The sequence below is a fragment of the Lithobates pipiens genome, unplaced genomic scaffold (assembly GCF_037356315.1).
Source record: "Lithobates pipiens isolate NorthernLeopardFrog02 unplaced genomic scaffold, aLitPip1_a1.2 Scaffold_8, whole genome shotgun sequence".
Lineage (NCBI taxonomy): Eukaryota > Metazoa > Chordata > Amphibia > Anura > Ranidae > Lithobates > Lithobates pipiens.
In genome coordinates, this window is record NW_027507903.1 from 518,721,523 (window position 1) to 518,779,398 (window position 57,876).

Here is a 57,876-nt window from a genome sequence, read left to right on the forward strand (position 1 = left end):
GTAGCAGCACTTCACACTGAGATATTGGGACACAGCACAGGACTAAAACCTTGAGGAACAAGGGAATTTAAACCAGGATAGTTGGCAAGTATGAGACATCTGCTTTGCTCCCCACAACAATGACAGGGCCCAGGGCAGCTGCCCCTTTTGCCCTGCCTTTAAAACGGCCCTGAATGAAACCCCCACCTGGCAGTCATTCTGCTATAGGCCGGGTGGGAAGTGGTTAAACCTAAAAGTGCTTTTTTATTTTTATTCCTTTATATTGGCTTTTGAAATTTACAAATGCAGCAATTTAGAAATTGGATGAAAGGTTTAGCATTAGGAAAGACTTTTTGAAAGATAAAAAGTTTATTTTATATACAACTATATGGATCAGACCAAAATGAGGACAGAGGGACTTTGCTCCAAATCAGGGACAGTGCCTTGAAATGAGGGACAGTTGGGAGCTATGCTCAATCTGTACACAGTTCTAGTTTTTGGAGTATCCCAGCCAACTCCCACGATCCTATCCAAGTTCTCCAAAAATAAAACCACCCCCTAGCTTGGTTATTGAGGAGGGGAGTGCCAGGCTGTTCAAAGGTCTCCTCTATGACCCCGCCCCCCACAGACCTCATCTCCTGTATATAGCTCTCTCCTCTCAGCTCTTGCAGACAATAGCACAGCGTCTGAATACTGTATGTGATCAGCAGATGAAGTCGGCGCATGCGCAGAGGCAGTAACCCGTGTGGCGGCATGTATCTCTCCGTTGTCTTCTGCTCTTTGCTGAGCGGGCTCATACTGTGCAGCCTGAGGGTTACAGCGACTCAGCAGCCCCGACACCCTCCGAACAGGATAGGTGAGAGCGGGCCGGGGCTGTTCTGTTATCTTGGGCGGGGGACGGCGGACTCTCCCGGAGTTGTAATCTGAAGCCGTGTGTGGAGGAGGGGGTAGAGGGATATGATAGGGCGAGAGGGGGGCGTGGTGGGTACAATGGAAACAATGATACCTACCTCAGATATGGGGGAGGGCTTTCTTGTGAGGTGGTGGCCATGGAGCAGTACTTCCAATACTGGGATGGAGGTGGGCACTAGAGCTGCACCTGGGGTGGGGGTGGGCACTAGAGCTGCACCTTGGGTGGGGGTGGGCACTAGAGCTGCACCCGGGGTGGAGGTGGGCACTAGAGCTGCACCTGAGGTGGAGGTGGGCACTAGAGCTGCACCTGGGGTGGAGGTGGGCACTAGAGCTGCACCTGGGGTGGAGGTGGGCACTAGAGCTGCACCCGGGGTGGAGGTGGGCACTAGAGCTGCACCTGAGGTGGAGGTGGGCACTAGAGCTGCACCTGGGGTGGAGGTGGGCACTAGAGCTGCACCTGGGGTAGAGGTGGGCACTAGAGCTGCACCTGGGGTGGGGGTGGGCACTAGAGCTGCACCTGGGGTGGAGGTGGGCACTAGAGCTGCACCTGGGGTGGGGGTGGGCACTAGAGCTGCACCTGGGGTGGAGGTGGGCACTAGAGCTGCACCTGGGGTGGAGGTGGGCACTAGAGCTGCACCTGGGGTGGAGGTGGGCACTAGAGTTGCACCTGGGGTGGAAGTGGGAACTAGAATTGCACCTGGGGTACAGATGGGCTCTAAAACTGCACCTGGGGTGGAGGTGGGCACTAGAGCTGCACCTGGGGTAGAGGTGGGCACTAGAGCTGCACCTGGGGTGGGGGTGGGCGCTAGAGCTGCACCTGGGGTGGAGGTGGGCGCTAGAGTTGCACCTGGGGTGGAGGTGGGCACTAGAGTTGCACCTGGGGTGGAAGTGGGAACTAGAACTGCACCTTGGGTACAGATGGGCTCTAGAACTGCACCTGGGGTGGAGGTGGGCACTAGAGCTGCACCTGGGGTAGAGGTGGGCACTAGAGCTGCACCTGGGGTGGGGGTGGGCGCTAGAGCTGCACCTGGGGTGGGGGTGGGCGCTAGAGCTGCACCTGGGGTGGGGGTGGGCACTAGAGCTGCACCTGGGGTACGGGTGGGCACTAGAGCTGCACCTGGGGTACGGGTGGGTACTAGAGCTGCACCAGGGGTGGAGGTGGGCACTAAAGCTGCTCCTGGGGTGGAAGTGGGCACTAGAGCTGCATCTGGGGAGAAGATGGGCACTAGAACTGCACTTGGAGTGGAGGTGGACACTAGAACTGCACCTGGGGTGGAGGTGGGCACTAGAGCTGCACCTGGGGTGGAGGTGGGCACTAGAGCTGCACCTGGGGTGGAGGTGGGCACTAGAGCTGCACCTGGGGTGGAGGTGGGCACTAGAGCTGCACCTGGGGCGGGCACTAGAGCTGCACCTGGGGTGGAGGTGGGCACTAGAGCTGCACCTGGGGTGGAGGTGGGCACTAGAGCTGCACCTGGGGCGGGCACTAGAGCTGCACCTGGGGTGAAGGTCTGCACTTGGGATGGGCACTAGAACTGCACCTGGGGTGGAGGTGGGCACTAGAACTGCACTTGGGGTGGGCACTAGAACTGCACCGGAGTTGAGGTGGAGGAGGGCACTAGAATTGCACTTGGGGTGGAGGTGGGCACCAGGACAGCATCGGTGTAGGAAGGCACTGGGACAGAATAATGGCAGAAAAGGTCAATGATGTACATTGGGGAATAATGTATAAAGTGGCACTAAGGTGACCTGTGTTTTTCTGCACTAAATAAATGCAGGTCACCAATGGGGCACACAGAAAACAATTGTTTTCTTTGTGTGGTGAGCTGCAGAACAGTGCAGAATATCTGCATCTTTCCACATCACACTGGATGGTAGCGGGAGGTCTCAGAGGTGCTGGGCAGTGACATGAATGAACTGTCACTACATGATACTGTCTGCATTCAGGGCCATGGACCTGCACCTACATGAATGTTAATGTGGTTCTAAAGGCAGAAGGCTTTTTACCTTGTGTATTAAGGTAAAAAAAAAAATCTTCTGGGTGCAACTCCCTCCAGTCCCCCTTATACTTACCTGAGCCCCATCTCGATCCAGCGATGTGCATGAGAGCCACGGATTTCTCTCTCCTCATTGGCTCACACAGCAGCGGAAGCCATTGGCAGGGGGCAGGGCCAAGCCATGCTCTGTGTGTGAATGGACAATATCTATTCACAGGAGCTTGGCTCAGGAGCCCCCATAGCAGGAAGGCTGCTATTAGGGGCACTCAGCAGTGGGGAGGAGTCAGGATCACCTGCAGGGGACCCAAAAAGAAGAGGATTGGGGCTGCTCTGTGCTTAGGGGTATAATGACCAGTCCCTGTCCTCAGAGCAGTGTGGAGTGTCCACACGCCTACAGTGTTTTCCCAATTCAGCCTTAAAGCGCACCAGTCATAAAGAAACTATGTAGGCTGCTATTGCGGGCCTCCTTCATAAAATGCTAGTTTTCTGGCTGCACCTAAGGTCAGTAGTTCTGAAGCAGGGATGAGATCCTAGTCTGCACTGGGCCAATCCTGGGGGATGCCCCAGCCGCAGATGATTGGCCCAGTACAGGTGATGGCTTTCTGGTGGGGTTGCTCAGGTGGGTTCGGACTCGGATCTCAACACTCCTTGGCTTGTCCCTATTCTAAAGCAATGAGCTTCAAAAGAACAAGAATGTAGCAGATGAAAGGAAACAGAAGGCCTCATCTGTATTCTTGTATTGGCTACTGTATCCTCAGGCAGCTTGTGTGGACGAGCTACATAGTATATTTCTTTCATCACAGGTTTCCTTGAATTCAAACACAAGTCAAACATCTAAATACACCGTTGAAATGCAGATGTTTATCAATATATAACATTCAGCCTACCCCAGATTTGCATGCATTGAGGTGCACCTGAGCCTGTACAGAATGGGCTGTTTAAAGCGCTTAGTGTTCTGGCATGAAAGGGGTTAAACGGAAGTCATTAATAAAAAAACGCTGTGCAAGGGTTTCTTTTGCACAACTGTTGTGAATGATCCCGTAATGTGTCATATGTGTGAAATGTAATTTTCTATTTATAATCCTATGTTTGTCAGTGCCATCTAGTGGCCATAATGCAGCATTTTCCTGATTGCAATATTTAAAGCGGAGGTTCACACAAAAATTGAACCGCTTTTCTGAACCCTCCCCTCCTCCAGTGTCACATTTGCCACCTTTCAGGGGTGAGGGGGGTGCAGATACCCATCTAAGACAGGTATTTGCACTCACTTCTGTGCATAGAGTCCCATGGGAGTCTACACCTCTTCTTGTCCCGCCGCACTGTCTGCTGGGACACACATCGGTCCCAGAGACAGCACAGACCATTTAGATTGCGCTTTGTGACTCGCGCATGTGCAGTAGGGAACCGGGAAGTGAAGCCACAAGGCTTAATATCTTGATTCCCATACCGAGGATGGCGGCAGCAGCATCCGAGGACCGAGGAGCGGTTCTGTCTCAGGTGTCCACATCGCTGGACCCTATGACAGGTGAATGTCCTTATTTTAAAAGTCAGCAGCTGTAGTATTTGTAGCTGCTGCTGACTTGGAAAAAAAATTGCGGGTCTCCCGCTTTAACCACTTCGGTATTGGGCACTTTCACCCCCTTCTTGCCATGCTAATTTTCAGCTTTTCACTAACACTTTCAATGTCATTTGTTTAGTCATACAACGCTGTGCCCAATTTAGAATTGTATAATTTTGTTCACACAAATAGAGCTTTCTTTTGGTGTTTTTTTTTCTTTGTTTCTGTTACATAGTTACATAGTAGGCGGGGGTTGAAAAAAGACACGAGTCCAACCTATGTGTGTGATTATATGTCAGTATTACATTGTATATCCCTGTATGTTGTGGTCATTCAGGTGCTCATCTAATAGTTTTTTGAAACCATCAATGCTCTCTGCTGAAAACACCGCCTGTGGAAGGGAATTCCACATCCTTGCCACTCTTGCAGTAAAGAACCCTCTACGGCTACACAGTTTAAGGTTAAACTTCTATTCTTCTCATTTTAATGAGCGGCCACGTGTCTTGTTAACTACTTCAGCCCCGGAAGATTTGGCTACTCAATCGATCGGAGCATTTTTTGCGATACGGCACTGCGCTGTTTTAACTGACAATTGCGCAGTCGTGCGACGTGGATCTTTTGATGGTATTTGATCATCTCTGCGATTTTTATTTTTTGCGCTATAAACAAGAAAAGCAACAATTTTGAAAAAGAAAAAAAAAACAATATTTTGTACTTTTTGCTATAATAAATATATATATATATATATATAATATATCCCCAATTTAAAAAAAAAAAGGCATTTTTTTTCTCAGTTTAGGCCGATATGTATTCTTCTACATATTTTTGGTAATAAAAATCACAATAAGCGTATATTGATTGGTTTGCACAAAAGATAAAGCGTCTACAAAATAGGGCATAGATTTATGGCATTTTTATTATTATTTTTTTCTTTACTAGTAATGGCGGCGATCTGCAATTTTTATTGTGACTGCGACATTGTGGCGGACACATCGGACACTTTTGACACATTTTTGGGATGATTGACAATTATACAGCGATCAGTGCTATAAAAATTACTAGTAATGGCGGCGATCAGTGATTACTGATCCCCCTTTTAAAATCCGTTTGGCATAACTACATAAGTATCACCAGCAAAGCAGCTTCATTTTTATCCCATTAAAGAAGATGAGAATGTGCGCTGCACTTCGACATTTCAGGTCATTAATGTTAATTTTAGATTACGAACAATAGTTTACAAGACCAAACATTTCTGGCTTGTTCCTTGACTCCGAGCATGCGTGTTTGTACTTTTTGACTTCTGTGTGATGGTTTCTGTACTGACCATCTGAAAATCAGATGTTGAGTTCACATCCAACAAACATTTTATAGCCTGCACATCCAGCTTTTGTCTGATGCAAAAGTCAAATCATCTGTCGAATGCACCGTACTAACGGTCCGAAAATCCGCAGACAGCTCGTCTTAAGACTTTTCCCTTCTGATTTTCATATCGTGCGTACCAGGCTTTAGTATAGTGTTTGCATTTGGAATCTATTGCTGTGAACCTACATCATGCGTTTAAAGGAGCTGTGCATGCAAGTGAAACAGGCCTGAAAGTCTAATTTTTCAAGCCTAAAGCCCCATACACACTATCAGTTTTTCTGCTGAGTTTTTCCTTCAGATTTACCAAAACCATGTAGTACAAGGGCCTGCCTGATTGCATACAAATTGAAACTCCTAAAGTTTGCCCTCATATTATATGGTTTTGGTAAATCTGAAGGAAAAACTCAGCAGAAAAACTGATAGTGTGTATGGGGCTTAAGGCTTGAAAAATGAAAGAAATTCATCAGAAACATAGCAGCAACATTAGGAGTGGCCAAATCAATAGTTTGGTACATTCTCGAGGAAAGAAGAACGTGCTGGTGAGCTCAGCAACATAAAAAGGCCTGGACGTCCACAGAAGACAACAGTTGTGGATGATCACAGGATCCTCTCTATGGTATAGAAAAACTCATTCACAACATCCATACAAGTGAAGGACACTCTCTAGGTCTAGGAGATGGGTATATAATTTTCAAAGTCTACAATTAATAGAAGACATCACAAGAGCAAATACAGAGGGTTCACCACAAGGTGCAAACCATTCATAAGCCTAAAGAATAGAAAAGCCAGTTTAAACTTTGCCAAAAAACATCTAAAAAAGCCAGACCAGTTCTGGAAAAGCATTCTTTGGACTGATTAAACTAAGATTAATCTGTACCAGAATGACCGAAGAAAAAAGTGAACAGAAGGCTTAGAACCGCTCATGATCCGAAGCACACAATGCCATCTGTAAAACATGGTGGAGGTAGTGGGCATGCATGGCTTCCAGTGGCATTGGGTCATTGCTGTTTTTTGATGATGTGGCAGAAGACAGAAGCAGCTGGATGAATTCTGCAGTGTTTAGAGATATACCGTCAGCCCAGATTCAGCCAAATGCAGCAATGTTGATTGGACGGCGCTTCACAGTACAGATGGATAATGCTCCAAAACACAATGCAAAAGCAACCCAGGAGCTTTTAAAGGAAAAGTGGAATATTCTGCAATCGCTGAGTCAATCACCTCATCTCAACCCAATTGAGCATTCATTTCATTTGCTGAAGGCAAAGCTAAAGGCAGAAAGACCCACAAAGAACTGAAGACAGCTGCAGTTAGAGCCTGGCAAAGCTGTAGAAAGGAGGAAACCCAGTCTTTGGTAATGTCCATGGGTTCCAGACTTTAGGCAGTCATTGCCAGTAAAGGATTCTCAGCAGAATATTAAAAATTAACATGCTATATATGATTATATTAATTTGTCCAATTACATTTAAGCCCATGAAAATGAGGGGACTGTGTATAAAAATGGTTGCAGTTCCTAAAATTTGTACTTGATATTAATGTTCAACCCCTTGAATTAAAGCTGAAAGTCTGCACTTCAAATTCATTTGGATTGTTTCATTTTAATTTTGTTCTGGTGGCATACAGAGCCAAAAGTAAGAAAACTGTGCCTGTGTCCAAATATATATATGGACCTAACTGTATATTTTAAAACGAACCAATCCACCTATCGCATTTCTTGAGGCCCTGAAATGCCAGAATAGTTCAAATCCCCCACCCAAAACGACCCATTTTTTTCACATTTTTTGTAAAATGAAAACATTAACCACTTCCCGACCAGCGCACGACGATGTACGTCGACAGCATGGCACGGGCAGGCATATTGGCGTACATGTACGTCCAATATTCGTTGCCGCCGTGCCATCGGGAGCGCGCCGCCGGCGGCGCGCTCCCGTGCTGGTCGGGACCCCCGTGAGTCCGGTCGCGGGACCCGCGGACTCGATCGCCGCGGGCATCCCCGCGATCGTCTCACGGAGCGGCCGAATGGAGGAAATGCTGTATAAACAACATTTTCCCATTCTGCCTAGCAACTAGTGACGCTGATCTCTGCTCCATGTGATTGGAGCAGAGATCAGTGTACACTAAATGAAAGCCCAACCCCCCACAGTTAGTAACACACCCCTAGGAACACTTAACCCCTACACTGCCACCCACTGGTTAACCCTTTCACTGCCAGTGTCATTTACACAGGAATCACTGCATTTATATAGCAGTGATTACTGTATAAATGACAATGGTCCCAAAAATGTGTCAAAAATGTCCGATGGGTCCCCGACAATGTCGCAGTCACAATAAAAATCGCAGATCGCCGCCATTACTAGTAAAAAAAAAAATAATAAAAAATTATTAATAAAAATGCTATAAAACTATCCCTATTTTGTAAACGCTATAACTTTTGCGCAAACCAATCAATAATCGCTTATTGCGATTTTTTTTTTTTTTTTTTTTTTTACCAAAAATATGTAGAAGAATACGTATCGGCCTAAATTGAGGGAAAAAAATGTTTTTTTATATATTTTTGGGGGATATTTATTATAACAAAAAGTAAAAAATAATGCGTTTTTTTCAAAATTGTCGCTCTATTTTTGTTTATAGCGCAAAAAATAAAAACCGCAGGGGTGATCAAATACCACCAAAAGAAAGCTCTATTTGTGGGAAAAAAAGGACGTCAATTTTGTTTGGGAGCCACGTCGCACGACCGCGCAATTGTCAGTTAAAGCGACGCAGTGCCGAATCGCAAAAAGTGGTCTGGTCTTTGACCAGCAAATTGGTCCGGTCTGAAAGTGGTTAAAAACATTATTATTTTTTCCACAATTAATTTTTTTTACATGCTGTCACCAGTGCAGTACAGCATAACCGTATGACTGGTATGGGGGTGATTAGGCACATTGACTGGTGACAGTATGTAAAAAAAAGATATATTTACAGTATATAATTCAAATATACCAGAGCAGTACAGTGTGTACATAGTGACCAAATCCTGGGAGGACATAATATGATATCCACGCAAGATTGCAGCGATCCCTCCTAGCTGTCATTTTACTTTAGGCCGGGCGGGAAGCAGTTAAAGTGGTTCTAAAGTCAAATTTTTTTTTTTTTATCATAATGCATTTTACTAAAGATAAGCTGTCTGCGTATAACACGCACCTGCGATTTTTTTTTGATTTTTTTTTTTAGTTCCCCTCCCCCCCTATTTTCAGGTAAAAAAAAGTGTGTGGTATACGCCGATAAATATGGCGCGCGTGTGTGTGTGTATATGTGTGTATATATATATATAATTAGACCCCCTAGTTGAATGTATGTGTGAAATTATCTTTTTTGAAGCAAAATAATTATTTTCGTATGTTCCTTAGCGGTTGTTGGAGCCGGAATTGGAGGAACATCAGCAGCCTATTTCTTACGTCAGAAGTTTGGAAAAGATGTCCAGATTGATATATTTGAGAAGGGTGATGTGGGTGGCCGACTGGCTACGATCGAGATAGAAGAGAACCAGTATGAAGTTGGGGGGTCCGTGATACACCCCTTGCATCTCCATATGAAAAGTTTTGTTAAAGATCTGGGTAAGTCCAGTGTGCAGCAATCTAATTACTGTATGTTATCCAGATTATTTTACATTCAAAAATTGTTATTCATTATATAAGTAAGAAAGGTGTACATCCAAAAAGCCAATATCCATGTCAACAAAGTTGCTCAGAGTTTAACAGGATATGAAGGGGGTACATGATAATGAGGGCACCATTTAGTAAATGTGAAATACATCATTAACCAATAAACCGTACAATCCAAGTAAGTTATGGTTGCTATGCACACAGCCAATAGCACTATCCAAAGGGTCCTATTGCAGACTAAAAAATATTCAGTATGGATTCAGCCCTCAAGAATTCAGAAGAGCCCCAAATTATAGTCATATAGCCATAGTAAAGAAGCAAAGATGGAGAGAAAAGTTCTGAAAGAAGAGGTAAGCAGAGACCTACAACTCACAGAAAACACAAGTTTCAGAAGTTACCCCAGTGTGAAGGAGAGGGGTATCTGTACATGGTTTGCCCAAGGTTCCCAAGTTTGTTAGAAGAGCATCTGTTTGTCATTTATTATACTACTCAATTTCTCATGTAGCATGATCCAAGATATTATATGCTTCATGCGGCGAATGGAGACTAATGCCACGTACACACGACCGGACTTTTCGACGGACTAGGTCCGACGGTCTTTCGATGAAGTTCTGATGGACTTTCCGAATGAACGGACTTGGCCACACACAATCACACCAAAGTCCGACGGATTCGAACGTGATGACGTATGATCGGACTAGAATAAGGAAGTTCATAGCCAATAGCTGACCTAGCGTCGGTTTTTGTCCGTCGCACTAGCATACACACAAACGGATTTCTCGGTCCGGCGGAGTTCCGGTGGAAAAATTTAAAACCTGTTCTATTTCTAAAGTCCGCCGGATTTTTGCCAAGCAAAGGTCCGATGGAGCCCACACACGATTGAATTGTCCGACGGACTCGTTCCGTCAGACCTTTACTGTCAAAAAGTCTGGTCGTGGCATAAGGGTGATTTCCATTCTCCTGCTAAGGTAGATTTAGGCGCCCGCAGCATAAAATAAATCAGCTTTTTCATAGGACGAGGTCATTCAACAAATTTATTGAAGGACATTTATCTATTGCTATCCCTGCGATTTTACAAATGAATGATCCAGATTACTTTAATCTTAATTGCACATACTGATCGAATGCTGGTTTTCCAGCAGGACTGTTCAGCAGAAGCCAATCTGCTCTGGTGAACAGTCTTTTCTTTCTTCCTTCCTTCCTTCCTTATGTACTTTTTACCTGGGAACCAAGAAATCATGATCTGCAATTTGTCCTATTTGGAGAGCTTCTTGATTTAGGATAGGTTTTTTAGTGCTGCAGGTGTGGCACAGCGTGTAAATCACACGTGTTAATATACCCGCAGTGAGAACGTGCTGCCCTTTTGCACATGTGCAAGGGTGCCGTTAATTTTTAGTGGCACCCCACGCATCGGAAAACGCAGCGCATTTTCAGATGCATGAAACTGCAGGGTACAAAAGCTCCATGTGGTTTGCTTGCGGATGCATTTTAGAAAAGGTGCAAAGACCTTTTTCCGCAGGCACAGCAGCCTAATAAAATGAATGGGCTGCTGTGCCCATGCATGTGCCCACGCAAAAGTAGCACAAATGCAATAGAGTGAACCTAGCCTTAGGGAGTGAGACTTGGCTTCAAGTGGATAGTTTTCCAAGGACAAAGCCAGCAGAATAAATGTGTTGCAGGGATTTTTGCTACTCATACACTGATCAAAATTCGTCTGGTTCAGCCAAGGCTGATCGAATTTTGAGGCGTGTGGGCTCCCCCATTCAACAGAAGATGATTGTTGAATTGGCTTCTGCTGAAGAGATATGTTGGAAATTTTGCATCAGCTGCTGCACCTGTTCAGTATATTTTGACAGATGTGGGTACCACTGTCAGAATACAATGTCCCGGGGGGAGAATTCTCCCATCTCTTCATTTGTGTGGATGGAGGGGGTCTGTTCATTTTTCTTTTCCTTCAGCCTTGTGGCTAAAAGAATAAAAATAACATTCTATAGCCAGCTTTACACAGTGTTCAGGGGTTGTTTAGCATAACAACAATCACAAACAGATTTCAGACTCTTGGCCATTTTGCTGCACAGCCTTGCCTATGGCCTCGTTCACACAGGTGCTGAGGCCCATCTATTGTGAGCAGCCGTATTTTTTCCAGTCTTAGATTCCAGGTGCTGCGTGCAGGCAGTAATTAAAAGTCTGTTAGGATGCAGCAGCTGCACAGGCACTGCCACTTGTCCTAACGTGACAGATGTGCGGATGACTGCAAGCTGGTCAGATTAGGATGATCGACTGTGTCCATGTGGATGTTGTGTACTTGACTTGAATGGGCTGCCTGCATACAGCACCTGGCGTGTAGAGATACTCGATAAAATGGTATACAGGTCTCAGCGCCCTAATGAAAGAGGCCTATTCCTCTATAGACCAGCATTATCCAGGTCTCAGCATTATCCAGCACTCAACCAGGGTGGATTTGATTTAAATCACTAGTAAAAAGGCTTGATTTAAATCATAGTTTTTAAAGCGCAACTGTCATCTCTGTCCCTCACCGGCTCCTCCTCTGACCTGCTGTTGACTCACCGACGTCCCATTTACTTTAATGGGACAGCTGGTGATGTGGCAGTGACACAACAAGGTGAGGGGATGTTGCAGCAACAGGTGAGTGGATGCCCACTAACAAGATTAGTTTTTTTTTTTTTTTTTTTTAAATCAAAAAAAAAAAAAACAATTTTTATCCAACCTGGTCTGAGTACTGTCCAGGTCTCAGCCTTTCGGCGCGGGAGCTGGGGGCTGGAGCCCCGAGTGGGCCTTGGGCATTCACAATTATATTATTAGCCCCGAGCCTGAGCGGGGACCAATCTGACTCTGAGCGTGGCTGAGTGACATAGCAGGTCCCAGCTTCTGGAGCCTGCAGTGCCTATGATGGACATCCCGCTGGTCCAATGGCGGGACCGCGAGATGTGTGATATCCATCATAGGCGCTGTGGGCTCCAGAAGGTGGGAATTAAAGTGTGGCCGCGTCGAGCACCATGAGATTCCCACTGTCTCTGTCTGCCTGCTGTCTACTGGGATGGGCGAGCTGCAGGAGGAGGTCACAGTCACCTGAAGTCTGACATCTAAGGGTCATGTGGGTCAGTGTAATGATCAGTGTGTGTCAGGTAGGTCAGTGTAATGGTCAGTGTGTGTCAGGTAGGTCAGTGTAATGGTCAGTGTGTGTCAGGTAGGTCAGTGTAATGGTCAGTGTGTGTCAGGTAGGTCAGTGTAATGGTCAGTGTAATGGTCAGTGTGTGTCAGGTAGGTCTGTTTAATGGTCAGTGTGGGTCAGGTAGGACAGTGTAATGGTCAGTGTGTGTGTGAGGTAGGTCAGTGTGTGTCAGGTAGGTCAGTATGGTTTAGTGTAATGATCAATGTGTGTCAGGTAGGTCAGTGTAATGGTCAGTGTGGGTCAGGTAGGTCAGTTTAATGATCAGTGTGTGTCAGGTAAGTCAGTGTAATGGTCAGCGTGTGTCAGTTTTTAGTGGTCAGCATTGATGGGTACTGGTAAGTCAGGAAAGCAGAAGTGAGCTTACCGCCCCCAACCGGCCACACAACACCCCTCCCCGTCCCCCAGGTGTCAGGCTCGGACTTCAGACTGAAGCCCCTGGTCTTTTTCCCACCTAGCAATGCCCCTGGTCACCAGACTGTATGAGTTTTCTGCTCACATACAGACCCGTACTTTCTTAGCTCTGACACTCTGTATTTGTTACAGGTCTGAGTACATGCACGTTATCTGCAAATCTGCTGAAAATTTACAATGGGGATGAGTTTATTTTTCAAGAGAGTGAATGGTTCCTTATAAATTTTATTAAAAACCTGTGGAATTATGGATTGAATTTCCTACGAAGGTACATGTGGGTGGAAGATCTTTTGGATAAGTTCATGAGGTACGTGGTAATAATTACGCGTTGCCAAGTTCATTATCTGCATACAGATTTATTATTATTTTGTAAAGTGCTACACAAACTGTTGGCACTATATAAATCTTGTATAATAATAATAATGTTATATTCTGGTGTCAGGAGTCAGTAAGAATTTTGAATATTCTTGCTCTACTCTTCCATATAGACTTTGGTAGGCTTACCTATACACCTGCTTAGATCCTGTAACTGCATTGCACCTCATCATATTAATGAGTTTAATTGTACATTAAATACTTTAGACCTTTGATAAATCATGGCAGTGAAAGCAGGATTTTCTGGTGTTGAAGATTTGTCCCATCTGTGGGGTAGCAGTTGAGGCAAGAATTTGGTGGAACATGCCGCTTAAAACTTGTGTAAAACAAGCTTCATTTGTAAGGCCTCATTGTCACAGCCAATTACTTCCATGCCCTGTGCAGGCTCATGTTTTATCTGCATGGAGATGCACAGGTGTTGTGTGCATGTCCGTATCAGTAGTCCCATAGATGTCTATTGGGGCACACAGCTGCACAGACAGCCACTGCTCCCAATATAACATTGGTGGGGGTGAATGGTCCCGAACACACACAAGGGGAGTTTGGGGACATGCACCCACCCCTGCACGGCTGTCTGTGCAGCTCTGTGTCCCAATAGACATGGGACTGCTGACACGGGGCTTGGAATTAATCGGCTATTGAACAAGGCCTAAGTTATCCCTGGCCTAAATATTAACCCTTAGCAATCTATATGGAGAATGCAGTATCAATTGAATAGTTTATACTGCTTATAAGTGTAAAATGCCATAGAAATACATGTGAACTGTCACAAAATGTGTAATTCTGTTCAGGCAAATTTCAGGCACACGTGCCAGACACCGTAAATTGTTATGATCATTTATTTTTGTGAACTGCAGCCAAAATAGTAGAGTTTGATTACAGAATATGTGAACCTTAACAATGAACATATGTGCTCCCTTTCGTTCTGTTTAAAATACAAGTAAATGCATTTTGTTTTAACTGCTTTAAAAGTTCAAAAATATCTGTTGATCCTTCCAGACATCCAGTGAAATACCGCCCTGTGCTCTCTGTTTCAGCTGTATCATTAATGGTTATCATTGGTCTGAGTTCTCTCTGAACTACAAAGCACTTTTCCATATACTGTGGAGATTGGAGAGGAGGTAATGCTCTGTAGTCCTAACATACTTTCTGTCCTGGAGACCATACCTCTTCATAGATACAGAGCCATGAAGAGAGCGTTATCACCCTAGGACAGGAAATATGTTACTGGCAGAATCACCAGGGGAAAATAAAGGGAGAAAAAGACTGAAAAGAGGAAACTAATGCAGACACATACACAACACTGTTTTGTTTGTTTTGTTATGTTTTTGTTTGTGTATTTTTTTTTTTTTCGGCTTTAGTATACTAAAAGACTGTGACTGGATAATAAAGGCACAGAAGCTTATTAGTAGGGATGCAATGAAATTACTTCGGCCAAAAAAAATAAATGGTATTTTCAGCATATTGCTGAAAGAAAAAGGTGCCAATAATGGCGCATTTGAAGTAGCGGTGGCCGCGCCCACCGGTGAGGCCCATTATAGGGTGTCATCCTGGCGGCTCAAGGTCCTGTCCTCCCCTCACTCCTCCTCTCCTTTCAGAAGGCGATCTGAATTGTAGTAACATTTTCCCACCTCCTGTGATAGCCGGCACACTTATTCAATGCTAGGACACTGAATTAGTGTCACGTGATCACAGGAGGCGGGACATTGTTTCCGCGGCCCAGGCAATTCAAATCCAGCTCTGTGACACAGCGGGAGATCACCGCTCTGATCCGGGCACAAGCAGGCTGCATCCACAGGCACTGGTGAGGCTGCATCTGACAGGCACAGGCAGGCTGCATCCCACAGGTACTGGTGAGGATGCATCATAAGGGCACAGGCAGGCTGCATCCACAGGCACCGGTGAGGCTGCATCTGCCGGGCACAGGAAGGTTGCATCCCATAGGCACTGGGGAGACTGCATCTGCCGGGCACAGGAAGGTTGCATCCCATAGGCACTGGGGAGACTGCATCTTATGGGCACAGGCAGGCTGCATCCACATGCACTGGCGAGGCTGCATCTGATGGGCACTGGCGAGGTTGCATCTGACGGGCACTGACAAGGCTGCATCCCACAGGCACAGGTAGGCTGCATTGATCTCTTGTATCATGTTTGCTAGAGGTACGCCAAATAGAAATGTTGCTAAACAGCAATGTGCTTAATTTTCAGTTAGAGACTGAGGACATGATAGAAGAGATGGCTAGAGACTGTGGAAATGATACAAGAGATGGTTAGAGACTGCAGACTGCATATTTCTTGAGCTTTCCTTGCACTTAAAGTGGAAAAAATGACCAGCAATAAATTCAAATTAATTTAAATTGATATTAACCACTTCATGCAAAACAACTAGCTGCCATAACTCTGGAACGCCGTACATTTCTCTTTAGGATAAAAGTGGTCTCTGCGGCATATTACCCGCGAGATCACTTTTATCGGTGGCGGGAGAGGTGCCCACCTCCGCCACGCTTCGGTTGTCTCTGGACCCACGGATAGCGTCCTTTCCCGTGGATGCCTGGCTGCTGAGTGAGGGGAAGATGCCCCCTGCTTGGCTCCATAGCATGGGAGGGCTATTTTTCAAGTGATTTTTTTTTTTGTTTTTTTTTTTCTTTTATTGTATTTTAGTGTAAATATGAGATCTAAGGTCTTTTTGACCACTCATCTCATATTTAAGAGGTCCTGTCATGCTTTTCTTTTATTACAAGGGATGTTTACATTTCTTGTAATAGGAATAAAAGTGACCCAAAATGTATTTTTTTTTTAAAAGACAGTGTCAAAATAAAAAGTAAAAAAATTATTTTGTTTTTAAAGCTTGCCTACAGAACGTATACGTGAGTAGTGCCTGCATATGAAACCAGTGTTCAAACATGTGAGGTATCACTGTGATTGTTAGAGCGAGAGCAATAATTCTAGCCCTAGAACTCCTCTGTAACTCAAAACTGGTAACCTGTAGACATTTTTAAACATCACCTTTGGAGACTTTTAATGGTAAAAGTTTGTCACCATTCCACTAGTGCCGCAATTTTGAAGCATGATACGTTGGGTATCAATTTACTCGGCGTAACATTGTTTCACAATATAAAAAAAAAAATGGGCTAACTTTTCTGTTGTCTTATTTTTTAATTAAAAAAAGTGTATTTTTTCCCAAAAAAAGTGCGCTTATAAGACCACTGTGCAAATACGGTGTGACAGAAAGTATTGCAACGACCACCATTTTATTCTTTAGGGTGTTAGAAAAACAAATATATAATGTTTGGGGGTTCTAAGTTATTTTCTAGAAAAAAAAAAATTTAATTTTAACTTTTAAACAAGTGTCAAAAAAAGGCTCGGTCCTTAAAGAGGAAGTAAACCCTGATGAGTTTACTTCCTCTTTCATTCCCTGCAAAGGTAAAGCATAATGGACTACTATGCATCGCATAGTAGCCCATTATGTGTCACTTACCTGACACAGGAGCCAGCGAAGTCACCGCTGTCCCCTGTAGTCCGGCGCATCCATCTTCTCGGGGGGGGGGGGGGGGGGGTCTCGCTGCTCTGCCGCTGTCATTCGGCGAAGCCACGATGACGTCACTCCCGCGCATGCGCATGGGAGCCGCCACTCGCGGCATATCGCCGTTGACTGCGGCGCGCTCAGTGCGCCTGCGCGCCGCTGTCTACGGCTCATGCGCCGTAGACATCGGTGCCTGTCTTTCGGCAAATATCTCCTAAACCGTGTAGGATTAGGAGATATTTCTTGGACCTACAGGTAAGCCTTAATCTAGGCTTACCTGTAGGTCAAAGTTGGTTGTAAGGGTTTACAACCACTTTAAGTGGTTAATTAAAAAGTCAAATATAATACAATTATATATAAAAATATAAATATTTTTTAAAAACTGTAATTTTCGGTTTCAGTTTTTGGCAAAGTGAATTCTACATTTTCGGTTTCGGTACCAATTTTTCCATTCCGTGCACCCCTACTGTCATTAGAAACAGATAGAAGGCTCATCTCACAATACGTAATAGTAGGGGGTTTTATTAAAGAGGAGTTTCCATTTGAAAAAAAAAACACAAATACTGCAGCTGCTGACTTTTAATAATCAGACACTTACCTGTTCCAGGGTCCAGCGATGTGAGGGGGTCGAAGCTCCACTTGTCCCCCCCCCCCTCCGCTCGGCGGCACCGGCATTGCAACTGTGGGCACCCGGCTGTGGCTTCACAGCCAGGCACCCACTGCGCTTGCGTGAGCAGCGCCACGTGCCCTGATTGGCCGTGCAATCATCTGGGACCTGTCAGGTGTCCCAGATGACTGACAGGAGGGAGGGGGCAGAGCTGAGCCCTTTGCCGAGGGGAAGTGATGTCACCAGCCCAGGCACTGAAGGAGGCAGACTACGAGGGACCCCCTAGCAACAGGCATTTAGAGGAAAGTTAAAAAAAAAATTCCAAATGTTTTATTTTTTGGGGAATTTTAATCTTTTTTTTTTTTTTTTTTTGTGTACAACACCACTTTAAGGCTAAAATATGCGCTTACAACAAAGATGAAAGTATTGAGCAGTAGAGAGAAGATGATCCAGCATGGAGATCACCAACAAATAGGGATGCTGATCCCGTGTCCTTCCAATGCGTTTCCCCTTAACAGGCTACATCTGGGAATGGAGGATCCTCCCCCCTGCTTTTACTTATTATGCGATGAGCCTCCTTTCTGTATTCCCTTATCCTGTACACACACCCGAGTGAAGCGCAGTGATCAGCCTGAGCGAGGCAATCTATGCTGGGACATTGTGGAGTTTACTTTTAGTGTGGAGTTCAGAGAGTGCTGTGTGGGGACGCTGAGCCAGGGGCTGTTGGATTCCTTCATCTTGGAGGTTGGGAGACACACAGAGGATGTGGCCAGGCATCGGGCATTTTCTTACCTCATGCACTAGATGATCTTTTGTAATCTAGAAATCATTGGGATCTGGTAAGAGGCCAATTTTATTTTCAATTGGATTGATATACTTTATTATCACTGGGAACGGTGCATAGCACATTCAGTTGGTGGAATACCAATGGAATCATTTCTGATACACATGGTGGGCATTTGTTTATAGAACTATTCATTAATCACTAGTTGTTACATTGTGTTTGCTATAACTTTACTATGTTAAATATCTTTAAGGTGGAGGGCCACCCTAAAAAAAAAAAAGATGATTAATATTCTCAAAAAAAAAACATTTGAAAAAAAATGTTTTTTACCTTGTCAGAAATCCCTGTTAGGCAGTCTTCCTAATCTGCCTTCTTCCTGCTCCTCTGTGATCTTCGTCTTCTCTCCTTGTCGCGTTGTCTTCTGGGTAATGGGGCTCGCTGTGTTTCTGGGAGCTGTGTGTTCCCTAAGGCCGCGTACACACGCGCGGACTGTTCGCCCAACTTTGTCCGTCCAACAGTTTCGGCAAACAGTCCGCTCAAACTTAGCATGGACGGACATGGCCACACACGACGGACGAACAGTTTGCTGAAACCGTGCGCGATGACGTGAACGGCACGTACGACGGGACGAAAAATACGACGTCCTATACACTGCATTATAGCTTTCGGCGTGAAAATCCTTTCTGAGCATGCGCGCAACTTTGTTTGACGAACAAGCCTACACACGAGCGGACTGTTCGCTGAAACAAGGTTTCAGCGGACAGTTTTACGGAATTTCCGAAAAACCTTGTCCGTCCAACTGTCCGCTGAAACTGTCCGCTGAAAGCCCACACACGAGCGGACTGTCCGCCCAAACACTGTTCAGCGGACAAAGTTGGGCGAACAGTCCGCGCGTGTGTACGCGGCCTAACACAACACGTCCCATTCACAAAGTGCCGCACGAGTAGGAAACGGGCAGTGAAGCCGCAAGGCTCCACTGCCTGTTTCCCTTAGTGAGGATGGTGGCGCTGGGACCCGAGAGCCGAGGGACATGTCAGCCTCGGCGGCCGACATCACAGGTGCCCTGGAAAGGTAAGTCTGCTTATTTAAAAGTCAGCAGCTACTTTTTTTTAGCTGCTGACTTTTAAAAAAACATTTCGGCTGAAACACCGCTTTAACTTTGATATTATGCATTTTCAGACTCCCAGATTTGTCTTTCTGAGCTAGACAATCAGCTGTCTTCTGTAACTTGGCTTACATGAATGATTGCAGGGGAGAATTTAAGTATTTAAACGCTGGAGAGAGAGGAAAAAAAATCTATTATCCTCTATGGAGATGGTTCACATCTTCACTCCAAAACGCTTGAATCCAGAAGCTCCAAGACACCTGTAGCTTAAACAAGTTCTGGAACTTTATTTTAGGCAGATTACAGGCGTTTTTCTGCTTTTTACAGTGTGACCTTTTGACCTGTACAAAATTGCGGCAAAGGCCTCAAATCATGGCAAAAACGCGGGAAAATCACGTGACTTTCTGCCTAAAAACACTACGCTCAGGTATGAATAGGCCTTAGGCTTTCTATCGACTTTCATTTAGTTTTAGTTTAGTACATATATCTGTAGTTTAATGTTTGTATGATATTATATGTATTAGTATTAGCCACTTGTCCCTCTACCAAATTGAAAACCCAGTTAAAACTTGTTATAAGGATAGAATCAATGTCATAAACACTTGCTACATGTCCAAGTGCCCCCAAAATCAATGTACCTGTTTGTTCTACTTATTTGTTCTGCTTGATTAAATAAATAACTGCTTAGGAAAGCACCTAATCATGCTGATACGAATATGTACTTTAAAATCTCATGTAATAAAATAATATACTTTGCTGAACTTTGAAATGGCGCTTTGCAAAGAATAGTCCTGCTGAGTGATGGAAAATACCATTATTAAATACCATTATTAAATAATTAGTGTCACTAAACCCTTATCGTAAAAAAAAAAAAAAATTCAATAAAAAATATGATCAAATGCAGTATTGCATGCCTTGCATACTCGCTCAGTCGCTATGAAATTTGTTTTCTGTATACTACAAAAAAACCTGGTTGATCCTGCTACTCTCTATGTCCCCATTCTGTCCAGGTCCCCAATTCAACTAGGGATTTTGCAGTGCAGTGTTGGCAGCTCTGCACATGCTCAGTTTTCAGGGAGTTTCTATGCTGAGCAATTCCTTCCTATCACATCCGAGCAGTCCATGTGATTATAGAGTCACACATGTGGGTGTATACACAGTGGTAAATGACATCCCAATTCCTCCCTCCTCCTCAATGCCCACTAACAAGCCAAACACATGGGTGCAGGATATTACATCTTGATTGATGGTGGCTTCACCTCCCTGTTATTCTAAGAGACAGGCTAGAAGGATGTGACACAGCCTGTGACTGACAAAAAACCACCCACACCATGTTATTTCCACAAAATAATAAAGATTTGATATCTAATACATATTTGTATGACAATTTAACCACTTAAAGACCAAGTCTCTTTCTGAGGTTTGTTGTTTACAAGTTAAAAACTTTTTTTTTTTTTGCTAGAAAATGACTTATAACCTCCAAACATTATATATATTTTTTCTAACACCCTAGAGAATAAAATGGCGGTTGTTGCAATACTTTCTTCCACACAGTATTTGCGCAGCGGTCTTACAAGCGGGGGGGGGATACACTTTTTTGAATTAAAAAATAACACAACAGTAATGTTAGCCCAATTTTTTTATATCGTGAAAGATAATGTTACACCGAATAAATTGATACCCAACATGTCGCACTTCAAAATTTCACCTTGGTGATAAACTTTTACCCTTAAAAATTTCCATAGACAACGTTTAAAAAATTCTACAGGTTGTATGTTTTGAGTTAAAGAGGAGGGCTAGGATTATTTCTCTCACTCTACCGATCGCAGCAATACCTCACATGTGTGGTTTGAACACTGTTTTCATATGCAGGCGCTACTTACGTATATGTTCGCTTCTGCATCTTCCCCTCACTCATCTCCATACCAAGCAGGAGAGTGGACCCGATCGCCTCCACTGCTACCGGCGGATCCGTCGTGTGGCGGGAGGGCCCGATCACTCCTCTCCCCCCAAAGCTGGCCGCTGGGGGGGGTCACGTGACTGGAATGCAGCCCCCAGGGTATAGGTAAGTATAGTACAGTGCTGCCCACTCCCGACATCACCGCTGAGTTGTGACTGCTGATCTCTCTCCCTGTATACAATTACATTAGCTGACAGTGTCACAGACTCAGTGGCTCTCACAAACCTCAGGATTTGCTCAATGTGAAACTGATTCACAGGCAGTGTGGGCTACACATTCCTTGGATGCTGAATTTCATGGCATCCCAGCAGGCGGATATCGGAAGAGAGCACGCCGATTAGGATGTGTGGCGGCCAACGGGTACTCCTGACAACTTTTCAGTGCACGCCGCCGCCCCTCTTCAAGTGCCGTCTGGGACAATGGTCCCACTGGGTCACTTGGTTGGGCCAGCCCTGGATGGGTGGATGGTTGTGCCATTGCTCTTGACAGAAAAAGACAGAGAAGCTATGTACTGATACTGCAATCATAGTAAATGCTGCTTTAAAATCAACGTTAACCATCTAAGTGCTATGTACTAACTCTTCAGTCATTATGGTAAATACTCGAAGATCCTTTTAAATTTGTCTATTTGTGGTAATTGATTCTCACCTCCTTTAGGCCTCTTTCACACGGCCAATCCGTTCAGGTCCGTCTGTCAGTTTTTCAGGCAGACCTGAACGGACGCTCCATAGAGGTCTATGGAGCGTTGGATGTCAGCGTGACATGTCTGCTGACATCTGACCGGCTCTGATCTGAAAAAGTGTGTGGATCGGATCGGGTGATAACGGACTGTGCGGTCCGTCATCACCTGATCTTCCATAGGGGAGAGTGGCAATTGCTCCGGCGATCCCCGCTGAGCAAGCGGATATCCATGGGACAGATCAGCACTGATCCGCCCTGTGTGAAAGAGGCCTTTTTGTGATCAAACAATCAATTATTTTTTATGACTATGACCTGTGTCAGTGGCTAGTCTGTTTTTTTTTTTTTTTTTTTGTCAATTTCTCCTTCAATTCATGTGTCCCTTATCAGTTCCCTATAAATTTATATGCGCTTATTGGGTAAGTCACTGACAAGACATTTTTTTTCTGCAGGAGTGTTCAGCAGTTGAACACATCTTCTGTCTCTCACAATGTCTTCTCTGCTCTTTCACAGGAAAATGCTGCAGCTTTAAAATCCATGTTAGCCCTTGCAATGCTATGTAATGACGCTGCAATCATTACGGTAAATGCTGCTGCTTTAAACACTTGCCTACAGGGCACTCCTACACCCTTCCTGCCCTGGCCAATTTTCAGCTTTCAGAGCTATCGTACTTTGAATGACAATTGTACAGTCATGCAACACTGTACCCAAAAAAAAGTTATCACTTTTTTGAGACAGATAGAGCTTTCTTTTGGTGGTATTTAATCACCACTAGATTTATTTTTATTTTTTGCTAAACAAACGAAGAGCGAACATTTTGAAAAACAAAAGTTTTTCTTAATTTCTGTCTTGTAATTTTTCACCTTCACTGATGTAGGCTGCACTGATGAGGTGGCACTAATGGACACTGATTGGCAGCACTCGCAGGCATTTTTGAGGCGGCACTGATAATCTGGACACTAATGATCAGTGCCCTGATTGCCAGTGTAGATGTCCCCGTTGAGGAATGCCACTTATCGGCTCTCCTCTCCTCTCCTCACGTGCTGTCACCGTGAGGAGAGGAATGCTGATAACCGGCATCTCCTGTTTACACTGTGATCAGCTGTGATTGGACACAACTGATCACATGGTAAAGAGCCTACATCATAGGCTTTTTTGTTATCATGATCGGTGATTGACACAGCTGATCACATGGTAAAGAGCCTACTTTGTAGGCTCTTTACCACAAGGTCACAGCCCACCACCGATCGCTGCACTGTGTGCCAAGAATGGGAGGACGTCGGGTGGGAAGCAGTTAAAGGATCACCCCCTTTGTCAGGGTGTAACATGTTACAGTTGCACTCCCCCCCCTCCCACAGTCCCTGTTTTGAAAGTGAGCGAGGAATCTTCTCACCCTGCTTGCTGCCACTATCTGAAGAAAACGAAGTTGTGCGGCGCCTAGTCACCTCATCCATTCACGGCCTTCTCTGTCCCATCTCCTTAGAAAAGTCACAGTCAGGACATTTTCTTCTGTGTTTCTTCTTCAGGAGTGTTCAGCAGTTGAACACATCTTCTGTCATTCTCTCATAATGTCTTCTCTGCTCTTTCACAGTAAAAGTGCCTTGAAAAAGTATTCATACCCCTTGAAATTTTCCACATTTTGTCATGTTACAACCAAAAACGTAAATGTGTTTTATTGGGATTTTATGTGATAGACCAACACAAAGTGGCACATAATTGTTAAGTGGAAGGAAAATGATAAATGGTTTTCAACATTTTTTTACAAATAAATATGTGAAAAGTGTGGCGTGCATTTGTATTTAGCTCCCCTGAGTCAATACTTTGTAGAACCACCTTTCACTGCAGTTACAGCTGCAAGTCTTTTTGGTTATGTCTCTACCAGCTTTGCACATCTAAAGAGCGACATTTTTGCCCATTCTTCTTTGCAAAATAGTTCTGCTAGATTTAATGGAGAGCGTCTGTAAACAGCAATTTTCAAGTCTTGCCACAGATTCTCAATTGGATTTAGGTCTGGAGTTTGACTGGGCCATTCGAACACATGAATATGTTTTGATCTAAATCATTCCATTGTAGCTCTGGCTGTATGTTTAGGGTCATTCTGGTGGAAGATGCACCTCCGTCCCAGTTTCAAGTCACATGACAAAATGTGGTAAAATGTAAAGGGGTATGAATTCTTTTTCAAGGCACTGTATATAAATACATTTTAATAAATAAATACCACCAATATGGGGGGGGGGTGGTGGTGTTAATTTAACTGCCACTGACCATCACCATGGGCAGATAATAGTACTGGCACTTGTGCTCGGGACTATTGTATCCACTGATGCCAATTTTGAGAGTTACGACTAGGTCTACTATTGCCAATCATGGGGCGTTATTATTGCGTCCACTGATGCCATTGTTGGGATTGTTTGTACACTCAGTAACACCAATGCTAGGGGTTACTGTACTCCAACTGCTTCAGTGTACATTGCAGTAGGATGCTAAAAATGCAGCAGGATCACCATTTTTTTGGGGGTACCAAAATGCCTTGCTATTGTGGAGCCCACTGGAGGCCTTATAATTTAAATCTGACCACCACTGCACTAGATAATTTAGATTGGGTAGTAACCCTCCCTCCCATGCTTCCCAGGACATGATCTTTCCTTTGTAGCAGGGGGTTGCTCCTCTGATTGAAGCTTATGCAGTGTTTGGACAAGGGGGAGAAAGAGGGGAAGCTGCCTAGTGTGCAGTGTTTTTATGTGCCCTTCTCCAACTTTACCTCTTTGGATCTGCCCCAGGTGACTTGCACTGTGCTATCCATAGCCATTCAGTCCCCACTAGAAGGGAACAAGACCCCTTCCCAAGGGCACTGCCTGTTCCTGCACGACCCATTGCCAGATTGCTCCATGGCTGCTGGCATTGGGTGTATTTTAACGTGGTTTAGGGTTTAGTTTTTCATTTACTGTTCTTTGTGTTTTTCTTTTCTTATTTGTGTACTGTCATTTTAAAGTTTTTATTTGTGTTTTTCTCATTGTCTGGGAAAACACCCTAGAGAATAAAATAGTGGTAGTTCCAATTTCTGATGTCACACCATATTACTGCAAAGGTCTAGGAAATGCAAAATTTCAGTAAAAAAAATCCATTAAAGTTAATTTTAGGGCACACAAACACAATAAATTACCACATTTTTTAGTAAAATCCAAAACGTGAGGTTGCACTTACCGTAGTACATATAGTGGCTATTAAAAGCCTACACCCCTGCTAAAATGTCAAGCTTCTGTGATAAATCATTTCAGAACGTTTTCCCACTTTTAATGTGACCTATTAACTGTACAACTCAATGGAAACACAAACTGAAAACTTTTAAGGGAGGGAAGTAAAAATAAAATAATGTGGTTGCATAAGTGTGCACACCCTCTTATAACTGAGGATGTAGCTGTGATTTAGAATTAAGTAATCACAATCAAACTCATGTTAGATATGCCTCTGATTAAACCCAACTAAAGTTCAGCTGTTCAGCTTTCCTGACATTTTCTTAGTCACATCCTACAGCAAAAGCCATGGTCTACAGAGAGCTTCCAAAGCATCAGAGAGATTTCATTGTTAAAATGTATCAGTCAGGAGAAGGGTACAAAAGAATTTCCAAGGCATTAGCTATACCATGGAACACAGTGAAAACAGTCATCATCAAGTGGAGAAAATATGGCACAACAGTGACATTACCAAGAACTGGACGTCCCTCCAAAAGTGATTAAAAGACCAGAAGAAAATTGGTTAGGGAGGCTGCTAAGAGGCCTTCGGCAACATTTAAAAGAGCTGCAGGAATAATGGTCAAGTAATGGCTATGTGGTACATATGACAACAATCTCCTGTATTCTTCATATGTTTGGGCTATGGGGTAGAGTGGCAAGATGGAAGCCTTTTCTTATCAAGAAAAACATCCAAGCCCGGCTAAACTTTCAAAAAACACATCTGAAGTTTCCCAAAAGCATGTGGGAAAATGTGTTGGGGTCTGTTGAAACCAAGGTTGAACTTTTTAGACATAATTCCAAGATATGTTTGGTGCAAAAACACTGCACATCCCCAAAAGAACACTATACCCACAGTGAAGCATGGTGATGGTAGCTTGGTAGCTTTGGGGCTGTTTTTCTTCAGCTGGAACAAGAGCCTTAATGAAGGTAGAGGGAATTATGAACAGCAAATACTAGTCAATATTGGCACAAAACCTTCCGGATTCTGCTAGAAAGCTAAACGTGAAGAAGAACTTCATCTTTCAGCATGACAACGACCCAAAGCATACATCCAGAGAAAAGAAACACTGTTATTTCCCCCTTTATATGGACTTTTTAGGCAACATGTATCTAGTGGTATCAAACAAAGAAAATATATTTTAAAATAGATTAAATTTATTCAAATTAAACATAATAGAATCAATACAGATGTAAAACAATGACTCGCTGAACACAGTCAGCAGGTATCACCATATGAATCATAAATGTTAAGACACCCAACACCAAGGTGTTGACCTAAAAATGTATAGTACAGACAAATTTAAGGTCCTATATGAATTTGTCTGTACTATATATTTTTAGGTCAACACCTTGGACCTGCGGTCCTGGCTCTTCATAAATTAATATATCCAGATTTACAGGTATGAATATCAACTACCATAATTCCAATAATCATAAAAATAAAAAATTTTGTACGATTTTAGATTTTCCATATTGTTATCTACTATATATTTTGTAGGGACTTCCACATTGGGCTCCAGTGTGTTCGGGGGTCTGGCCTGATCCCTGGGGCATCCGAGAGAACTCTAAACTAAATTCATTAACCCTTTGAGGAGAATTACCCTAAATGGTGATAAACATAACACTCTGCCCGAATTACTTCCTCCTGAGCTGAGGGTCCCACCGGCATACCTGTCTTAGGCATTACTGGATTTTGATTTTAATGTTTGATCAATGACATCCTATGAGGGGACAATAAAACTCTTTTTCACCAATATGTAAGTAAAATTATTGTGTGTGTGTGTATATATATATATATATATATATATATATATATATATATATATATATATATATATATATATATATATATATATATATATATATATATATATATATATATATATATTATATAAATGTTGTTTGTACTGACTCTATATCTTATGCTTCAGATTGATTCTTCCTTAGTTGTTGCACCCTTGAAGAAGGAACTCCAAAACATGTTGGGTGTAAGGAGGTCTTAACATTTATGATTCATATGGTGATACCTGCTGACTGTGTTCAGCGAGTCATTGTTTTATGTCTGTATTGATTCTGTTATGTTTAATTTGAATAAATTTATTCTATTTTAAAATATATTTTCTTTGTTTGATACCACTAGATACATGTTGCCTAATTATAAAAGGGGAAATAACTGTTTCTTTGCTCTAAATAACTGGATGTGGCACAAAATTAGCACGGTCATTGCCATTCACCCTTCTTTCTTTGCAAAGCCTACATCCAAATCAATCACCGGAAGAAGATTCAAGTTTTAGAATAGCTCAGCCAGAACTCAGACCTGAATCTGATTTGAAAATCTGTGGGGTGATCTGAAGAGGGCTGTACACAGGAGATGCCCTCGCAATCTGACAGATTTGGAGTGTCTTTGCAAAGAAGAATCTGCAAATATTGCCAAGTCAAGTTGTTCCATGCCGATAGACTCATACTCAAAAAGTGAGTGCTGAGAGCTGAGTGCTGTAATAAAATCAAAAGTTGCTTCAACAAAGTATTAGTTTAAGGGTGTGCACACTTATGAAACCGTATTTTTTTTTTTTAATTATTATTATTTAAAAAGTTCTGAAATTATATCTCTTCGTCTCATTTTTTTTTACATCACAGAAACCTGACATTTTAACAGGGGTGTGTAGACTTTTTATATCCACTGTAGATATCCAACATGTCAAACCCTAAATCTGAGTTAGCCTCCTTGTCTGTCTGTGCCTCCTTCCTGTTAAAGGCTGTGACTGTTTTCACCTGAACAGGGACATTGTCCTATCTACCTTATGTCCGCACCCTGAAGTGGTTGCTCTATATTCCTTAGTTGTGGTCTGCGAGGTTTTAGTGTGCCTGCGGCTTCCTTCTGGGGGTTGGATTTTCTGCTTGTGATGGCAGATGGCCACAAAAAAAAGCCAGGCAGCCTCCTCTGCCTCCAATTTTCATGGGATCAGGCAGACTGTTCCAGTTTATGCGATCAGGGGTCAGGATCCCTTCTCTTATATGGCACCCTCTATAAGGGTGCTTAGTGCCTGTTTGGTGTTGCGACATCTGCCTTTGTCTCAGTGGCCCCCTGGTTGTCTGTGCATATCTGTGGCAATTTGCACAGGTTGACATGTTTGCGTTTGTAAATGCTTATTTTGCAAGCCACCGTTTGACACCTCCGTTTTCCCTTTGGGGGATGTTTCTTCACCCCCCCCCCCCCCCCGAGAAACTGCTTTGAGACGTGCCTATGGTCAAGATTTAGGAGAACGATATCTGTCAATGAACGCAAGAGATAACAACAGGATTTTTTTGTATCCTTTTCTCATTGATGGATGCAGCACCCGCCCCTCTTGTGGTTCTCTTTTTCTTGTACTGATGTTACTGTGATGCCTATAGCAGAGATGGATTATACGAACTAGGACTGCCCATAGGCAGTGCTGAGTTATTTTTCGGCCTACTCCTGTAGGTGGCGCTATAGCCCTGTGGTCCATATTTAGAAACACTGTGTCCGTCATACTTAGAGAAAGGAATTTTACGGTGAGTAACAAAAAATAGTTTTCTCCAGCTCTATAAGTAAAATGTGATTAGGTGCAGAATTGTCTTTTATTACGTTTTTTGCTTTTGTTGTTGGCAGGATTTACCGCTATCAGACGTTCGATTATTCTTTCTCCACGACGGAATCATTACTGCATGCCATGGCTGGGGATGACTTTGTTTCAAAGCTGAACATGTCCATAGAGGAAGAGATGCAGAACTATGGCTTCACACAGAAGTTTATTGATGAAATGGTGGTTCCAGTTATGAGATTCAACTATGGGCAAGGAGTTGAGATGAATGCCTTTGTTGGTGAGAATCTGTTATGATGCTGAAGGATTTTTCTGACTGTTGTCTGTACAAAGAGAGATGTGAAGAAGGAACATTTGACTGTAATGTTTCCCTTGACTGATATGGTGAAAGAAAAATTATAATGGTTTTGTAGATAATTTTATAAGCTTATCATTTTTCTAAACTATTTATATTTTCCAATTTTTTTTTAGCAAAGGCGGCACCCAATGCTGCTGTTGTTATCTGGAATTATTGGGTTTTGTAAGAGGAGCACGGAGCAGAAGCTGTTTGCTTTCAGATTGTCGCTGTACTTCAAAGTCTGACTTACAATGGGTGGGGGGAAAGGGGGTTGTGCCATTTCCTTGAATAAATTATACATTTAATTGTTGCATGCTTATTCTAGGTCAATAAATTAAAGGTTGGAATCAGAGACAGAAAGGCAACATTTTATAGAAGGAGGATACCATTGGCTAGGGGTATTAGTCTAGTTTTGTTTTCTTTGAATCCTAGGTAATGTGTCCACCTATCTGACAATATGTTAGGCACTGATAGCATGCTTTTTTTTACCAGCGAGTACAAGTACCACAACTACTTGCAGATTCCAAGTACTGATACCTTTGCAGTTTAATTTGAGACCATAAAAACTGAATGGGCTCAAATCACACTACATAGAATTGCATGCGATTTGAACAGGAATGCTGTGCAATTACTGTCCCCCACCACTCCTTTGTGAACCCAGGCTGGAGTCACTATGACAAGTCTGGGTTCACACAGGAGCAGTGGGGGAAAATGCATGTGACGAGGACAGGCATTCCACTGTGTTCCTGTTTAAATCACGTGATTCTTTGCAGTGCGATTTGAGCCTATTTACCGCAAAGATATCAAGTTCAGGTATCGGAGTACTTGTGCAAATGCTTAGTATTGGCACTGATAACGGTATCTGTACATATACATTGTTAGTAAAGATGACTACAGGTCTGAGCCATAAGACTAGATTGTGTTTAGCCCAATGTTAATTTCTTTCACACTGTCTCTGTTCATAGTTCATCATTGTTTTTTTTCCTAGGTGCTATTTCTTATGCTTGGACTGAATCCGGAGTGTGGGCAGTGGCAGGTGGGAATAAACTGGTTTGTAATGGCCTCCTAAATGCTGCAAAAGCCCAGCTAATTCAGGGCACTGTCACTTCTCTACAGGAGAAAGTTCACTCTACAAAGTCTGGTAGGTGTGACTGGCATGACTTTAGATTTACGGAATCCAGATAACACTGTTCATCTGCTTTATACATCAATATTTTCCATGTTGCAGCAAACTGGCATGAGATCAGAAATGCTACAAATGAGTAATTCTGTCCCAGTGACCCCTAATCACTGGCTTGGGAACAAAATCTGGTTCTCATTTACTTTAATCATGCACATGACACGTGTCAAGTACATGTCCAGTTTTGAATTTGGGATATACTATACACTTGCTATAATTGTAAACCTGCACAAATAATATTCATTTGAATAGTTACCATTATCATTAAAGAAGATCATTTACTTTGCCAAATTGGGAAAGTCTCTTGAAAGCACTAACACCTCTATGCCACTTCCGAGTCACTTGTTTTCGCCTTGACTGCTCTCTCAAGTTGTTGAGCTTAGACCCTTAATAGGTTCATTCTAGCTGATCTTGGGGTATAGCAAATAGCCGTGTTGGATTTTTAGGTGATTGGCAATTTCCGAGGGGGGACCCTGAAAAATAAACAATGAAGTTATGTTTGTTTCTCTACCAACCTGCATAGCAATCAACATACACTATAGTACCAAAAGTATTGGGACACCTACCTTTCAAGCACATGATGGGATCCCAGTCTTAGTCTGTAGGGTTCAACATTGAGTTGGCCCACCCTTTGCAGCTATAACAGCTTCAACTCTTCTGGAAAGGCTGTCCACAAGGTTTAGGAGTGTGTCTATGGGAATGTTTGACCATTCTTCCAGATGTGCATGTGTGAGGTCAGGCACTGATGTGGACCAGAAGGCCTGGCTCGTAGTCTCTGCTCTAATTCATCCCAAAGGTGTTCTGTCGGGTTGGGGTCAGGACTCTGCAGGCCAGTCAAGTTCCTCCACCAAAAACTCACTCATCTATGTCTTTATGGACCTTGCTTTGTTCACTGGTTCAAATCATTTGGTGGAGGGGGGATTATGGTGTGGGGTTGCTTTTCAGGGGTTGGGCTTGGCCCCTTAGTTCCAGTGAAGGGAACACTTAAGGCGTCAGCATACCAAGACATTTTGGACAATTTAATGCCCTCAACTTTGTGGAAACAGTTTGGGGATGGCCCCTTCCTATTCCAACACAACTGCGCACCAGTGCACAAAGCAAGATGGGCCAACTCAATATTGAACCCTACGGGCAAAGACTGGGGTGCCATTAAAGTTAATTTGTTTCTCATATATGCTGTATTATTAATCCTTTAATAAAGCAATCCTGATTGTTAAAAAGTTAATGTGCGTGTGTAAATGCAGGCATTCCAATGCTTTTGGTAATATAGTGTATATACATGGGTGATCTAATTGTGCACGAAAAGGACCTGGGAGTTCTAGTAAATGATAGGCTCGGCAATGACATGCAATGCCAAGCTGCTTCTAACAAAGCAAACAGAATATTGGCATGCATTAAAAAGGGGATTAATTCCAGAGATAAAGCGATAATTCTCCCGTTCTGCAAGACTCTGGTCCAGCTGCACCTAGAGTATGCTGTCCAGTTCTGGGCAACAGTCCTCAGGAAGGATGTACTGGAAATGGAGCAAGTACAAAGAAGGGCAACAAAGCTAATAAAGGGTCTGTAGGATATTCGGTATGAGGAAAGGTTGCGAGCACTGAATTAATTCTCTCTGGAGAAGAGACGCTTGAGAGGGGATATGATTTCAATATACAAATACCATACTGGTGACCCTACAATAGGGATACAACTTTTTTGCAGAAGGGAGTTTAACAAGACTCGTGGCCACTCATTAAAATTAGAAGAAAAGAGGTTTAACCTTAAACTACGTAGAGGGTTCTTTACTGTAAGAGCGGCAAGAATGTGAAATTCCGTTCCATAGGCGGTGGTCTCAGCGCGGGGGGGGGGGGGGGGGGAATTGATAGTTTCTTGAAACTATTAGATAAGCACCTGAATGACCGCAACATACAGGGATATACAATGTAACACTGCCATATCACACATAGGATGGACTTGTGTCTTTTTTCAACCTCACCTAGTATGTAACTATGTTATGTGACAATAGATGAACAACAAATGCAGTGCTCGGAACAGGGGAACCTTCTTTAATTCTTAAGTAGGGCCCACAGATGGGTGCTCTGGCTCTGATGTCCTCCAGACAACATGTCAGCAATTGAATTCAGTAAAGCCAGCAACTCCAAATCCAAATGTATTGATTACAGGATAAAAGAGTATACACAGGGGCTAACGCGTTTCAGCAAACCGCATTGATCATAGCACAACATTAAAGTGAAACGCAAATTATATTTAGTATGCAAAGCACTAAAACAATCATGTTAATTAAAAATCCAAACTGGTTAAGTATTAAACAGGTATATCACTGAAAGAGTAATGGACATAGACATCATAAACATTGAAAAAAAATAAAAAAATCACAATTCAAGCCAAAAACAAGCAAATCGAAAAATGAAAACAAAACATAAATAGAAATACAAATAGAGACAAAAACAATACAGAGAATATGTGGTCCTGGTGTATCTAATATGGATAAAATGAGTTAAATACTCCAAAAGATAGATAGGAGTATAAGGCACAATATGCAGAACAGAATCAAAAATCATATTGGAATAATTGTGCTACTTTAGAAAGGTCCACATCATACCAGTAGTTTATGCCTGTGGGTATTCTTGTATGAAGGTTGAAAATCCACCAGACCTCCCTTTCAAGAAGCTTCCAGTGGATGTCACTCCCTTGGGGAGATCATTTAACTTTTCCAAGCCATAAAATTTGAACACACTCAAATTGCCAGCATGATTTAAAATGCTTTGAGACAGGGGGAGCATGGCTGACTGCCGCTGAAAATGGGCCCAACTGTAAGAAGGCTCCTAGTCAGAACAGCTTACCAGAAGCATTTCCAGCCGCACGGGGACTCATATGGCCCGGTGGATACAGCCGCATGCTACCGACGACTGCTGGCATGCCATCTGGGAGACAAAGGGGCTAGCAGAAGCCAGGGAAGATGGCCTTCTTCTCTAAGCTGCATCGCTTTGCTTTCCAATATGGTGCTGGTGGGCTCCCCAAGCCTCTCACATGGCAACACACCATCCAGGGCCTCTGCACACAGCCATCCATCCCGGGGACAGCCTCCATATAGGGCTGGTGGGGGGGGGGGGGGGGGGACAAGATCAGGATCCTTTTCCAGCCCTGTTAAGTCCAAGCCAAAGCTCCAGAGGGATGACTTGTCACCTGAGGTGAGTGCTACTGACACCTCCCCTAGAGATTACAAGAGAACGGCAGGAGAACTCCATACTAGAATTCCCTACAAGTGATGGATACAATCCTGAAAGATATGTTGGTGTCCCTACGCTTCACTATCCATGCTGACATCCCCTCTCTAGCACAGTAATTCAAATTCAAAGTGGCTGAAGTGTCATAGAGGGTTACTCACATAGATTCAAATTCTCTCAAATTTTCTATCTTCAATGAGATGGTAAATTCTCACAACAAAAGAGATGAGGAAATGCACTGGGTAAAGTCCAAACTGGCCGATTTAGAGCACAAGTCCAGGTGTAATAATTTGCAGAATTCCCAAATCAGTAAAGCAGCCAGACCTAAAATCCTACTTCACCAACATGCTAAAGGACGCCATCCCTGATGCTCCTAGAAGATCTGCTAATAGACCGCATTCACAGATTGCCTAAACCCAAGCATATCCCTGACAACGTTCCATGTGACACTATAGTCCGAATCCACTTCTTCCACACCAAGGAGAAATTGCTAGCGTCGGCAAGAAATAAAGATAATCTTCCACAAAGCATGGTGGATCTTTCTCGGCTTTTACCATGCAAAAAAGAAGGCAATTGGCATCCATTACTAAACCGATCTATAACCATCACATACCGCTTGGATCTACCCAGCAAAATTGCTAATCACGAAGGGAAACACCACTTATGCCATCAGATCGGTGAAAGAAGGTCTGCGCCTCTTGAGAGAATGGAAAATTCTGGACCCACAGCCTCCAAATCACTACAGCTCTTCTAGGGCCTCGCATGCAAGTTCTGACATGGATGCTGGTTAACCCTGTGCAAGCAACTCTACGTTTGTTCAATCCAGGTCTGGTGAACCTCTGAAAAAAAATGTCATTCTTTCTTTGTTGACCCCAGTTGTATAGTGGTAATTACTCCGCCCAGATTCCTTTCTGAATCGCCATTTTTTATCTTTACTAGTCCTGCACGATTCCTGTGGCCGGCAGAGGCTAGCGTCCTACATCTAATTACACGTTACTATTTTTTTTGTTTGTTTTTTCCCTCCATATCCTGACTGTTTTGAGTACCTTGGACTACCTGAAACTTCTTAACATCTGAACTCTCTGTCTCATTCCATCCACGAACTCTGACCGTCCTAATCAACTAGAATACAATATTTCTTGCCCCACTTGTGTGCTTTACTGTTGATCTAACTGACATCCACACCTCTTTCCCAAGTACATGTCCCATCACAGGCCAGGAAATGTTGTAACGCCCCACAACCCACTTGTAAAGGAATCACTCTGTCCTATAAATTGCTACAGGGCATATCAACATTTCTTAAAACTCCCCAATTACTCAAATGGGAAAAAGACCTCAAATGTTAATTTGCTGAACTGCAATGGCTACAAGTAATTAGATGTAACTATCAGTTCTCGCATTGTTCCAACTATTGGGAAACTGCCACAAAGCTGCAACAGTGATGGTACTTTACTCCGTACCTTACCGCTAAATTTTCCAAAGAAACATCAGATGAATGCTGGAGGGGATGTGGTCAGGTGGGCACACTACTTCACATGACCTGATCCTATCTCCATCTTCAAAGCTTCTGGGCAGCAGTGTTTAAATTAATTTTGAACATCACTGGTTATCTTCTCAAGCCAGATGTAGCTATGGCCATTCTAAGCATCGGTGCTCATGAGGTATAATAATGAGGAAATGGAAAACAGATGAGGTCCCTGAAATTAGAGAAGTGATCAAGCAGGTTAATGAGGTTCTCATTCAAACAAATAATGGCTTCTAAAGAGGGTCAGATGTCAAAATTTTAACAATTATGGCGATCCTGGCGTTCGCACTTTAAAATTACCTGATCAATACAGGCATCAAGGTATCCAATTAGTACACTTTACTTCCTTGTTGCTTTAGGGATATTCGCTTTTAAAGTTATGGTTATAAGTGTGTATTTACACGATTTGAACAGTTTGTCCTCCCTTTCCCCTATTTCTTCTCTTTGCTTTTCTCCCTTCTGCACCCTTTGGACTAAAGCCAAAATCCACCTTTCTGTTATCGCAAAATTTTGGATAGTTCTAGTGCCTGAGCTACATATAAGCTTTGTTTTCAAGCTAGTGTTCAAATAGGCTCCAGCCTTCAAGACGATAAACAATCCTTGGCATCTACCAAAACGTATTATGTGACATTATTAGTCTTAGCTATATCATCTCTTATGTTTTTATAAGTATGTTCCATGCATTATTACCACTAGCTTTTTTTTTTTTTTTTTTTTGTCAAAATCCCTCTATAAAAATCTGTTGAATTAAAAATGCTTTGAGACATTTGACAAGCCCTTGTCCCTAGTATAAGAAGCTCCATGATAGTGTTCAATAATTCTGACCTGCATAGAGCGTGATGTACTGCCCACATATTGCAGTCTGCATGATGTGCATTCTATAGCATAGACAACATTAGCGGTGCTGCAATTATTATAATTACAGATAGTGAATTATTTTCAGGAGGCACAAGCAGTAATGGTTTTATGTTTATTGATGTGTTTGTTGCAAAAACAGCAAGTTCTCAAGCCACATATATACAACCATGTCTTATTCTGACCAGAGCAAGGGTCCCAACATTAAACCTTGGAGTACACCACTAACAACCCTAGACCATTCAGAGAAAGAATCATTTACCACTACACTCTGTCTTTTAGACAGTTTTCTATCTATTTGCAAGCCTCTAGACTTTACCTTACACATAAGCACTATTGTATTGGAAATTAAACTTTTTCACTATATGATCACTATTTTACATGGATTTTAGTGGAAATTCTATGGAGATTGATTTACCCTACGTTACAACAAATTTTGGTCATTTGTATACCACAATATTTATTATATACATTAAGGTTTAGCACTGCACAATCTGATATATTTGATTATTAATATACATTTTATTTTTTTGTTCATTGCAGGAAATACAGTGAAGATGTATGAAATAAGCTATGTAACAGACACAGGCCCTGGGTTGGACTTGTATGACATTGTAGTAATCGCAACACCACTCAACAAGAAACTTAGTAACATAGAGTTTGTGGGCTTTGACCCACCAATCGAAACCTTGCCTGAACCTTACCATCAGATGGTGACCACATTTGTTCATGGACGGATCAATACTTCCTTCTTTGGATGCTCCACACCATGTCAGTTTCCATTATCAGATATATTAACTACGGAAAACCCCAAACTTTTTATCCACAGCATTTCAACCGCGTCTCCAGTTAATCCAGTACCAGAATCTGACGCATCAAAATCTGTAGGTCTCAGAGTCTGGAAAATCTTCTCTCCAGAAGTCCTAACCGATGAACAGTTGCATCAGCTGTTTGAGTCTTACTATGCAGTTAAAGCGAGAAGTTGGTTGGCTTATCCGAGATACAGCTCACCAGAGAAAATACCACCAATAAAACTTCACCGTGCAATTTATTACCTGAATGGCATTGAACGGGCAGCCAGTGCCATGGAGATGAGTGCCATCTCTGCCAAGAATGTAGCTCTTTTATCTTACCATCAGTGGTATGGAAAGGATGATCACATTGACCAGCAGGATTTAGCAGAACGTCTAAAGTCTGAGCTATAGATTTTTTTTATTTTTTTTTAAACCTACCTAACACTTAGCGCTGACTGTAGTGGAGCCAGATTCTACTCTCTTGCTGAGTCCCAACAGAGTTAAAGGGCCAGGGGATACAGAAAAAAACAGGAGCACCACACATCCAGACAGGTATGTTTATTTCCTTATAAAGCCAATGCTAATTTTGTCTTTTGAGGAAATAAACATATATTTTTGGGATCCAGGTTTACTTTCACTAGATTCTGTTGGGCCAATTTGGCTGAAACAATTTCCTTCACTACTTAATGCATCTGCTGTCAGCATTGTATGAACTGTATGTAGCATTAGAAACATACAATATACAGTGTTGTGTTCCGGCAGCAGTACGGGGACTTCCAGTCTGCTGCTGGAACAAAACTGGGTTGAGTGTTTCTCAGCCACTCACAGCCTTGTATTTTTAGCAGTGAATACAAGGCTTCCTCTGTTTGGCTGAGGTGGAGATCATAATGTCATCCGCCCACCTCTCCTCCTCGGCCTACCAGAGGAAACCTTGAAATTACTCCACAAAATAGAAGGCTTTTTGTGACTCGATTTTCTTCCGGAAACAGATAGGAATTCCCTGTACTGCTGGAACACAGCACTGTATTAATGTATGTAGCTGATGCTACATACAGTTTAGGCAGCACGGACAGCCGCAACAATTGGTAAAAGAAATAATTAATTTTATGCCAACTTGGCCTAAACAAACAAATTAAAGTGAAAGTAAACCTGGAGTTTGGCAATGGTTTGGCGCTCCCATTTGTTCTGTACGCCCGTATGAGAGTTGCCTAGCCTAGAAAAAATTTATTCTACATCATACACTCTCCTTTTTACTGTAATATCTAGCATATTTTAGATACTGTGCCTCCTATCTATATCTAAAAACATTTGGGGGTAATATATTCACAATTTTATCACTGGAAGCTAGTTGGGATTGCTAATAAGAGTATTCACCTGCTACTACAGCAGCTCTATCTCACTGGTTCAAATCCAGCAGAGTTTTGCTTGCAAGTGTCCTCTATTAGATCCTGTTCACTTCAGTGTGATTTAGGTGTGTACTTGCTACAGCTTTGTTTTCGCTTTTCGTAAAAATGTGTTTTACATAGAATTCAATTATAACGCATGCACTATGCACCGTATTTAAACTGCAAAAGTATGAAGTGGACCTAAGTGATTCTGCTGCAACTTTTAAAGATTGCTAGTGTGACATATCCCAACTGTGAGCCAAATATCTTTTTTCTTTTCTATATTTGTGCCATGGGCGTAGCATAAGGGGTTGCAGGGGTCACCATCGCATCCCACCCCTAGCTCCAGGGGGCCTCTGCAGCCTCCCGGTCATATTATATCCTCCACAAAGTCCAGCTCCGATTTGCCCTAGGGCCCCACAGCCATGCTCCAGTACTGGCCTTCCACTTTGCCTTCCACAGTCCACACCCCTCTGTTCTCATTGGCTAGGGAGAAGCTGTGAGCCATTTCCTGAATGGAGAGGAGATTGGGGTGAGAACAGCCCAGAATGGGGAAGTGTCTGTGCTGTGTGCTGGCAACATGGAATGGTAACTGAGCGCAGTGAGTTAAGAAGAGGAGAGTGCCGTCCTGTACCTGCAATGAGACTGATGTCACTGGTGAGGTAAGACACCGCTCTGTCTTCTTGTCACTACCTGGGATTCTCTGTACCCCCAGACCCGGAGATGTCCACTTACCCCACTTCCCTGACAACTGGGGAAAAGACACGCACCTCCGGGAGGTGACCTTCTCTCAACACCTGCCAACACTGCCAGAGAAACCTTCATAAATTACTAAAACAAATCCCTTAACACCTCCTGAGGGGCTGCAGGCTCTAGATTTCATGTCACATGGCTTTGCCCCCCCTAGATATAAAGCCCCCTGACCACCTCCTCCGCCCTGGATGCTATGCCCGCTGATTGAGCTTCTTTTCCAGTACAGCACTCTATACTGCTCCTCCTTCACAGGGCTGAAATCACATTCCTTTATAACACAGGCAGTCAGCCATGGATCTGCATAGGGTGTATCTGCCTACTGCAACTACACTGCCATTCCAACCAAGGGATTTCATGGGTCAGAACGGCAACATAAAAGCCAGATACACCCTGTGAAGGCTGATAGACTGTGTAAAAAATATGATTTCAGCCCTGTGCATTGGGGGGAGCTGTTTACAGTTCTAGAATTGGAAAGGAGCTCTGCCAAATGACCTGCCAAGGGTCCCTGCCCTCTGATTCTCCAGCAGTGATCCCTGTCCTCTAATGTAAGGAGGAACTGTGGGAACTCTAAACTCTTAAGCCACTTTGAGTATCTTGGCGTGCAGTGGTTGTATCTACACACACAGTGGAAGTAGTGGGGGGGGGGGGGGGCAGGTCAACTTTTGCATCGGCGCCCACAAGCTACACCTCTGATTTGTGCACTAGGGTCTAGGTAGTAATATCAAAGGGCTGGAGGCTTTTTTATTTTACTAGTGGCTAAGTGGATTAGCCACTAACAGAGAGCCAAAGGTCCAACTTGATGCTGGCATGGTGAGTTGGGGAAATCTTGGTTGCAGCCTGTTGTAAAAGACAGCAGCCTATGTCTTGCTTCTCTTGTAACTGAAAAATATTAGAGAAGGAAACCTCAAGCAGCATTATATATATATATATATATATATATAATCGCAGGTATGATGTGAAATACATTTTACATCATAGTTGAACATTGTGGTAGCTACAGATCGGCTTTAGGCTGTCCCCTCCCCAAAAAGCCTACCTTTTCCACCGGTGTGCCATGTGACGTGGGGTAAGTTATGGGAATAGGGAGGATGGGAGTGGGAGTTTTTTTTTGAGCTTTTAAAGCCATGCAAGGGCAGGATTGTGGATGACTTGAATTCAAGCCTTAAAAGGTCCTTTACTAACACTGCAAACATTGCAACGTAATCAAAGATTTCACTGCTCACAGTAATGTAACAATTTTGTTTTTATTTTTTTTAAGTGATTGCATTGTTTAGGCCATTTTCAAACTGAGGCACTGGCCGCGTTGATGGTAAAGCGCTGCCAGTTTTGGCAGCACTTTATTGCCGCTAGCGGGGCGCTTTTAACGCATGCTGCTTGCGGGACTTTTTTTTTCCTGTCCTGCAAGCGCATCGCCTCAGTGTGAAAGCACTTGGGCTTTTACACTGGGGCTGCATAAGAGGCAGTTTACAGGCGCTATTTTTAGCGCAAAAATGCCTCAGTGTGAAAGTGGCCTTTGGTGTAGAAGAATCAAAATATTTTTGGCTGGTAATGTATTTGGGAAAAAAAGCAGGGAACAAAAAAACAAAAAAAACTTTAACACCCCAGTCACACTGATTGTGACATTGGAATCGTGCTACTTCACCTGAAATAGCATGATTTCAAAGTAGTGCTACTTCAGGAGCTACTTTTAAGACATCTGTGCCACTTCATACTCGGATGTCTATGTGAGTCGCACTTGAACTTGCTAAAAGTAGCGCAGGAACTACTTTCAAAATCTGTTGGAGTCGCACCGATTTGATCACTTCCAATGCGGATAATAGCGTGCGACTTTACATGCGATTTAAAACTCTCAAATCGCCGGACAAGTCCTACCGATGTGACTGGGGTCTAAATGTATGATCCTGTGGGAAGATGCTTTTCTGCACAGTTTATATTCTTCACACAATTGAAGGATGCTATAGATGGCTTTTTTGTCTTCATAAAAACTGTTCGATAAACAGAACACTGCACATGGTGTTTATAGGAAATTTAACACTGTGCTAAGAGAAGTGTAGCCTCTGTGATCCAGTTTCAGCAGACAGCAGACTAAAGCCATGTTAGAAAAAACGCAAAACACCTCCTGCATACGAGTGTGGTGGTTTGGTACTCTATCTTCACAGTCCTCTGCTTTTTGATGGGAACCAAAGAGGTGCCACACCTTTCTGCTCTCTCAGGGCTGGGGATGCCTCTAATAGCTTACTAGAAAAACACAGAGAGAGGGTACCAGCCTAACCCATTATCCCTATAAACCATTTATGAAAAACAAGATATGTTGTGTGATATACAATGCTCATTTGAGTAAACAGCATCATAATTGCTTGATCCACCATGCATGCTCCTGTGCTTGGAAAGATACCACCTGGATCTTAACTGGCTTATGCGTTTCAAGGTAGAGGTAGTACCCTCTTCAGAACCAAACAGTTCAGATCCCTAAACATTAGCCTTTATATCCAACTAAAGATGACATGAGAGCAACATGGGTTGATTGAGGCCATCAAACAAAAGTCATTTGTGTCACATCTAGCCAGCCCCTGTAGGGGGAGGAGCTATGGGTCTCATGTCATCTTTAGTTTGCTATCAAAGGTAATGTGTAGGGCTCTGAACTGTTTGGCTCTGAGGAAGGGGGTATTGCCCTGTACTCCCCTTGAAATGCTTAAGCCAGTTGGGATCCAGGTGGTGGTTTCTCTTGCACTATTCTTTTTCAGATTTTTACTTTCAGTTGAATGTTGCCGAATCAGCTGCTGTCATGTTTCTATTTTTGTCAATACCTACTGTATCACTAATTCTCAATAAAAAAAATTATCACCATTATTTACAAAACAAATTTGAGCGATTTTATTAGACTAGAAGATTTTAAAAAACATTGATGCATGAAACGGTGTAAAATGAATCCTAGGTTTCAAGATGTACAATATATTTATGTTAAAGAAAATAGGATTTTTATAACAGCTTACCTGTAAAATCATTTTCTTTGATATACATCAGGGGACACAGAGCCATAGTAATAACTATGTGGGTTATATCGGTGTATCAGGTGGTGGACATTGGCACGCCCCTTAAGGCGTGAACTTCCCCCATATAACCCCTCCCACTACTGGGAGTCCTCAGTTTTGTAGCCAAGCAATCAAAGTGTATAAGAAGAAGAAGGGAGGGACCTCTGTGTCCCTTGATGTACATCAAAGAAAAGGATTTTTACAGGTAAGCTGTTATAAAAATCCTATTTTCTTTTCTTACATCAGGGGACACAGAGCCATAGTAATAACTATGTGGGATGTCCCATAGCAATGGCAACTGAAGAGGGGGGGACAGAATCAAGGAAACAGGAGGCCAGAGAACTCATACTGTAGCATATGCTGTAGCCAAAGGCAATATCCTCATGACCTTTAATATCAATTTGATAAAATCAGATAAATGTCTGAACCAAAGACCAAGTTGCGGTCTTACAGATCGTTTGACATGACCTGGATCGGGCTCTTGATAAAAGTTAAGGCCAGCTTCATTTCAGATCCCATATGCAGGAATCCTGCCTATTGACATACTTCCTGGGGCGCCAAACCCTGGATCCATACCAAGAAACCTATGCCTTCCAGATTCTATAGTAAGTGATTCTGGAAGCCGGCTTCCTGGGCTTAATGGGATTCAACAGTCAAACCTGTTAAACTCCTTGTCCGTAAAGTAGGATGAAATACCGAACCTTGTGCAAGAAGGTCTGGCTATAATGGCAGAGTCCAAAAGGACTTCTACTGCCATCTTTATGATCTCGATAAATTGAGATCTTCTGGGCCCCCAGAATCACCTCCTTCTGTTCCTGCTTAATCCTGAGGAGAGGGTGCGGAAGTAGCAGAGCTAGAAGAATTGCATAGATCAGTCAAAACTGATCCCCTGAGAAGACTAATGCGTCTGTTCCACCTGCTAGCGGACCCCTTGTTTGACATAAAGTTATTAAGACATTGCTAGGAAAATGTCGGGGTGAAGAGATTATTCTCCCGGAAATAATTGGCGTCTCAAGTAGGATGCCTGAAAAATTAGAATTGCCAATAGGCAAGGCGTGTTGTGTTCTGCCAAAGCTAGAACATTATTCACCTCCTTTTTGGGCTGCATGACTTCTCGTGCCTCCCCTGGTGATTGATATAAGCCACCGCCGTGGCCCTGTCAGGCTGAATCCTGTCAGGACAGTCCCGTAGTCTGACCGCCAAGATTCTATGGCCTAATGTACTGCCTGAAACTTCCAAAAAAGTTGATAGGCAAGGTCCTCTAACCTGGACCATCTCCTCTGGACAGAATCTTCTTCCAGGGCTGCTCCCCAGCCTAGAAGGCTGGCATCGGTTGTTAACACCTTGCAGGATAAAGATTTTCCCTCCTGCTGGATAACAACCACCAATTTAGGCTCTGACCTATGTTGGGAGCCAAGCGTATTGGAAACAAGGCCTGAATCTTTTTTTATTCCAGACCGACAGGATGGTGTCTTGAAGCAGTCTTTGAATAATACTGCGAGTAAGAGACGGCCCTGAAGGAGGCCACCATTTCCCCTAAAAATCTGCAGCTGAATTAAGGAATTTTCCTTTATCCTGATAAGTTGAATTAGTCCTACAATGGAACTGATTCACCTCTGGGGTAAGAATAACTTCTTCTGTATGGTATCTATAACCAGCCCCCAAGTAACCTCCTTGATGGTTTTAAGGAGAATCTTCCTAGGCTGAGAATCCAACCTAGAGATTTCAGATATCTACAGCTGAGATCAGACTCTGGTTTTAGACCTGAGACTGAATGATCTATTAAAAGTAGATCTTCTAATAGGCTAGGACCGTTATGCCTTGAGCCCTTAACCTGGCTAAAGGAGGTGCCAGAATCTTTCTGAACACTTTTGGTGCTGTGGCTAAACCGAATGGCAGTGCCACGATTGAAAAATGTTATATTTCAAAACGTAGAAATTTCTGGTAAGTGGGAAACTTTGGCATATGGAGATATGCAACTCCCCTCTTTGCAGGATGGACACAGCCAATCGAATTGTGAAAGGATCGGATTTGTTAAAGTGCCAATTGAGATCTAGAATGGGTCTTACCTCTCTGTTTGGCTCTGGGACCTTAAAAGGTTTGCGGCAAAAAAAACCCTGTTCCACTAAGGGAATCTCTGATATCACCGACTGGGATAACAGCTGATCCAGAGGCCAGAAAGAGAGACTTCTCTACTTTTTTTTTTTTTCCTGGAACTCTAGGAACATTCTTTGAGGAGACGGACACTCTTGCATAAAGACTGCCACATCATCAGCCCCAATGACCCCACAGGCAGCACCCAAACAGGATCCAAACCCCAGACCCTCAGATCAAAAGCCGACTGGGCCATCTGGGCTTTTGAAACTCTAGATGTAACCTAGAGAAAAAAAAATCGCAGAAATCCCTCTGCTCTTAACATTGTTCCTGCCAGACTGAGAATCGCAGGACCTTTCCCCTCACCCAAACGAGTCGGGGTGCTCCTTCATGAGATGGCCTTAGCATTCTGCTTCATGGGCTTTCTGCCCCCAAGATCCTGGTGCTGCCCCTGGGAACTTTCTCCTGAACCTGACGATTGAGACCGTCTGACTTTAACGTCAGTGCATTATCCACTGGACATGTGAGACTCTGCTCACTGAGGTGATTGCAGCATTAATAGCTGGAACCCCCCCATTTCTTTCATAGAAATGTTCTCATTCCGGATACATAGCTATGCATGAATAAGAAAAACATCCCCAGGTGGGGGAGGTTAAAATTAACCCTATTAGAGGTAGATACCTCAAGAGCCTGTGCGGGCAACAAAAGTGTTAAGTAAGGGAGTAGACAAACACCCGACTCGTGCGACTACTCCCTCCCTGTTAGGATCCCCCGAAGAGGAAAAATAAGTATCTTCCAATATTTGGGAAGATCTACCTGATCCTCAGCCTCCTGCACCTCAACAAAAGGGCCCAGAGGACTAGATGGGAATCTGCTATGTTTAGTCCTTTTATGGAGAGACATCATAGCAACAATCTTTTAAATGGTAGAAGAAAAAAACCTGTTTGTATGAAATACACAGGGACAGAAGTGTTCTACCCTTGACGGCTCATCTGACAGGCCGTACTTTTAGTACAATGTTGTCAAAAGGGAAATGCCTGAGTCACCAAACCTGACCAGCAACCACTCTGCTCTGTCCCTCCACCACCAGGCAGCAGCTTCTGTTGCAGAGCTCTAAACTACTTACTATACGTGTGGCCGGTGTCTGATGCCATTTAGCCGCGCCCCCGCATGAAAACACCCCCTGCTTCCTCTTTCAAACAGGAAAGCGAATCTCCTGCGCGAGCGCCGGCATCATGGCAGGCAGCGGCAGGGGGGGGGGGGGTAAATCCTCAGCTCAGCGAGCAGCCGTGACTTGCCCAAAAAAACATTTTTTTTTTAAAGAAAAAGAGGCAGCTGGTTGGCATTCAAATAGACCAAAATCACCAATCTGGGGGCCCAGAAAGTGATCAGACCCCCCTTCTTGCCTGAGGGTCTGAGCTGGCTTGAACGGAGAGGAGAGTGGAGCTTCTGCTGTTTCCAGCGTCAGAATGGTGAGTGCTCAATACAGCCTCCAGTGGTGACACATAGACATGACATGACAACACAATACATGGAAGGAGAGATTCCTGAGAAAATCTCCCCTACCTTATCCTCGCAAGCAGGGTTTATCAGAGATAAAAAAAAAAACAATCTTTGCCCTTCACGATAGGCTCCAAGACCTTTAAAAGGAAACCTTCAGGAACCAGGGAACACTCAGGTTATCCCACAATCCTGGACCTGCGAGAAGACCCTGCCAGTAAACTTTTATTGGCCTTACTACCAAAAAGTACTGGATCCCAGGGCCCAGCTCTTAAAGCATTCGCAAGCAAAACCTTGTGTCTTCGGATGACGAGGCCCAGGTACCATTCATTTAGTCCATTACAGAGACATCAGAACGGATCCGGTCAGGATGGCTGGCTCTCAAAGAATTACTGCCCGTGGAGCTCAGTACACACATCCTTACACGTGCGCCAACACCTTAGACACTGGCAAAAAAACAGAGGACTCCCAGTAGTGGGAAGGGTTATATGGGGGAAGTTCACGCCTTAAGGGGCATGCCAGTGTCCAGCACCTGATACGCCGATATAACCCACATAGTTATTACTATGGCTCTGTGTCCCCTGATACAAGAAAAGAAATGTGTCCGCCTTCTGCAATCCCCACTACAGCAGCACTTGAACTAGGGAGGAGCAGGGAATATGCTTACAGGAAAGATTACTTCATTCATTTTCTTCAGCTCCTTCATTGTCTAATTACAGGTTAGGGTGGATAATGGGCCTGGTTGTGTGGTGTAACAGCACTATAATCTATAGGGTCATTCAGGACCTGGCAGTGCTGTGCCACAGGTGTCTGGGTGACAAGATCTCTGCAAAGTAGGGATTTGCAAGTCTGCCCAGGTTCACTTTGCAAGGGGGTGTTGTCAGATTCTGCTTGGAATCTGTGAAACTCAATCCTGACAGAGAACCCCATTGAAATCTATAAGGGGGTGCAATTTTAACCACTTTCAGACTGGACCATTTTGCTTGCTTAAGACCAGACCACTTTTTGCAATTCGGCACTGCGTCGCTTTAACTGACAATTGCGCGGTCGTGCGAAGTGGCTCCCAAACAAAATTGATGTCCTTTTTTCCCACAAATAGAGCTTTGTTTTGGTGGTATTTGATCAACTCTGCGTTTTTTATTTTTTGCGCTATAACAAAAATAGAGCGACAATTTTGAAAAAAAAACGCATTATTTTTTACTTTTTGTTATAATAAATATCCCCCAAAAATATATAAAAAAAAATTGTTCCCTCAGTTTAGGCCGATACGTAATCTTCTACATATTTTTGGTAAAAAAATAAATAAATAAAAAATAAGCGATTATTGATTAATTTACGCAAAAGTTATAGCGTTTACAAAATAGGGGATAGTTTTATGGCATTTTTATTGTGACTGCGACATTATGGCAGAAACATCAGACATTTTTGACACATTTTTGGGACCATTGTCATTTATACAGCAATCACTGCTATACAAATGCAGTGATTCCTGTGTAAATGACACTGGCAGTGAAGGGGTTAACCAGTGGGTGGCAGTGTAGGGGTTAAGTGTTCCTAGGGGCGTGTTACTAACTGTGGGGGGCTGGGCTTTGTTTTAGTGAACACTGATCTCTGCTCCAATCACATGGAGCAGAGATCAGCGTCACTTGTTGCTAGGCAGAACAAGGAGATGCTGTTTACAACAGTATGGCCGCAGCGATCGAGTCCGCGGGACCTGCGACCGGACTCACGGGGGTCCCGACCAGCACGTGAGCACGCACCCGCTGGCACGCTCGTGATGGCAGGGCGGCATTTAAAACTGGACGTACCTGTACGCCAATATGCCTGCCCATGCCATTTTGCCAACGTACATCGGCGTGCGCCGGTCGGGAAGTGGTTAATGCTAAATTCTAGCCATTTTCAAGGCCAATAGACATGGGGAGCTAGACACTACCATTGGTGACATTTAACAAAGCAAGAGAAAAGTTTTGCCATACAGTGGAGAGAGTGATCTTTTTAATGTGACTCTCTATCAGGTGGTTAGGAAGAGGTAAAAATCATATGGTTGAGCTCCCTCCTATTAAGGCCTACCATACAGCTGGAAGTGGCCGTTCACATGCTGGCAAACTTAAACCCACATTAGTCCTTTTAAAAATTACCATTCGGCAAAAACAAAATAAAATCAGGCATTCAGGAAGCAGCAGGATCACCTCCCGATTGCATGACAGAAGCTGCTTAGCCCCACCCTGAAGAAGGGATCTGCCTTGGATCACTTTTCAGAGAATCAGCAAATGTGAGCTTAGTCTAAGGGCAACAGGAAGAACACCAGTCCTTTAAATTACATGATTGGGAGATGCCTTTCAACTGTATGTGGTGTTAATGTAACAGTACAATTTTCAGTGACCCATATTCTGGCATCACATGTTATGGATGTGTAATTGATTTTTAATAAATTAATTAATTGGTGTTGGCATTCAGTCATCCTGGCACCATGGTTGATATGGTGTCAGGATGATTGAAGCGCTTTATTTCTATTATTACATTGTAATATAAAATTAAATAGTTCAACTCACCATAATGCAGAATCAGTGGGAGCCCTGAGTGTGTCACGTGCCACTGTCACCTGCCACCAGATGTAGCTCGTCACGCTGCTTGCCACCAGATGCAGAATGTCACTTGCCACGTCTCTGCCACCAGATCTGGTTTGTCACTTGCCACGCTGCCTGCCACCAGATGCAGTTTGTCATTTGTCATGCTGCCTGCCACCAAATGCAGTTTGTTACTTGCCACACTGCCTGCCACCAGATGTGGTTTGTCACTTGCCACGCTGCCTACCACCAGATGAGGAGGTCACTTGCCATGTTACCACAGTCACAGCATTGGTGGCAGAGGAGGCCCACGGTATGATATCAAAAGAGCCGTTTTTTCGGCGTAGGGCTTTCCCTTTAACTCCATACCAGGTGATGGGGCCAGCCACGCTTCCTTCGCTGGTCCTGTCTACCTGGAGCCGCGTTCAAAATGAACGGATTTTCTTCCATGTGTGTGGGCAAGTCCGTTAATTTCAAAAGTACGGCGGATAGTCCGGCGGACTAAGTCCGCCGCAAAAGTACCGTGTGTGGGCAGGTCCGCTCGTTCGGTTTGTCCGCCAGACTAAGTCCATTTAGGGTGGGACAACAGCCTGTAAGACTTTCCTTCAGAAAACCTACTCCCCAGCCATCAGCAAGTCTAACCTATAATGACGGGCAAAGGCTGTCAGACTCATCCATGTAGCTGCCTTACAGATTTGTTCGGGGGTGGCACCAGCTTTTTCTGCCAAACTCACTGCCAAAGCTCTTGTGGAATGAACCCGAATACCAACTGGACTCTGCTGGCCTGTAAGTGAATAAGCCTCTCATATAGCCACTCTCAACCATCTGGCATAGGTTCCTCTGGTAGCTTGTCTTCCTTTTTTACTACCAGGAAATGAAACAAATAATGCGTCTGAATGCTTAAAGTCCTTAGTGGCTTCCAGATAACATAAGACTGCTCTTTTAACATCCAATGTATGTAATTCTTCTTCCTTCTTACCCGATGGATTAGAGCAAAACGTAGGAAGAATCATCTCTTGAGCTCGATTATGGAAAGAAGCAACCTTCGGCAAAAAATTTGAATCCGTCTTCAGAACAATTTGGTCTGAAAAAAAAAGCTCCCTGATTGACAAGGCTTGCAGCTCACTAATTCTTCGAGCTATTATAGTCACTAAAAAAAACAGTTTTCAAAGTAATCAGTTTCAGGGAGGTTAAACTAATGGGTTTGAAAGGTTCCCAGGTTCCTACAGGGCCTGTAGAACAACTGATAAGTCCCATTTTGGACAGCTTCTGATCACTATTGGTCTGGACTGGGTGAGGGCTTTAAAGAATCTGATCACTAGGGGTTCTGATGAGATAGATTTTTGCAAAAAATACCCCCAGTGTGGCAACTTGAACTTTGAGGGTACTGACAGCTAGGCCCTTGTCAGCTCCTTCTTACAGGAACCAAGGATAGAAGAAATCTCTATTAAGGATCTGCCGGATGCTGTGCAGTAGTAGTTTAAAATTTTCCAGACTTTGGAATAAATTGCTCTGGTAACATTCTTTCTGCTATATACAAGGGTAGCAACCAACCTATCCGAAAATTATTTTCTCCTCAAAAGCTGCTCCTCAGAAGCCAAGCCGTGAGTTTTAGCTTTGCTACGTCCGGTGAAGCAGGGGACCTTGTATCAGCAGCAGTGGCGGCTTGTGTTCAAAATATTTGGGGGGGGGGCAAACAAACTGAAAAATTCTGAAAAAAACCCCATCAATTGCAGCCTCACTGTGCCCAAAAGCCACCACTGTGTCCATCGAATGCTGCCACTGGGCCCCCCTGCCCGCCACTTACCCTGTCTCATTGGGGCAGCGGGTGATGGCGGCAGGTGGTATCCTCCATGCTCCCTCCTCCATGTCCTCGATGTCTTCTCCCATCCTCTCCTATGATTGGATGCCTGATAGGCATCCGATCACAGCACCTGTCATTTCAGCCAATCAGGTAACAGACCTGAGCACCTGATTGGCTGAGAGGCGGTTCAGAGTTAGGAAATTATATATTTTCATTTGCTTTTCTAACATAGCTGGGTGAACTGCGAGCCCCAAGAATGGTGTTCGCTGTTTACCTTTTGATGCCTATTAGAGCCTATGGCTCTAATCAGGTGCTTAAACTCCCCCCCCCTCTAAGTCAGGTGCCCCGAAAAGGGGCCAGGTGCCCGAATAGAGGGTGACAGCGGATGTCATGGATAGATTCATGCAATGCATGGATCTATCTATTGGTGATAGAGGTGGTGGCTGGAGAGAGGGGACAGCGCCCGTGCGCCCTTATGGACACACTGCCTCTGATCAGCAGGTCTTGTCTCAACAAAAGGTGCCAATACGGTTCGAGTTGCATCTGTAGAAGGGATGAAAACCAAGCCCTCTTGGGCCAGAAGGGAGTGATGAGGATTACTGTCGTATCCTCTTTCTGTATTTTTGTTATGACCTGAGGGATAAGCTGAAAAGGGGGAAAAGCGTAGCAGAGGCAAAATTTCCAACTATGCGCCAGAGCTTCTACCCCCAGGGATGACTCATTTCTGTTCAGGGAGAAGGAGAGACACCTGTGTATTTTCCTGAGTCGCAAAGATATCCACTCTTGGCCACCCCCATTTCTTCATGATCATCTGGGTCCAATCACCACTCCACTTCGTATACCTGGTTTCTGCTGAGGATCTCTGCTACCCTGTTTAGAGTCCCCTTTAGGTGGGCCGCAGACAAGGATAGAGTATGGAGCTTTGCCCATCTTAGAATGTTTCCTGCTAGGCACTGAAGAACTCTGCTTCTGGTGCCCCGCTGTTTATGTAGGCCACCGCCATGGCATTGTCTGACAGGATCTGTATATGCAGTCCCTGAACTTATTTGGCAAACATCAGTAAGGCCATATCTATTGCCTTTAGTTGCCTCCAATTTGAGGACCTTACTGCTTCTCTTGTGGACCACAAGCCTGAGCCCACAGACTGCCCATGTGAGCCCCCCAACCCCAGGAGCTGGCATCCATTGTTAATCTTACTTGGATTGGGAAGGACCATAACAGACCTGCTGAATACCTTGTCTGGTCCTTCCACTATCAAAGACTCCTTTTAACCATGGTGGGGACCTTCACTAGCGAGTCCAGTGAATCTTGCTGGTGATCTCAGGTTTTTAACCAAAATAACTTTGCAGAGGTCTGAAGTGGAGCCTTGCCCATTGAATTGCCAGTATGGAAGAGGTCAGGGTTCCCAATGCTGACATGATTTTCCTGATGGACAGGAGCTGACTGGACTGCAACGATGACACCACATCCACCAACTTTTTCTGTTTTTCTTCTGGAAGAAAAATCTTTTGCTCCACTGAGTTGATGCAGAAACCCATGAATAACACCTCCTGTGAGGGAATCAGATTCAACTTTTGGAGGTTTAAGACACATCCTATGGATTCTAGGTGAGCACGAGCTCTGTCCAAGTTCTTCTGAACCACTACTTCGGTTTGAGTGAAAAAACAGCAGGTCATACAGATAAGGAATCACAGAGATTCCTTCTAGACGCAAAGGTGCCAGCACTTCGGCCATTACCTTCGTGAACACTCTTGGGGATGATGACAGGCCAAATGGGAGTGCCCTGAACTGCAGTACCACCTTCTTCCCTTCTTTCAATGCCAACCTCAGATACTTCTGGGACCCTGCAGCAATGGGTATGTGGAGGTAGACATCCTGTAAATCTATTGATGCCATGTAGCACCCTTGGTTCAGGAGGTTTTTTACTGAGAAAATGGAATCCAGCCAAAATCTTCTGTATTCTACCGATCGCTTTAGCATCTTGAGATTTAGCATGTGATGGAACTTTCCTAAGGGTTTCTGAACGAGAAATATGTGCAAGTAGAAATCCTGGAAGAACTCCCTTGTAGGGACCAGAACAATCACTCTCTGGGATTTCAGTTCCTGGATTAGGGACTTTGTGGCGAGATCCTTGGCTGGATCCCTTGGGGTGTTTGTCACCAAGAATCTTTTTTGGAGTCTCTTTCATGAATTCGAACATGTACCCCTGCGAGAGCATGTTTACAATAAACTGGTTTGATGTAATGCCTCTCCCCTGTGGAAGAAACTCCTGGAGTCTTCCCCTGACCGGGAGGGAGGAGTCACTGCAGCTTTCTGGAAGTCGCAGGAGGATTGATGAGCACTCCACTCCTACCTTTGGGCTTCTGTAAAGACCATGGTTTCATTTTGCTCTGTGTTTTCCCTTCGTGCTGTCCTTTTTGATGCCGAAAAAAAATGCCTACGGTCTGCACCTGCATCTTCTTGACCAGAAACTATTTCTTTTTATCAGCCGTTTGGTCAAGAATGGATTTTAGTTCAGAACCAAACAGCAAATCCCCTGCAAAGGGAATGCTACACAGTCTGTCATTTGATGCCGTGTTCCCGGGCCAGGTTTTTAGCCATAAGGCCTTCCTAGCAGAGTTCGGTAATGCTGCGGACCTGGCCGTTATGAGTATAGATTCTGCCGAGGCATCCGCAATATATGATACTGCTGCAGATAAAGTTGTAAAGGAGTCCAAAATCTCCTGTTTTGGGGGATCTGCAGTAACATGAGCCTTCATCTGGATAATGTTCTAAATTCCTAGCAACGCATGAAAGGAGAACCTACTCTAGTTATCTGTTCCCAATTGTCTCATCCCTCTTCAGGTGTGGGCATGGCTCAGTGTGCAAAGAACAAAATGAAAAAATTTGGATGGCTGCACTCCAATGAAAAATAATTCCTTTATTTAATATAGATCCATACAGCAGGGATGAAAACCGCTAACGCATTTCACACCGTTAGGACAGGTGCTCATTCATAGCCAGGTTTTGAGAAATAACGACATAGATTTTATATATATATATATATATATATATATATATATATATACACACACACACACACAGTGTACAAAACCATGGTTTAGCCTAATTGGGTATCGCATACACCCACTACAGGTGAGTTCTTGATGGTTACCAAGGCAAGTCAAATGGTGTATTTATGTGAAGGAGAAATCCAGCTGACTAAAAGTCCGTCTGCCTGTACATTGCATAGGACGTGGCCAAGGACTCTCCTTGGCCACCAGAACAATGGCAGCTGCTCAGTCTTGCACCGCTGCCATCCCACGATGCGGGCGGCCAGCAAGGGACCACTGCAAACCACTCATCTGCAAGAAAGAAAAAAAAGAAGGGCTGCACTCCCAGGCAGTACACGGAAGGAGCAGAGGGAGCCCACAGGATAATCCAGCAAGAGGGAGGATCACTCTCCTAGCAAAAAAAACCTGACAGGTGAGAAGACAAACAGAGAGGGGGAGGGGAAGAGTTGACAGGTGAGAACCTTTCATCTCCCAGGAAAACCCAGAGAGACCATGGCTCCCACCAGATGTGTTCCTCTGGCTAGAGGAAACACAAAAAACTGATGGAATCAGCGTGGAGGCCTCCTGATAAAGATTTGATTGATGAGGTGTGTCCTGTGGGAGTAGGAGCCATGATCTTTCGGGTGCTGTCTTGAAAGATGTTTTGGGAACAAAATATTTCTACTTTTTGTTATAAAAAATAAATAACCAATAAACTCAATTTTTTTCTCACACATTTAAGCCAAAATGTATTCAGCTACATGTCTTTGGTTAAAAAAAAAAAAAATCTCAATAAGCGTATATTTATTGGTTTGTGCAAAAGTTATAGCAGCTACAAACTATGGTATATATACTGGAATTTAAAGTGGAGGACCACGCAAAAAAAAAAAAAATTACATAACAAATGTCCCTAAAAATCTGAATTTAATTTTTTTTTAACTTGGCAGAAATGGCTGTTGCTAGGCAGATCGTCCTAATCTGCCACTTCCTACACCACGGTGATCTTCAGTCTTCTCCGCCTCACGTTATCTTTTGGGGAAGTTGGCGCGGTGTGTTCTGGGAACTGTGTGTGTCCCAGAACACAGCCGGCCATTCACAAAGCGCTGCATGACTCCACTCACCACCTTCAGGATTTCATTGGGCGTTAATTGCTCGTTTTACTTCCTCACTACCCATCACAGTTTCGGAAGCCCTAAAATGTCAAGACAGAACAGGAACGTGTGTGCCCGTGTGTGTGTGTGTGTAAACACACACATCCTGTCAGGGGAGAGGAGACAAATCGTGTGTTTCTAGTCTATAGGAACACCGATCGGTCTCCTCCACTAGTCAGTCTCTCCTCCCCCCGTTACAATCACTCCCTAGGTAACACATTTAACCTCTTGATTGCCCCCTAGTGTTAACTCCTTCCCTGCCAGTGACATTTATACAGTAATCAGTGCATATTTATAGCACTGATCGCTGTGTCAGTGGTCCCAAAATAGTGTCAAAAGTTTCAGATCTGTCTGCTGCAATGTCAGTCACGATGATAAAAAAAAAAAAAAAATCACCGCCATTACTAGTAAAACAAAATAAAAAAAATAGTGTTTTCAAAAATTGTCGCTTTTTTTGGTTTATAGTGAAAAAAACAAAACAAAAAAATAAAAGCAGAGGTCATGAAATACCACCAAAGGAAACCTCTATTCGTGAGGGGAAAAAACTAAAATAAAAAAAAAAAAGATAAAAATTTGAGTTACGCTTACCAGTAACGTCTTTTCCAGTAGTCTTTCAGGACAGCCACTATGAGAGATAGTCTTCTCCTCTTCCTCTGGAAACACTGCGCCAGCCCATAAATTCTCACTTCCCCTGCCGGACCTCAGTTTATATCGAGATCACCTCCGGCCAGCTGGGGAGACACAAGAACACATTAATAACATGCTGTGTTCTGGTCTTTTATAAGACCCCCCAATTTTTTTGGGTGGGTAACTAGGGCTGTCCTGAAAAAGTACTGGAAAAGACGTTACCGCTAAGCGTAACTCTAATTTTCCCTCTTCGTCTTTCAGGAAAGCCAATATGAGAGGATAAACTAGCACTTAGCAGTTAGGGTGGGACTACAGCTTGCAAAACCTTTCGCCCAAAGGCCTCCTCACCTGCCGACACCAGGTCCACTCTGTAGTGTTTTACGAAAGTGGAGTAGCGGGACCATGTTGCTGCCCTGCATATCTGTTCTGGCGTTACTCCAGCTCGTTCTGCCTGAGAGGCTGGTATAGCTCTGGTAGACTGTGCCTTAATACCCACTGGGATTTCTTTCCCTGCAACTGAATAGGCCTTCTCAATGGCTACTCTGAGCCATCTAGCGATAGTGCGTCAGGACGCCTTGCATCCTTTTCTGGCCACGGAAAACAAAACAAGAGAGTCTGACCTTCTTAATGTTTTGGTCAGCTCTAGGTACTGTAGGATACATCCAAATAATGAAATTTCAATTCCTTCTCTCCTGAGGGATAGGGACAAAATGAGGGCAAGACTACCTCCTGGCTTCTATGAAAGCCAGATGCCACTTTAGGCAAAAAGGCCGGATCGGTCTTTAAAACTATCCGATCTGGGAAAATAACGCAAAAGGGTGGTCTGACTGATAATGCCTCAATCTCGCTGACCCTCCTGCCAGTTGTCACTGCTAACAGAAAAACGGTCTTCAAAGTAAGCTCCTTTAGTAAACCTTCTTCTAAAGGCTCAAAAGGGGGTTCCCGTTAAACTTTGTAAAACTAAAGGTAAGTCCCACCTGGGAAAAGGAAGACCCTGGACCGGTCTCTGTCTAACCAGAGTCCTAAATAATCTGACTACCCATGGGTTGGCAGCCAGATGTTTTTCTAAATAAACACTGAGGGCTGACACTTGACCTTTGAGGGTACTAATTATCCATTAGTACCCTCAAAGGTCAAGTGTCAGCCCTCGTTTGCCCCACAATGCAAAAATTCCAACATTGCGGAGGGGCTCCTTACTGAGAAGGAGCTTCCTACGCACCACTCATTGAAACGTAGCCAGAATTTCTTATAAATCTGGCGTGTTTCCTTTTTCCTGCTGTCAAGGAGGGTGGAAACTATCTTCTCTAAAGCCCCATACACACTATCAGTTTTTCTGCTGAGTTTTTCCTTCAGATTTACCAAAACCATATAATACGAGGTCAAACCTTAGAAGTTTCAATGTGTATGCAATCAGGCAGGCCCTTGCACTACATGGTTTTGGTAAACCTGAAGGAAAAACTCAGCAGAAAAACTGATAGTGTGTATGGGGCTTAAGAAACCCTTAGCTTTTAATATACCCTCTTCAGTAGCCAGGCTGCTAACTTCCACTGGCGTACTTGTGGACAGAGGACTGGCCCTTGAGAGGGGAGATCCTTCCGAGGGGGCAAGAATAAGGCAGGTTCTACTACCAGCTGTTTTAGTATTGAGAACCATGCTCTCTTGGGCCAATGTGGTGTCACAAGACTCAGAGACATGTCAAGAAATGCCAATTCTGGGTCAAAGCGTCCACCCCTAAAGCTCCCTCTCCTCTTCTCAGGGAGAAAAAAAAAAACAGGGGTTTTTGCATTGCTTTTGGATGCAAAAAGATCCACTTCCGGAGAGCCCCATCTCTTTACCATGAGACTGAAGATCTCCTGGTTGAGGACCCAGTCGGCCTCCCTTAGCTTCTTTCGGCTGAGAAAGTCTGCTATTACGTTCTATTCTCCTCTGAGGAAGACTGCTGAAAATGAGTGTTGTCTAGGCCCAGCTCAGAATGGCTGTTGCTAAAGTCAACAGGGCTCCACTTCTCGTGCCGCCCTGCTTGTTTAAGTAGGCCACTGCTGACGAGTTGTCTGACTGCACCTGAATGTGGTGGCCCAGGAGGTTTTTTTATTGAAAGACCTGAGGGCTAGTTCAACTGCCCTTAGTTCTTTCCAATTGAACGACCGAGATAGCTCATCGTCTTCCCAGGTGCCCTGAGCTAGAAGGGAACTCAGATGTGGCCCCCCCCAGCCTTTGCATCTGTAGTTACCACCTGAGAAACTGGGATGAGTCACAGACGTCCTTGTGACAGGTTTGTCACCTTCCTCCACTACCAGAGGGATCTCTTTACTTGGCGTGGAACATGTACTAGGGTGTCTAGATCCTCCTAACTGTGGTCCCATACCCCTTGAACGAAGGTCTGTAGAGGATGAAAGTGTAATCCCGCCCACTGCACTGCTGGGAGGGTAGATGCAAGTAGACCCAATGCTGACATCAGAAACCTTATGGAAAACAGCTAGTTGCTCTGAAGAGAGGCCACCACTCTATCCAGCTTTTACACCACCTCTATTGGTAGAAAAACCAGTGTTGAGTCCAACAGGAAACCCAGATATGTGATCTGTTGTGAGGGGAATCAGGCTGGACTTCTCCAAGTTTAGTAGCCACCCCAGGTCTGCAAGGACCCTTTTTGTTAGGTTGAGATCTTTCGCCAACTGTATTGGGACGCTGAAAATAAGTGCAGGTCCTCCAGGTAGGCTATTATGGATATGCCCTGGAGCCGAAGAAAGGCCATGGCTTCTGCCAAGACTTTGGTAAAAATGCGGGGTGACGGGGATAGGGCGAATGGTAGTGCCTGAAATTGAAGGTGTACCGTTTCTCCACCTAGGTCTACAGCAAGGCGTAGAAACTTCTGCTATAGGGACGTGTAAATACATGTCCCTTAGGTCCAAAGACACCATAAAACAGTTATGGGGTAGTAGAACCCTTACTGTAAAGACTGACTCCATACAGAATCTTTTGTATGTTACTGACCTATTCAGGGGCTTTAAATTCAGAATTAATCTGAATTTCCCCGTGGGTTTTTTTTACTACGAAAATGTGAGAATAAAACCCCCTTCCCTCTTCCGCTTTTTGGACTCTGTGAATAACATCCTGATTTTCTAATTTTCTCAGTGC

At 43.8% G+C, this 57,876-nt stretch overlaps 1 protein-coding gene across 1 annotated transcript; it reads left to right on the forward strand.

Annotated features, from left to right (window-relative positions):
- Window positions 1-639: 639 nt before the first annotated feature.
- On the forward strand, window positions 640-41,797 carry LOC143960656 (prenylcysteine oxidase 1-like). Its single transcript, XM_077469449.1, has 6 exons — window positions 640-835; window positions 9,192-9,398; window positions 13,183-13,357; window positions 28,947-29,158; window positions 30,204-30,356; window positions 36,546-41,797. Exons 1-6 carry the CDS (start codon window positions 703-705, stop codon window positions 37,205-37,207), a joined length of 1,542 nt encoding a protein of 513 aa, XP_077325575.1. The 5' UTR covers window positions 640-702; the 3' UTR covers window positions 37,208-41,797.
- The last annotated feature ends 16,079 nt before the right edge of the window (window positions 41,798-57,876 follow it).

What these genes read in the sequence shown, in the direction of transcription:
- LOC143960656 (XM_077469449.1), top strand. Translation starts at nt 703, where the DNA reads ATGCGCAGAGGCAGTAACCCGTGTGGCGGCATGTATCTCTCCGTTGTC. An exon ending in ACACCCTCCGAACAGGATAG is followed by an intron (nt 836 to 9,191) that starts GTGAGAGCGGGC and finishes TATGTTCCTTAG; the next exon opens with CGGTTGTTGGAGCCGGAATT. An exon ending in CTTTTGGATAAGTTCATGAG is followed by an intron (nt 13,358 to 28,946) that starts GTACGTGGTAAT and finishes TGTTGTTGGCAG; the next exon opens with GATTTACCGCTATCAGACGT.